We start from the raw sequence: 72,089 nt of genomic DNA on the forward strand, positions 1-72,089 counted from the left end.
GGAGTGAGGGTAACAGGGCAGTTGTTATGGGGGACTTTAACTTTCCAAATATTGACTAGGAATACTATAGTTTAAGTACTTTAAATGGGTCGGTTTTTGTCCAATGTGTGCAGGAGGGTTTCCTGACACAGAATGTAGACAAGCCAACAAGGGGCAAGGCCGCATCAGATCTGGTGCTGAGTAATGAACCCGGCCAAGTGTTAGATTGAAGGTGAATGAGCACTTTGGTGATAGCGACCACAATTCAGTTATACTTACGGTAGTGATGGAAAAAGATAGGTATATACCACAGGGCATGAGTTATAGCTGGGGAAAGGCAATTATGATGCAATTAGGCAAGATTTGGGATACACAGGATGAGGAAGGAAACTGCAGGGATGGGCACAATTGAAATGTGTATTGGTACTGCGGGTCCTTGATAAGTATGTACCTGTCAGGCAGGGAGGAAGTTGTCAAGTGCAGGACACATGGTTTACTAAGGAAGTTGAAACTCTTGTCATAGAGTCATAGAGATGTATAGCATTGAAACAGACCCTTCAGTCCAACCTGTCCACGCCAACCAGATATCCCAACCCAATCTAGTCCCACTTGCCAACACCCGGCCCATATCCCTCCAAACCCTTCCTATTCATATACCAATCCAAATGCCTCTTTAAATGTTGCAATTGTACCAGCCTCCACCACATCCACTGGCAGCTCATTCCATACACGTACCACCCTCTGCATGAAAAAGTTGCCCCTTAGGTCTCTTTTATATCTTTCCCCTCTCACCCTAAACCTATGCCCTCTAGTTCTGGACTCCCTGACCCCAGGGAAAAGACTTTGTCTATTTATCCTATCTATGCCCCTCATAATTTTGTAAACCTCTATTAGGTCACCCCTCAGCCTCCAACGCTCCAGGGAAAACAGACCCAGCCTGTTCAGCCTCTCCCTATAGCTCAAATCCTCCAACCCTGGCAACACACTTGTAAATCTTTTCTGAACCCTTTCAAGTTTCACAACATCTTTCCGATAGGAAGGAGACCTGAATTGCACGCAATATTCCAACAATGGCCTAACCTTGTCAAGAGGAAGAAGGAGGCTTATGTAAAGATGAGATGTGATGGCTCGGTTAGGGTGCTTCAGAGTTAAACGCTAGCCAGCAAAGACCAAAAAACGACAGCTAAGAAGAGCCAGGAGGGGACATGAGAAGACATTGGCGGTTGGGATCAAGGAAAACCCTAAGGTTTTATATTTCATGAATAAAAAAAATGACGAGAGTAAGATTAGGAGAAAATGAGGACTGCAGATGCTGGAGATCAGGGTCGAGAGTGTGGTGCTGGAAAAGCACAGCAGGTCAGGTAGCACCCGAGGAGCAGGAGAATTGATGTTTCGGGCATAAGCCCTGCTTGAGGAATGAGGTTTGTGGGCCGAGAGATAAATGGGAGGGGGTTGGGGTTGGGGGGTGGCGGGGGGAGGAAGGTAGCTGAGAATGCGATAAGTAGATAGAGGTGAGGGAGAAGGTGATAGGTCGGAGAGGAGGTTGGAGCAGATGGATGGGAAAGGTAATGGATAGGTCAGGAGGGCGGTGCCAAATTGGACGCTTGGGATTGGGATAATATTTGAGGGGGTGGGGTGGTGGAAATAAGGAAACTGTTGAAATCCATATTTATCCCACGTGGATGCAGGGTCTCAAAGCAGGTCTTCCTCCAAGTGTCAGGTGGTAATGGTTTGGTGGTGGAGGAGGCCCAGGACCTGCATGTCCTTGATGGAGTGGGAGGGAGAGTTGAAGTGTTCAGCCACGGAGCGATGCGGTTGGTAGGTGCGGGTGTCCCAGAGTTGTTCTCTGAAACAATCGGCAGTATGATAAGTCCAATCAAGCATAGTAGTGGGAAGTTGTAGTGGGATTCAGGAGATAGGGGAAGCGCTAAATGAATACTTTTTGTCAGTATTCACACTAGAAAAAGATAATGTAGTCAAGTAGAATATTGAGATACAGGCTACTAGACTAGATGAGACTGAGGAGGAAGTGTTAGCAATTCTGGAAAGTTTTAAAATAGATATGTCCACTGGGACAGATGGAATTTATTGCAGGTTTATCTGGGAAGCCAGGGAGGAGATTGCCGAGTCTTTGGCTTTGATTTTTATGTTGTTATTGTCTCCAGGAATAGTGTCAGAAGACTGGAGGATAGCAAATGTTGTTCCCTTGTTCAAGAAGGGGAGTAGAGACAACCCTGGAAATTATAGACCTGTGAACCATACGGTTGTGGTTAAAGTGTTGGAAAAGGTTATAAAAAAATAGGATTTATAATCATCTAGAAAGGAATAAGTTGATTAGGGATAGTCAACACGGTTTTGTGAAGGGTAGGTCGTGCCTCACAAATGTTTGTGAGTTCTTTGAGAAGGTGATCAAACAGGTGGATGAGGGTAAAGCAGTTGATGTGGCATATATGAATTTCAGTAGAGATTTTGATAAATATTCATCCTGGAGTTCAGTGACTAGTGGGGATACTGCAAGGATCTGTTTTGGGTCCACTGTTATTTGTTATTTTTATAAATGATCTGGATGATGGCAAAGGAGGATGGGTTGGTAAATTTGCAGATGACACAAAGGTTGACAGAGTTATGGATAGTGACGAAGGATATTGTAGGTTACAGAGAAACATGGATAAGCCATGGAGCTGGGCTGAGAGGTGGCAAATGGAGTTTAATGCGGAAAAGTGTGAGGTGATTCACTTCGGAAAGAGTAACAGGAATACAGAGTACTAGGCTAATGGTAAAATTCTTGATAGTGAAGATGAGCAGAGAGATCTCGGTGTCCAGGTACATCGATCCTTGAAAGTTGCCTCCCAGGTTGATAGGGTTGTTAAGAAGGCATACAGAGTGTTAGCTTTTATTGGTAGAGGGAATGAGTTTCAGAAACATGAAATCATGCTGCAGCTGTACAAAACTCTGGTGCGACCGCGTACAGTATTGCGTACAGTTCTGGTCACTGCATTATAGGAAGGATGTGGAAGCTTTGAAAAGGATTCAGAGGAGATTTACTAGGATGCTGCCAGGTATTGAGGGAAGGTCTTATGAGGAAAGGCTGAGGGACTTGAGGCTGTTTTTATTAGAGAGAAGGTTATGAGGTGACTTAATTGAGACATATAAGATAATCAGAGCGTTAGATAGGTTGGACTGTGAGAGCCTTTTTTTCTCAGATGGCTATGGCTAGCACGAGGGGACACAGCTTTAAATTGAGGGGTTTTAGATCTGGACATATGTCAGAGGTAGTTTATTTACTCAGAGTAGTAGGGGCTTGGAATGCCCTACCTACAACAGTAGTAGACTCGCCAATTTTAAGGGCATTTAAATGATAATTGGGTAGGCATATGGACAAAAATGGAATAGTGTAGGTTAGATGGCCTTCAGATTGGTTCCACAGGTTGGCACAACATCAAGGGTCAAAGGGCCTGTACTGCACTGGAATGTTCTACATTCTATAAGACTAAACTCAGTATCTCAGCCATAGATTTAGCAAGGTCTTTTTTTTCCCCACTCTTCCACACAAAATACTTTACTTTTTTTGATTAAAACAACATTTAGGTCCCAGAAGGAACAGAAAACACTAATACATATCATTTTCTTATCTGGGTTCCAATTCTTAAGTTGGTGTAACACAGTTGTCCTGAACCCATGCTGTTATGTTGACATGTTGGTTAGGCAAATATAAGTCAATATAACTCACAGGATGAATTAACTGCAAAATTACAATGTAAATCTGTTATATTCTACCACACAATAAGTTAAATTTCATGCTTTATTCCTACTGTCACAATCTGGTTGTAGGCGCTCTACACTAGCTGCAGTTTTGAAATAAGTTTCTGAACTCTCCTTTGCAAATCCATTAGTATGTTGTACAAAACAAAACTTATTTACTGGTAATATCATCTTAAGTTTGCTAGTAGGTAAGTCACAAGAGAATGCAGATTCATTAATTATTTACTAAGCACCATTCATTTATCACAACTACATATGAGAGAAATGTCCAAAAACAATGCACAATTAAAAACATTTAGTTAATTAAAAACATTGACAAGGAGCACAAAAGATTTATTTTGGCTAGTAATGTTTCCAAGTACTTAGAAATACTACTTTAGAATGAACAACTCTGGCAGTTGTTCAGGATATATGATAGTCATCTGTCAGGTTTGTTTCTTAGCCCTGCAATCATGCATTATAATATAATTGGATTGGGAAAGCATTACTGATCAAAGTACAAACTTTCTCCCAATGTTTAGGTTTTCAGCCAAAGTGTCTATAATGCATAATAAAAATGAAAGAATGTGCTAGCATTTGAATTTTATGATTTCAACAGTGGATATTAATCAGGTTTAATGTTTGTTGAAAGTACCAAAAACAAATTGAATCCTGGAAATTTGAAAACAAAAAGATTGCATTTTCCTTTATCAGTTGTTGAGATGCTGTGTAATTTTCAGTATTTTTCTGGTCTTGACATATTTTTGCAAGGGTTGGAATTTAAAAGCAGTGATGTGCTACTGAGATTTTATAAAGCTCTGGTTAGGCTCCATTTGGAATACTGTGTCCAGTTTTGAGCCCCACACCTCTGGAAGGACATACTGGCACTGGAGCGTGTCCAGCAGAGATTCACACGGATGACCCCTGGAACAGTAGACCTAATATACGATGAACAACTGAGGATCCTGGGATTGTATTCATTAGAATTTAGAAGATTGAGGGGAGATCTAATAGAAACTTAGAAGTTAATGCATGGCTTAGAAAGAATGGATGCTGGGAAATGGTTTCCAAAAGGCGTGGATACTAGGATCCGTGGGCACAGCCTTAGAATTAGATGGGGTCAATTTAGAATGGAAATGGGGAGACATTTATTGAGCCAGAGAGTGGTGGGCCTCTGGAATTCATTGCCATGGAGCACAGTGGAGGCCGGGACGTTAAATGTCTTCAAGGCAAAGATTGATAAATTCTTCATCTCGCAAGGAATTAAGGGATAAGAGGAGAGTGCGGGTAACTGACGTTGAAATGCCCAGCCATGATTGAATGGCGGAGTGGACTCGATGGACTGAATAGCCTTACTTCTGCTCCTATTTCTTATGGTCTTATTTTCATATAACTGTAATTGTACACTTTAGCTCTGGAATGTCAGCCATGGCTCAGCAGATAACCTGCTAAACTTCACGAGGTTTTGGGTTCAAAGGTCCATTTCAGGGCATAAAAATTGTAGACTACAACAAAGATGCCTAATTAAAATTATACTCATTGGTATGTTTGAAAAGCAACCGACAACATTGAGTGTATTTGTTGCAAGTTTGATTTCTAAAACTGAATTGTTTTATAAAAACCAGTATCAGTAATAATTTACTCACTGTAGGTATATCACAAATACTCTTCAATTTCACTAGATGTAATCAAAAATTCAAATCAGTGCTTCCTTCTACTTGTTTGGAATGCACCCTCCACTCTATAGATGAAGGTAACAAATGGTTGAATAGATTGTTACCTTGGTTTTACTCGCTGACAGGTAAGAAAAAGAGTTGTTCAGGTGAAATGTAGCCTATGAGGGACAACATCTTTATGTCTCAGATCTTTCTGCACATAGCAGAATCCTGAAAAATTCAGCTCAGTACCTTACTTTCTAAAAAGAAAATAGTGCCTGTGACACAATTTCAGCCCATATATTCTTTGTCTGGTTTCAATTTCAAAGAAAAAAGGGAAGTTCCATTTTAAATGGATAGGGAAAGACATTTTTAAAACAGAAATTCACTTATGAGCCAAAACAAGTTCAAGGCAATAAAGTTTGAAAATCTATAATCCATTATCATTAACAAATTATATGTTTTGAAACTCAAATTGTTCGGAACATGGTAGATGTACTGGGCTTCATTTATTGCTTTGCATTCTGCTCTTGCACTGCTGCTGTCTTTGTACTAATGTCCACTCACCACCTTGTCTTGACCTCAATCTACAAGAATGACTGCCTCAATAAATTGGTGTATTTTCAGCATTTCACACCATTCTACAGTAATTATTTCATTTGTGCAGCTGTGAAGAAGTCAATACCTTCACTCCATTGCGACGCTGAGAGCATGCTACACTGTTGGAGGAGCTACCTGTTGAAGATGTTAAATTGAGGTCCTCTCTGCCATCAGGTGGAGGTAAAATGACCTGAGTCATTTATATAATTTTTAGAATCCCCAGTGTGGAAACAGGCCATTCAGACCAACAGGTCCACATCAACCCTCTGAAGAGAATCTCACCCAGACCCATCCCCCCAGTCAATCCCTATAATCCTACAATTCCCTTGGTTAACCCACCTTGCTGCACATCCTTGAACACTACTGGCAACTTAGCAAGGCCAGTCTAACTAATCTGCACACCTTTGATCTGTGGGAGGAAACCGGAGCACCTGGCAGAAACTCACGCAGACACTGGGAGAATGTGCAGACTCCACACAGGCAGTTTTCCAAGTTTGGAATAGAATGTGGGTCCCTGGCACTGTGAGGCAGCACTGCTAATCGCTATCCTGAAGATGAGCTTGGTAGGTCTCTCTGGCCAATACTTAACACTCAACCAGCATCACCAAAATCATTCAACTGGTTATCATCACATTGCTGTATGTGGTACAACTTTTCTGCCGCGTTCCTACATTATTACTGGTGGCTATATTCCCATCATACTCAATTGGCTGTAAAGTGCTTTACGACATCCTGATGTCTTCAAAGGCACGATACAAATGCTGGCATTCCTTTCCTTTGAAAGTAATACTTGAGTAAAATTGGAAAGAATTAATCATACCCACACTCCTGAGTTTTAGGAAATTTAATTTATTACTTGCTAAGTTGAGATAGACTGTCTCACTGGAATTGGAACAAACCATGCTACATGAGCCAAGTGTCATCAGTAAATGGTTCTGAAATATTCTTAGAAGCATCACTGATGTAGATTTCTTAAGTGACAGTTCCATTACATAGAAAACACATGCACAAATTCCAGTATCATTTTTCATGATCAGTCTTTTACAATATCATTTGAAGTGAACTAAAATAAATATCACTGATATATTCAGCATCTTACAGCCTTCTTCTTAAACTACATTTACATAAGCCACCAGAATACATCTATAAAATGGAGCTTCCTCACCAGTCTTTTGGCTTCTTTTTAATAATAAAATGGTGACAGCAATCAAAGTGGGGTGCTCCCTTGTAGTTTCTTCATTACTAAGCAATCTGTAGGTGCATTTGTGAAAAGACTGCCAACAAATACATGTGTTCCCCAAATCTTGTGCTGAATAACTTTACAACAACCAAGATCTTCAATCCGGAAACCGAGATGTCGATAGCGCTCATCTGTTTCAAACAGAGTGCTGTTTGTGTATGGTCCAAAGTACTGCAAGAAATTAAATATATATAAATTATAACTGCAATTATTCAAAAAAGATACTGGATTTAAGATAATATTTAATAAGCAAAACTGCTGTTGCTCAAAATGCCAATATAGTTGATTTCTTAAAGATTTTCAAATTATGGATGCACGTTTGGTATATATAAACTTCCAACAGGGCAATGTCAATCTTGATTCAATCACAAAACTCTGCAACATTTAACATAAGAGACTGCACCAAATTGGTTACCTAAAATCATGCAAGCATCCTATTTGATGTGGTAATTCACCTTTCATTCACAAGGTCAGATACTAACATGATTTGGAGGTAGCAGGATACTTTCAGACTTCAGGGAGTTGTCACGCCTACCCTTCATGAGCCATCCCAGGCCCAGGTATGAATCCCATGCTCAGGGTTATGAATCATGGCAAATGGCAATTTTTTTCTGGTAATGGTGAAAGATGCTTGAGTAGGAAGATTTATGTTTCCTTTAAGAACACAGAGACAATGAGGTTATACTGGTCATGGAAATTGGAGGGCCTGTCCAGCAACTTAAGAGCAAGATTCTAAAGCAAGGAGAAATGAGCAGAGGCTGATAGATGACAATTACATTTTTATTTCCTGAAATCATGAATCCATGTCTAACTTATACATTTACTCTTGGATAAACAGAGCTTTCAAAGTGACAGTACACGAGAGTGACTGTTATGTTAGCTTTAGAAATAACGTCAGTGAGAATTTTATTTCTATTATTACAATCTTGCTGCAACATTAGCTACTTGGAAGTGACTGTGACAGGATCCTGAAAGCAATGGACAGGCTGCATCTGGAAGCCCAGTTCACTTGAGGTATGACAGCTCTGGAACTGGAGAATTGCAGACTCTGGACAGCCAGCAACCCAACTGGAAAACATTAGTGCTCCCAATCCGAGGTGTGAGGATTCCTTAGGGTGTAGGTGCCCCTGAAGACTAAAATATTTCAAAATATAAAAGGTAGCCATGAGTGCCAAGCCATCAATTGGCAGTGGCCAACCAGCTTCACAGAATGATCTGCAATCTATGCTGGGCTGCTTTGCTGGATTTACCTTTGGCTTGCAACATATCATCTACAGGCTTCATTCCATTTTGTAAGTAGAATGCACAGAACTGGCATTTTTATTAGACCGATTAGTTTTGCACCATGGGCAGATGAATAGCTGTCATTATCTCCAACCAACTGCAAGAACTGCATCATGGGCAGAAACATGCTGACATGTAGGCAGGCTAGGTAATATCACATTGTCAGCACACCAACCTCTGAAACTGTTTCCCTTGCAGAATTAAAATCCAGCCCATTTCTTACTATGGCGCAGCTAATTCTATTGTCATGCAAAATTGATTCATTTCTATACAAAGAATAATGGCATCACGGCTATTCTTCTTATCGTTTTAGCAACATCTCTGTATAATTTATTCATCATGTGCTGCATACTGCTCTTCCATTCTGGAAATTTCTTGCTATTTAAAAACCTCTTTTGTTGCACAAACGCTTATCAAACTTGCAAGCCATTACAGCAGGTAGCATTTTGCCTTTCAACAAAAAAAATTGCTCAGACATTTCAAACCTCAGGTTAAAATGTTTAGGTGACAAAAGCAGTAAAATTTAAATGTGTGTTACAAGAACAAATTCTCATCAGAAAGCTAGAAACTCATCCAAATGAACCACAACAATAAAACCCTTCTTAAAAAAAAGTCTAGTTTAAAAATTATGAAAAAGAAAATTATTAAAATTAAAACTTTCATCACCAAGCAGCCCAATAAAGGAAGCAGTTAAACAGTAGTTGAAGGATACCTACTGCAAGGCCTGAAGATGGGTCAATGAAGTCTGCCCAGTAACCCTCTGAGCGGAGTGCATAGCAGATTTCCTTGGCACCATTAATGAACTGTAAAATCAGTAATCATTATTTAGTTTAAAATAAAGTCTCCTTAAAACAGCAGGTACAAGTACAAATAGTTTCAGTTTGTTATTGATAACTTTTCATTGGTAAATGGAGATTGAATAAATTCAAAATCAGGTAAACTAAACTCCTACGGTGCTGAAAATGTGTTGCTGGAAAAGCGCAGCAGGTCAGGTAGCATCCAAGGAGCAGGAGAATCGACGTTTCGGGCATGAGCCCTTCTTCAGGAGAACGGCTCATGCCCGAAACATCGATTCTCCTGCTCCTTGGATGCTGCCAGACCTGCTGCGCTTTTCCAGCAACACATTTTCAGCTCTGATCTCCAGCATCTGCAGTCCTCACTTTCTCCTAAACTCCTACGGTCTCTCAGCTTAAAATAAGAACATGGGGATTAATGGTAGAGAAGTTCATTACATTGTGTCTGCATTCACTGTCGAAAAATAAATTGTCATGATTCATCTTCCACACATTATATAGCATTGACACTGTAAACACAGATTTGTCGAAATCAATGAGATTTGTCACAGTACACAAACAAAGATCTGAACACACATGGAATGAAGAATAGAACCAAAAATTGTCTAAGTGATTATCAGCACGAACAAATTGTAAGCAATTATTCACCAAAGATCTTCAAATTGTTAAAAATGTCTTTAGTCAGATTTAAATCTGACAAAACTTCTACTTATAATGCCAACTGTTACTATTTAAAGTGAGGCTACGGTGTTCAGTATTTACTTTTGGTGGTATACATTATATAGTTGCACAGCCTCATCATATGGATATCCTTCTACCCAAGGAAACTAGGATGAAAAGAGAACAGGTCAAAGTCAAATTCCAGTGCAAGTCTGAGACTGCATTTAAATCCATGCAACTCAATCTTGTCCATGGCTAATTTTGGCTTTTACTATTTCCACTATGGATAGGATGCATTTTCTATAATAATGGTTAACTAATTATACTGAACCGAAGGAATACAGAGACAAATAATGGATGGAAAATTGAGAAACTGTGCTTTTGACAACCTATTTCACATCAGATTAACACAGTATGTTGAGTTAAATACAGCTGAAAATTTAAAACACAAAAGTTTCACTTTCTTGCAAAGACAGCTTTTGGGCGGCTCGGTGGCACAGTGGTTAGCACTGCTGCCTCGTAGCGCCAGAGACCCGGGTTCAATTCCCGCCTCAGGCGACTGACTGTGTGGAGTTTGCACGTTCTCCCCGTATCTGCGTGGGTTTCCTCCGGGTGCTCCGGTTTCCTCCCACAATCCAAAGATGTGCAGGTCAGGTGAATTGGCCTTGCTAAATTGCCCGTAGTGTTAGGTAAGGGGCAAATGTAGGGGTATGGGTGGGTTGCGCTTCGGCGGGTCGGTGTGGACTTGTTGGGCAGAAGGGCCTGTTTCCACACTGTAATGTAATCTAATCTAATGTACAAGACATCCATCATTATAAAACTAACAACAATTCAACACTGTCACTAAATTGATGAATCTTGAGCTTCCGAACTAGTGGGAAACAAGTTCTCAGACAGACTAGACAGCTTTACTCTACAGCTAACATAGATAATCTTAGCAAGTTTTTGTAAAAACCATCACATCTTTTATATACATAAAGGCAATGATGTATTTTGAGGAAAAAGTGCAGAACAACATTAATAAGTATCAGAATATAGTAGTGAAGGTTATCAATATTAGGTAAGAGACTCACCAGGAAAATTAACAATACTTTTTAAAAAATGCAAAACAGAGTGAACTGTATCTTGATAGGCAGCTAGGTTAACTTGTATATTACAATGTACCTTTCATATGTTCTTTTTATTACAGATGCAAACAACTTTTCTCCATTTGCATTTGGAGACAAGAAGCTCCTTCCCAAAGCAGAATCAACTCATAGCAAATTACATCCTTATTCATCATAAGGAAACTCTAAACACAACATGCTGCTTTAAAACCACAAGACATCAGAGAAGTAGGCCATTCAATCCTTCAAGTCTACTCTGTTACTCAATGAGACCATTTCACAGAATTGGCTGCGTGAGTACCAAATACCGATTGACGCTTTGGAAGGTCTACGCTTGGTAGCAGTGGGGTCCTCAGATGATCATGGAACATGCCTTATTCGCCTGCAACATGGCCATAGATCTGCACGTTACAGGGAATGTAGTCTGACTCTCTGCATGTTTTCGGAATAGTTTTGCTCAGAGACAAACCTTTGATTGATTTTTCAATTTACAACTTGATGCAGGCTCAGCATTGTAAAAACCATATGATTGTAGCAACTTATCCAGGAACCAATCTTGTGGAAAATAGGAAAAATTTCTAGCCTGCAAAGAAAAAGCACCCTTTTCTGTCTCCTGTGTGGAGAAGTAACAGAAAATCTCCTGGTAACTGTTCCCACCATTTCACCAAACAGCTCTGTCTTCAAACTGAAATGAAAGGAGACATGGAAGGAGGCAAAATTCTCAACCAGTAAATGAAAGATAGCAGTGGTGTACAAATAACCATGTCTTACTAGCTAAGTACGAATAGGAAACAAAAGGAAAAGAAAGAAAACTCAACTCACATAGTCTGATTGATGCTATAAAGCTGGTTCTCTATTTTTTTTTCTCACTATGAATATCCTTGCCTTGTCTCTTCGTGTGTCTGTTTGTGTGTGTATTTTACAGCAGATTTTTCAAAAAGGAAAAAAGGTAAGTTAAAGTTATGTTAGCAATTCTGTTTCTTTCATGCCAATGGTTAAAAATGGTTTGATTGTAATAGTTATTTTCTCGTTATTTGAAACTTTGAGGCTCATATTCTTTTAACCTAAGTAAAATGAGGCAATTCAGTGATTTCATCAGTTTCATTTGCAACAACTCAGGAACAGTGGGGCTCAATTTCCAGTGCATTATCCCAGTGAATTGAGATACAAATGATGCAAAAGAGTGGAGTCTTGTTAATCGCATTAAGAAATATAATGTCCTCACATAGCCTCCCTGCCAACAGTGACACTATTAACAGTCGCCAAAAGAACCACTATGGCAAAACATCACCATACTTGCTGCATTTAAGGCAGTTTGAAATCAACAAAATAATGCGCCCCAGATTTAAATCACTGTACGGAAATATACTGGAGAGAAACAACATTTATTTTGGACATATTCTGCTGAATAAGTATTTCACTTACATTGGCTCAGATTTCTTGCTCATAGTAGCCACTGTAAAGGCCAAGGCATAAAGCACAGAAAGATTAAGGCAAGATACACAGGAATCACTACCATTGTTTAGAGAAGTTCTGAAGAAAATCAGGGCATTTCGTTTAATCAGGCATTTTTAATACCAAATCTCTTGGTGATTAACAATTTCTATCAGTTAGTTTCTGTTAATTTTTGTAATAAATTTACGAGTACTTTCAATGAAGATGAATTCTAACTGGTCACATTTAAAACATAAAAAGAGAAAGGAATTAGTAAATACATGACATGCATCCTTTACCTACAACAGTAGATCTGTTCCCAGTTTCACAAGCTCTCAAACATGACATAACCAACAGAGATAACATCCTGGAGTACTTTCTAGTGTCATAACAACTTCTTAGAACTGTTAAGTATATACATGTGGTAAGTGTTAACCAACATTTGTTAAAAAGACACACATACTCTCATTGGAGTGTTCCAGTTGAGAATATCAATGGAGGAGGATTTGTACACCAGCACTTGGACTTTGAGGGTGGCACACAAGTAAATCTCCTGACTCCACTGCCCCATTTTCAGTTTGTCTCAGTACTTCTAGCCCCTCTTGGTGGGCCCATAGAAGGAATTTTGTGTCTTTTTCCATAGCCAATCTCTGTCCTCAGTATATTCATCAAGTTAGGTACTACGAAGCGTGTGGAATTAATCTTATATAATGGAATACCATTTACTATGTATTGACAGTTGACATTCCAAACAAACATCAACATAAAAGAGTCCGAGGCTCCTGGAATTCTTACCATATTGAATATATATAAAAATCTTGTTGTGGTTCTGTTCGCCGAGCTGGAAATTTTTGTTGCAAACGTTTCGTCCCCTGATAGGTGACATCCTCAGTGCTTGGAAGCCTCCTGTGAAGCGCTTCTGTGGTGTTTCCTCCGGCATTTATAGTGGCCTGTCCCTGCCGCTTCCGGTTGTCAGTTTCAGCTGTCCGCTACAGCGGACAGCTGAAACTGACAACCGGAAGCGGCAGGGACAGGCCACTATAAATGCCGGAGGAAACACCACAGAAGCGCTTCACAGGAGGCTCCCAAGCACTGAGGATGTCACCTAGACAGGGGACGAAACGTTTGCAACAAAAATTTCCAGCTCGGCGAACAGAACCACAACAACGAGCGCCCGAGTTACAAATCTTCACCCAAACTTTGAATAAAAATCTTACAAGAATCCATTCAAATGCAAATTTCAAAGTTGTCTAAACTGATAGCCTTTTATTATGACCCACAGCAAGTCTTTTTAATAAGACCATAAGATATGGGAGCAGAATTAGGCATCAAATCTGCTCCACCATTTAATCATGATTAACAAGTTTCTCAACCTCATTGCCCTGCCTTCTCCCCATCTATCTATATCTATCTCTGTCTTAAACACAAAGTAACATTGCCACAGAGGATTGTAGACGCTATGAGTTCCACAGAATCATCTTGTCTCAGGTTTAAAGCGTTGTGCCTTCACTGAGGCTGTGCCCTCAGGTATTAGTTACTTCTAATGGAAACATCTTTTCCTCATCCACTCTATCGAGGCCTCTCAGTATTCTGCAGGTTTCAATGAGACTCCCCCCAATCTTTCCAAACTCCATCGAGTACAGACCAAAAGTCCTCAACTTATAGGGCAAGCCATCAATCCCCAAGACCATTCTTGTAAAACTCCTCTGGACCCTTTCCAATGCCATCACATCCTTTCTCAGATCCATTGCTCGTAATATTGGAAATACGGTCTGACCGGAGCAATAGATCCCTGCTCTCGTATTCTAGTTGTCTCAAAATGAACGCTAACATTGCATACGCCTTCTTAACCCTGCCAACCGAACCTGCATGTTAACCTTAAGAGAATCCTGAATTAGGACTTCCAAATCCCTTTGCGCTTCAGATTTCCAAAGCCTTTCCATTAGCCAATGCCTCTATTTTTCGTAACAAACTGCATAACCTCAAACTTTTCCACATTGTATTTCATCAACCACTTCTTTGTCCATTCTCCTAACCTGCCCAAATCCATCACAACATGGTGGCTCAGTGGTTAGCCTTCACAGCACCAGGGACCTAGGCTCGATTCCAGCCTAGGGCAAGTATTTGTGTGGAGTTTGCACATTCTCCCCTTGTCTGCATGGATTTCCTCCCACAGTCCAAAGATGTGCAGATTGGATGGACTGGCAATGCTAAATTGCCCATAGTGCCCAGGACGTGCAGGCTAGATGGGTTAGCATAGGGAATGCAGGGTTACAGGGATAGGTCGGGGGGGAGGAGGGGAGGGAAGAGTCTGGGTAGGTTGCTGTTCGGAGAGTCGGTGTGGACTTGTTGGGCTAAATGGCCTGTTTCCACACTAGAAGGATTCTGTGCTATCACTGAATTCTATGCTTCTACAGCTTCCCCGCCTCTTCAACATAACATGTAGAAAGATGGAGGGACAGGTAATCTATAAACTTAGCAACAATACTCTCAGTTCTTTCATCCAGATCATTAATGGTTAACATGAATTCTTGCGGTCCCAACACTGACTTCTGTGGAACCCGAGTCACTGGCTGCCATCCCCCAAAAAAAGACCCCTTTATTCCTACTCTATGCCTGCTGTCAGTCAGCCACAGCTCTATCCATGCCAGGACCTTGCCTCTAACATCATGGGTTCTTATTTAGCAGCCTACTGTGCAGTACCTTGACAAAGGCCTATCTGGATTTCGAAATAGATCAAATCTACTGGATCTTCGTCTAACTTGCTTGTAACCACATCAAAGAATTCTCACAAATTTGTCAGGCATGACCTTGCCTAAATGACTCAACCCTATTTTTCCATACACTTTCAAGTAGGAAGGCTTTCATGTTATGGGCCAAATACAGACAAATGGACTAGTCTAGCTATAGACCTTGAGGTCATCGCCTCACCTATGGAAACTTTAATAGCCTCTCCTGAGCCACACCCCACCCCCACCCATCTTTAACCTTGCAGTTAATTTTGAATGCAGGCGAATCCATTCTCCCACACTTTAATTTTAAGCCCTATCCACAGCAAAGTTGTTGATTTGGCAGGATTATGATTCCAGCATGATTCAGGTGGAGCTTATCCCATCAGGTTCTAGTAGTGATTCCAATTTAATGGCCTACAGATCATCATGCATTTCATAATGTAACAAGCAGTCCAAGTCATGGGTTTCTTCATGGTCACTATGCATGCACAACATAATTAGTTTCTCCATGCACAACAAACAAAATACAATTGAGCATGAAATGCTTCCAGTCATTCAACAGATATGAATGGAAGTCTTTTCCCAAGAACCAAGGAAAGCAAAAAACAATTTTGTCTTCACCCCACCATACCAATTGAACTTTAGATTTCTACAGTGCAACCAAAAGTGAATTTGTAACAAAAGACTTGCATTTAAATTTCTTGATGATTGCGGATATAACTGCATGACTTCTTCATTGTTGGAGCGCCTCTATTATGCAACATGATACCTGGATAATGCCATTTCATTGGCTGCATATTCAGGTCATGATCATATTACTTGGTTCTGATAGCCTAAGAAGTAGCTAGTTTCTAAGCCTATTGTCACAAGGACACAAGTTTTTTTAATTTAGTCTCAGGATGTCAAAATTACTGGTTAGGCCAGCATTAATTTCCTTCAAGAAATTGCCCTTGAAAGATAGTGGTGAGCTGCCTACTTGAACTACGGCAGTCCATTTTATATCGGTACATCCACACCGTTAGGGAGCGTATTCCAGGATTTTGAGCCAGCAATACTGAAGGAACAACGATATATTTTTCAAGTCTGGATGATGAATGGCTTGGAAACGAAATTGCAGGTGATGGTGTTCTAATGTATCTGCTGCCTTTGTCCTGTAGTGACAAGTGGTTAGATTCTCTCATTGCCTGGCACTTCTGTGGTGAGATTGCTACTTGTCACTTGTCCTAAGCCTGCATATTGTCCAAATCCTAAGACCATACGACATAAAAGTGGAAGCAAGCCCATTCTACACATCGAGTCCACTCCTCCATTTAATCATGGCTGATGGGTGTTTCAATTCCATTTAACCGCATTCTCCCCATAGCCCTTAATTCCTTGCTAGGTCAAGAATTTATCAATCTCTGCCTTGAAGACACCTAACGTCCTGGCCTCCACTGCACTCTGTGGCAATGAATTCCACAGGCCCACCACTCTCTGGCTGAAGAAATGTCTCCTCACTTCCCTTCTAAATTGACTCCCTCTAATTTTAAGGGTATGCCCACAAGTCCTAGACTCCCGCCTATTGGAGCAGGTCAGGCAGCATCCAAGGAACAGGAGAATCGACATTTCGGGCATAAGCCCTTCTTCAGGAATGAGGAAAGTGTGTCCAACAGGCTAAGATAAAAGGTAGGGAGGAGGGACTTGGGGAAGGGGCGCTGGAATTGCGATAGGTGGAGGGAGGTCAAGGTGAGGGAGATAGGCCGGAATGGGGTGGGGGCGGAGAGGTCAGGAAGAAGATTGCAGGTTAGGAAGGCGGGGCTGAGTTCGAGGGATTTGACTGAGACAAGGTAGGGGGAGGGGAAATGAGGAAACTGGAGAAATGAGTTCATCCCTGCTGGTTGGAGGGTTCCCAGGTAGAAGATGAGGTGCTCTTCCTCCAACCGTCGTGTTGCCATGGTCTGGCGATGGAGGAGTCCAAGGACCTGCATGTCCTTGGTGGAGTGGGAGTGGGAGGGGGCCCTTCCCCTGCAACCGCAAGAAATGCAAAACTTGCGCCCACACCTCCCCTCCAAGGCCCCAAGGGACACTTCCATATCCGCCACAAATTCACCTGCACCTCCACACACATCATCTATTGCATCCGCTGCACCCGATGTGGCCTCCTCTATACTTGCGGAACGTTTCAGAGAACACCTCTGGGACACCCGGACCAACCAACCCAACCACCCCGTAGCCCAACACTTTAACTCCCCCTCCCATTCCACCAAGGACATGCAGGTCTTTGGACTCCTCCATCATCAGACCATGGCAACACGACGGTTGGAGGAAGAGCGCCTCATCTTCTACCTGGGAACCCTCCAACCAGCAGGGATGAACTCATTTCTCCAGTTTCCTCATTTCCCCTCCCCCTACCTTGTCTCAGTCAAATCCCTCGAACTCAGCCCCGCCTTCCTAACCTGCAATCTTCTTCCTGACCTCTCCGCCCCCACCCCATTCCGGCCTATCATCCTCACCTTGACCTCCCTCCACCTATCGAAATTCCAACGCCCCTCCCCCAAGTCCCTCCTCCCTACCTTTTATCTTAGCCTGCTGGACACACTTTCCTCATTCCTGAAGAAGGGCTTATGTCCGAAACGTCGATTCTCCTGTTCCTTGGATGCTGCCTGACCTGCTGCGCTTTTCCAGCAACAAATTTTCAGCTCTGATCTCCAGCATCTGCAGTCCTCACTTTCTTCCCGCCTAATGGAAACAACTTCCCAGCATCTACCCTTTCTAAAACATGCATTATCTTGTAAGTTTCTATAAGATCTCTCCTCAACATTCTAAGCTCTAATGAATACAATTTCAGGATCCTCAGCCAATATGTCAGGCTTGCCATTCCAGGGATCATCCGTGTGAATCTCCGTTGGAGATGTTCCAGTGCCTGAGGTGTGGGGCCCAAACTTGGACACAGTATTCTAAATGGGGTCTAACTAGAGCTTTATGAAGTCTCAGAAGCACATCACTGCTTTTAAATTCAAATCCTCTTGTATTTGGGCATAGACTGCTTCAGTAGTAGATATTGGTAATAGATGCCTTTGAGCCTCCTCCACCATTCATCAAGATCATGACTGATCTCGAACTTTTCATCTAGTCCCATATCCCTTGATGTCCTGTCTTTCCTCCCTCAAAAACCTTTAATGACTGATCATCCTATAACACTCTGGAGCAAAAATTCCAAATATTATCAATGTTTTGAGCAAAAAAGTTTCTCCTCAACTCTGTATTAAAACCCTGTTACATTAGTCTAAAATGCAAGCACAAAGGCATTTTTTCAGAAAAAGTGCCCTCCATTTTAATGTTATCCCTGTGTATTGAGTCAGGAGATAGGAGGTGTCTTGAATGAGTACTTTTCTTCAGTATTTACAAATGAGAGGGACCGTATTGTTGAAGAGGAGAGTATGAAACGGACTGGTAAGCTAGAGGAGATACTTGTTAGGAAGGATGTTGGGCATTTTGAAAAACTTGAGGATAGACAAGTCGCCCGGGCTTGACGGGATATATCCTAGGATTATGTGGGAAGCAAGAGAGGAAATTGCAGAACCGTTGGCAATGATCTTTTCGTCTTCACTGTCAATGGGGGTTGTGCCAGGGGACTGGAGAGTGGCGAATGTTGTGCCCTGTTCAAAAAAGGGAATAGGGATAACCCCGGGAATTACAGGCCAGTTAGTCTTACTTCGGTGGTAGGCAAAGTAATAGAAAGGGTACTGAGGGATAGGATTTATGAGTATCTGGAAAGACACTGCTTGATTAGGGACAGCCAGCACGGATTTGAGAGGAGTAGGTCTTGCCTTACAAGTCTTATTGAATTCTTTGGAGGAGGTGATCAAGCATGTGGATGAGGGTAGAGCAGTGGATGTAGGGTACATGGATTCTAGTAAGGCATTTGATAAGGTTCCCCATGGTAGGCTTATGCGGAAAGTCAGGAGGCATGGGATAGTGGGAGGTTTGGCCAGTTGGATAGAAAACTGGCTAACCGGTCGAAGTCAGAGTGGTGGTAGATGGTAAATATTCAGCCTGGAGCCCAGTTACAAGTGGAGTTCTGCAGGGATCAGTTCTGGGTCCTCAGCTGTTTGTAATTTTTATTAATGACTTGGATGAGGGAGTCGAAGGGTGGGTCAGTAAATTTGCAGATGATTGGTGGAGTTGTGGATAGTGACGAGGGCTGTTGTCGGCTGCAAAGGGACTTAGATATGATACAGAGTTGGGCTGAGGAGTGGCAGATGGAGTTCAACCCTGTCAAGTGGGAGGTTGTCCATTTTGGAAGGACAAATAAAGAATGCGGAATACAGGGTTAACGGTAGGGTTCTTAGCAAGGTGGAGGAGCAGAGGGATCTTGGGGTCTATGTTCAGAGATCTTTGAAAGTTGCCACTCAGGTGGGTAGAGCTTGTAAGAAGGCCTATGGTGTATTAGTGTTCATTAGCAGAGGGATTGAATTCAAGAGTTGTGAGGTGATGTTGCAGCTGTATAGGACCTTAGTAAGGCCACATTTAGAGTACTGTGTGCAGTTCTGGTCGCCTCATTTTAGGAAAGATGTGGAAGCTTTGTAGAGGATGCAGAGGAGATATACCAGGATGTTGCCTGGAATGGAGAATAGGTCGTATGAGGATAGGTTGAGCCTTTTCTCATTGTAACGGCGAAGGATGAGGGGTGACTTTATAGAGGTTTATAAGATGATCAGGGGAATAGATAGAGTAGACAGTCAGAGACTTTTTCCCCCGGGTACAACAGTGTGTTACAAGGGGACAAATTTAAGGTGAAGGGTGGAAGGTAGGAGGGGGGGGGGGGGGGGGGGGGAGAATGTCAGGGGTTGGTTCTTTACCCAGAGAGTGGTGGGGGCATGGAATGTGCTGCCTGTGGGAGTAGTAGCAGAGTCAGAATCATTGGTGACCTTTAAGCAGCAATTGGATAGGTACACGGATAGGTGCTTAAGCTAGGACAAATGTTCGGCATAACATCGTGGGCCAAAGGGCCTGTTCTGTGCTGTATTGTTCTATGTTCTACCTATGTTCTAACCCACTGGAGAAAGGGCAGAATTTCAATGACCATCAAATGCTTGGACCAAAACGCAAGACTAGCAACTTGTTGCTTCGGGAATTTGACAGGGAAATCTGCATTCTCACTGAGCTGTAGCAAAAATACATCAAAGTAATCACCATGTTTATTATTCTTCAACTAAGCATTTATTATTTCGACCGTAACAAAAATACAAAGTTATTGCATTGTTTCAATGCAATAGATGTGAGTTTTTGAACATAAGTCACTTGTTAGTCCTTTTCAATATGTCCAAGTTATGGTTTCCGACAATTGAGATTGTCAATTGAGAAAACAGCTGTTTGGGATAGTTCCAGATTCATTAGCTTCTGCACATATTTTTTCACTATGATGAAATAAATTAACAATATAGTTTATTTAGAGAAACCATAATAATGACAAATATGCTCTTGACAATATTCTTGGCTACTGTTATTTAGCATCAACTTCAATTAATAATGACAGGACAGCAGTGGTGAAAAATATTTGGACAAATATTCTGGAAATTTCACATACTTGCCCTAACCCAAACTTGAAATAAACTGTAATATAGAAATAGAAGTTAAAACATCATTGCTCATACACAATTTTGTTTTTGCTGATTACTAGGTTAATGTAAGTGCACAGTTCAAGGGTACATTGTATTAATTGTTAGGATTAACATTTACTAGTTGAAAACCCTAATTTGATCCAGACAATAAGAAAAACATTGTTTAATTCACACGGCGATGTCAAATTTGATGAACTATTTTACATAAATAAACATTCATCTATTTGGAGATGCTGCTTTTTAAAATCAGTTATGAATGTGACAGGAGGACATCTTGCATATAGATACTCACCACAAGATATAAATGTGCCTTTTGACTTGTTTGGGGAATAATAATGTTAGATGGCTATTGCCAATTAATTGAACTGAATCAAGTTTAAGTAATAAAATTATTTACATTTCCTTTTCCATTTTCTGCAAATATGAAGTATATGATGTTGCTTGTTTTGTTCCATTTATTGGATACAAACAGCAGCTGAAGATTTAAAACCTAAGGAATTTTTTTTATGATTGAGAACATTACTTTGTTTTGAGAGAGAGTGAAATTAAAGTAGTCAGGAGTTTATTGCTGAAAAAGGAGTGCCATCTACTGATAGCAGCAAGCAAACACTGCCAGCAGGTTATTTCAATATTTGAAAAACAAAACTAGATGATGGAAATCAGATAAAAACAGAAAATGCTGGAAATATTCAGGTCATGTGTGCTCTGCAAAATAGTTAGCACTTATGCCCGATACCTTTCATCAGAACTATCGAAGGGAAAACTCCTCTAACCAGACTCACTCCTCCCTCTTAGTAAGGCATCACTTTAAATATTCAAGTGCCAGCATTTTGTCTTTTTCTGCCTGCCTAAGAGAACAGAGGTTTCCAGCTCATTACTGTATCAGTCAACTACATGTTTGGCTCTCAGCAATCTTTAAATAAGGCTGTAAATTGAAATCCTCTAATCAGTGGAGGAGAATATTGGTACAAGCTTTTGTCACTTTATAGGTATCAAAAACCTCATTCCATTGTAAGATGAGAGTGTGACCTTCTGGACTGCTTTCCATCAGAACAGATTGGAGTGGAAACTTTAGAGTACTTTTCTGCTATTATCCCTGAATGGTTTTCTTCATTTTTTCCCCCACTATCTCAGGTGATTGCAAAGCTGTGGGGCTGGACATGAGTTGACATTTGTGGGTGATATGAGGAACTTTTAGCCAGCATGACTGGGCTATCATGATGCAGGGCAGACTAGCTGGTCTTTTCCTGCCTGTAACTGTGCACGTTCACTTGTAATTTAAAACATCTCCTATGGTCAGTATTCTCACAGGATCATAAGATTCACAGCAATATTAACTAATTCGATAAAAGCAACATGCTGTAACTGCTGGAGTTCTGAAATAAAAATAACGTATTAGTGAAACTCAATAGATCTGATGGCATCTATGGAGACAGAAACAGTTTACAGTTTGAATCCAATATCACTCTTCTTCGGGACTGCTGAAGAAGAGTCATATTGGATTCAAAATGTTATGTGTTTCTCTCTTCAAAAATGCTGCCAGATCTGCTGGACACTGCTTACTTACTTCAAATTCACCAAAACACATGCACACAACAACATTTGAGCGCACACAGCACACTGCTTGCTGTAAAAACAACAGAATGCTAACCCAACCATTAATAGGTAGTTTTCTATTATTTTTACCTAATGCAAACAGCACCACTGTGATGAACACATGCCCATTTGCATGAGAATCAGACCAAAGACTGACGGCAGTGATTAAAAAAAAACCTTCGTCATTTACAATTGTCTGTACAAACCAAAGCTAACAATTGCTGCACTAACCCAACTAGACCTTATCAATCAATTTGTCTTAAAGCCACTCTATCTCCAACATTTCTCAAAGTGATTCAAGTTAAAGACCATCAGAGGAACCAATGTTAATAATGCAACCTCTGACATTGTCATTATGCTGTTAGGATTTATTTCAAAGCAATAATCAAAATGTTTAAGATAGATTACAAAATGGCTTAAATACGGCTTGTCTCAAAATTAAATTTCATTTAAAAATAATGAGTCAGAAGTAAAAGACATCAATAAATTAGTCAAGTTCACCAATGGATCACGAAAGCCCAAGACAAAGGCTTTGATACAGCAAGAAAGCAGATGGAAAAAAAAAAGGTGAATGGAAATCATGGGATAAAACATACCAAGCTGCAAGATGCTGAGTTCTGGCTATATCCTTACATTGCTTTTACTTGTCAGAGTTAGATAGATTCTTGATTGGTAAGGAGATCAAGGGTTACCAAGAGAAGGCAGAAGAATGGGTTTAGGAAAAATATCAACCACGATTGAATGGCAGAGCAGACTTGATGAGCTAAATGGCCTAATAATGCTCCTGTATTGCATGGTGTAACAGTGGAATGCAGTTTACCTTGGGCACCGCTAAATGGAAATTTTCTAATTTCATTGTATTACATGCTCAAGAGGCTTACTGGCATTCCATACTTCGAATATGTCAACATTTTAATCAATTGGTTCAGACATGTTTTGGTACACCCCTGGAAAAGGTGAAGATTAAACCTGCACAATTTGGCCAAGAGTAGGGACACCACCAGAGTGTCACAAGACACACTCCCTCAACTTAAGCTTTCTTTTGGATCAACATGTTCAGATGTTTTGTGATACATGCACCAGAAATGTATTTCTTGAACACAGACCCTTTGGCTGAGAGGAAGGACATTAACACCATGCCACAAGATCCCTTACCAAAATGTGGAATTTCTAATCTTAGGAAAAGTCAGTCTAAACTTTATGGGCCCAGAGTGACTGCCCGCTACTTTACAACTATTTATTTGGCTAACTACATCCAGTAACTCCATGCGTCTCATCAGTTTTGCTAATTACAACTGAGTATATTAAGTGAAGTTTACAAGCAAAGGAAAAGTCAAGTAAATCAAATCAGCACTGAGAAGGTAATGTTTTAAGTTTAGAATTAGTTTGTAAGATGGCTGAAAGAATTTTTGATCAAGTTTTTAAATCCACTTTTCTCCCTTCAGGTGCATTTCACATTTCCCTATACACATTTTAATACGTTACTTACTTTCTCCAGTAGCTGCTCACGTTCCTCTTCTACTGCTTCATTCCATATAGTCATATCATTAACACTTCTTTGCGTTACAGTAAGTACTGTGAATCCTACAACTGGAGCCTCAGGAAACATAGATTGAAAATCTTGAAAAACAACAAGACCACTAAATCAAATCTCTGTGGCTCAAAACACACAAAATCAAAAATTTTATTGTATGCCCATCTGACATTCAGCTTTTATTGATTCTAAACTGGCACTGCATTAGTTGACTGATGGTTTTGAGCTGAGTAAAGCTGAAACATGGACTACTAGTGAAAAGAGACAATAAGTTTCTCCTTCCTGATCCAGCAGCTCAACTGCTGCATTTCTGCTTCATGCAGAAAGTTTTGAAAGGTATTGCATACACTTTGTTATCTTGTATGATTAGAAATGTTTAGCAGTTATATAATTAGGAAAGCATCAGTGGCATAGACTGAATATGGTCTTCATTGTACCTCTCAATCAAACGAAAAGAGAAAACCATAAGATAGTGAAAGGGACACGATGCAGTTAGACCATCGAAAACGTATGCCTGTCCGGGGATGCGCATCGACACGTACGTATGTACGTACACACACACGCGCGCACACACGTTCATGCCGACCAGATATCCCAAACCAATCTGGGTCCCAAGCTGCATTTACTTTAAGTCTAAAAGCTTAAATTCTACATAAAGACACTTAAACAAACCTTTGCGAAGAAGTTCTGGGCAGGTTTGTATTGCACATTCCACCTTTGCATTCTCAAAATAATTTTCTGCAGCTGTGAATTCCTGTGGTTGAGGCTCAGCTTCATTTCCCTGAAAGAAATGTGATATATTGTTATGGACCATGCCAGACCTATCAAAACATTCTTAAGCAGGTAGCCCCAGACCATAAGTTTGCAAGTTGTTTTGGTAAAGGGCACAGTAAAAATTACCCAGATTAAGTTAGGTAGGTTGACTACTAGATATTAAAAACTGACAAAAATTTATTCACAACCTTACACAATGAAACACAAAGAACAGAATAAAGAATCCCTACAGAACTCAACCTATCCAACTAGATTTAATTATGCTGTTCCGAATATACACACAGTCCAAATAAGCAAACTCCCTTTAAAACCCAGTATAAATGGAATACGTGTTTACTGGTTGAAGTTGAAGAGCAGAAAAGAGACAGAGTTTCCACACAGCTCCCTGTTGAATTTCTAACCAGTTCAAGACTGAACTAAAACTGCTCAGCTAGAGCACTGACCATTCCTCTCTTTATATAGGTCACTTCTAAAACAGGATCACTTTGGCGCGAAGTCTCATCTGTTTACATATAAACAAAAGGCCTCTCAATACTCTTTAATCTCTGTACCAAACCAGACTGATAGGAGCCCAGCCTGGTTTATTGCCCCTCTGAAAAAAAAATCAAAGGACAGAGTCTCCTTCAGCCAAGGTACAGCTTTGAGGAAAAAAAAAGGGACTAGCTTTGTGACAATATAAAGTATAGGTTATTACAAAATAAAAGCTCGTGGATTAGTGGTAATAGCAATAGCAATATATTGGCTAGTTAACAGGAAACAGTGATTAGGCATGGTAATTTTCTGGCTGGTAAGTTATAATGAGTGATGCACCGCTGGGACCTCGATGTTTTTTTAAAGTTTTCGTGATTATAATGAAAATGAACAATCAATATTCAACATTTAATATTTGACTTTAATGCCAGAGTTTTTCCATGGACTACAAATAGCACTAGAAAGAATACTACTGATCTAAAATGGCTTTTGTGACTAACTGACAAACCCAGGAAACTAACACAGAAAACAGGAAACTGGCTGCATCACCCTTATCATTTTAAAAAATAAAAACTGAAACAGTGGGATGTCAAGAAATTTGCAGCTCTTGTTCTGAGCACACTTGAATAATTACTTCATTTATTCAAAGTGAAAGAAGTGTTCAGTTTGAAAAAGACAATGAAACTGGAATTGGGATATACAAATCATATTTCACCTGCTTGTTATGAGCAACAAGTGAGAAAGCAACAAGAACATATAATGGCGGAGATATTGAAAGTGCTTCTCTCTCGATTTCAAAAAGCAACACAGGTAGAAAAGCAACATGGAAAACCATTTTTCACTGCAAAATCATGCAAGCTTTGCCACTCTCAAAAGTGACGAGACAACAGCTAAACTATTGAGACTTAGGCCTCACTCTTGCATCTCAATGTTTCTAGAAGATGCAACTGCCTGTACATTCTTGGCTACGTAGACATAGAATAATACAGCACAGTACAGGCCCTTCGGCCCTCAATGTTGGCTGACCTTTTATCCTACTTGAAGATCAACTGAATACATACCTTTCATTTTACTATCATCCATGTGCCTATCCAAGAGTTGCTTAAATGTCGCTAATGTATCTGACTGTAGCACCACCACTGGCAGTGCATTCCAGGCACCCACAACTCTGTAAAGAACCGACCTCTGACATGTCCCCTAAACCTTCTCCCATTCACCTTAAAATTATGCTTCTTTGCAACAGACATTTCTGCTCTGGGAATAAGTCTCTTGACTATTCATTCTATCTATGCATCTTATCATCTTGTACATCTCTATCAAGTCACCTCTCACTCTTCTTCACTCCAAAAAGCCTCAGCTTCCTCAACCTTTTTTCACAAGATATATCATCTAGTCCAAGCAGCATCCTGGTTAATCTCCTCCACTGTCTAGAATCCTCCCTTTAACCCTGTATTCTGCATTCAAACTTGACCTCCAAAATTAATCACTTCATACTTTTCCAGGTTGAACCTCATTTACCACTTATCAGTCCAGTTCTGCCTCCTGTCAATGTCTCGTTGCAACCTAGAACAGCCCTCCACACAATCTACCACTCCACCAAACTTTGTCATCGGCCAAACTTAGTAACCCAACTTTCCACTTGCTCATCCAAGTCATTTACAAAAATCACGAAGAGCAGAGGTCCCAGAACAGATCACTATGGAACACCACTGGTCAGGCTGAATACTTTCCATCATCTTCCACCCTCTGTCTTCTATGGACCAGCCAATTCTATATCCAGAGAGCCAAATTTCCCTCATGCCTCCTTATTTTCTGAATGAGCCTAATATGGGGAACCTTATCAAACACCTTGTTAAAATACACCATATCTACTGCTCTTTCAACGATTTTTGTCAAATCCTCAAAGAATTCAATAAGGCTTGCAAGGGATGACCTGCCCATCACAAAGCCATGCTGACTATCTCTAGTCAAACTATGGTTTTCCAAGTAATCATAAATCCTGTCTCTCAGGATCCTCTCCAATAGTTTGCCCACCAAAGATGCAAGACTGACTGGTCTATAATTCCCAGGATCATCCCTAGTCCCTTTCTTGAACAAGGGAATAACATTTGTGACTCACCAATCATCAGATACTACTCCAATAGACAGGGAGGACGCAAAGATTGTTGACAAAGGTGCAGCAATCTCTTCCTTCACTTCCTGTAGGAGCCTAGAGTAAATCCCACCTTCTCTATCCTTATGTTTTTCAAAATTTTCAGCACATCTTTCTTCTTAACATCAACCTGTTCTAGCAGATCAGCCTGTTTCACACTATCCTTATAAATGACAAGGTCTCTCTCAGTAGGGAATGCTGAAGCAAATGATGGTTTGGTGATGGGAGGTGGGGTCATGGTCAAGGGGGCAGTAGGAGGGGGTGTCCGCGAGCTGACATTTAGCCTCAGCGGTGTAAAGATCGGTGCGCCAAACTACCACCACGCCTCCTTTGTCTGCCAGTTTGATAGGGAGGTTGGGGTTGGAACAGAGGGAGTGGAGGGCTGCATGTTCCGAGGGTGAGAGGTGGAGTGGGTGAGAGGGGTGGAGAGGTTGAGGTGGTTAATGTCACGGCGGCAGTTGGCTATGAAGAGATCGAGGGCTGGTAAGAGGCCAGCACGGAGCGTCCAGGTGGATGGGGTGTGTTGGAGGTGGGGAGAAGGGGTCAGAGGGTGGGCGAGAATCCTGGTTGAAGAAGTAGGCACGGAAGCGAAGGCAGCGGAAGAATTGTTCGATGTCTCACCGCGTGTTTATCTCGTTAATCCGATAGCGTAGGGGAATGAAGGCGAGGCCTCTGCCGAGCACTGATCTTTCATCCTCAGAGAGGGGTAGTTCTGGAGGGATGGTGAAAACACAGCAGGGCTGGGAGCTAGGACCTGGTGTGGGGCTGGAGCTGGAAGTGGGGGTGGGGTTAGGCGTGGGGGCAGGAATCAGGGCGGGAACGGAGATCAGGGCAGGGACAGGGTTAGGCGTGGGAACGGAGATCGGCGTGGGGGCGGAGTTAGGCGTGCGGACGGAGACCCACAACCCCGCACCACCCATTTCTACTTCCTTCCCAAAATCCACAAACCGGACTGCCCAGCCGACCCACTGACTCGGCCTGCTCCTGCCCCACCGAACTCATCTCTGCATACCTCGACACGGTCCTGTCCCCCTTAGTCCAAGAACTCCCCACCTACGTTTGGGACACCACCCACGCCCTCCACCTCCTCCATGATTTCGCTTCCCCGGTCCCCAATGTCTTATCTTCACCATGGACATCCAGTCCCTGTACATCTCCATCCCCCATCACGAAGGCCTCAAAGCCCTCCGTTTCTTCCTTTCCCACCGTACCAACCAGTACCCTTCCACTGACAGGAGAAAGTGAGGACTGCAGATGCTGGAGATCAGAGCTGGAAATGTGTTGCTGGAAGAGCGCAGCAGGTCAGGCAGCATCCAGGGAACAGGAGAATCGACGTTTCGGGCATAAGCCCTGAAGAAGGGCTTATACCCGAAACGTCGATTCTCCTGTTCCCTGGATGCTGCCTGACCTGCTGCGCTTTTCCAGCAACACATTTCCAGCCCTTCCACTGACACCCTCCTTCGACTGACTGAACTGGTCCTCACTCTGAACAACTTCTTTTCCAATCCTCCCACTTCCTCCAAACCAAAGGAATAGCCATGGGCACCCACATGGGCCCCAGCCTCTTCGTAGTATATGTGGAACAGTCCATCTTCCGCAGCTACACTGGCACAACCCCCCCACCTTTTCCTCCGCCACATCGATGACTGTATCGGCGCTACCTCGTGCTCCCACGAGGAGGTTGAACAGTTCATCCACTTTACTAACACCTTCCACCCCGACCTCAAATTTACCTGGACCATCTCAGACTCCTCTCTCCCCTTCCTAGACCCCTCTATTTCTATCTCAGGCGACCGAATCAACACAGACATTGACTATAAACTGACCGACTCCCACAGCTACCTAGACTACACCTCCTCCCACCCTGCCCCCTGTAAAAACGCCATCCCACATTCCCAATTCCTTCGTCTCCGCCGCATCTGCTCCCAGGACCAGTTCCAACACCGAACTACCCAGATGGCCTCCTTCTTCAAAGACCGCAATTTCCCCCCCAGACGTGATTGACGATGCTCTCCACCGCATCTCCTCCACTTCCCGCTCCTCCGCCCTTGAGACCCGCCAATCGCCACTAGGACAGAACCCCACTGGTCCTCACCTACCACCCACCAACCTCCATATACATCATATCATCCGTCATCATTTCCGCCACCTCCAAATGGACCCCACCACCAAGGATATATTTCCCTCCCCTCCCCCATCAGCGTTCCGAAAAGACAACTCCCTCCGTGACTCCCTTGTCAGGTCCACACCCCCCACCAACCCAACCTCTACTCCCAGCACCTTCCCCTGCAACCGCAAGAATTTGAAAACTTGCGCCCACACCTCCCCCCTTACTTCCCTCCAAGGCCCCATGGGATCCTTCCATATCCGTCACAAATTCACCTGCATCTCCACACACATCATTTACTGCATCCGCTGCACCCGATGTGGCCTCCTCTATATTGTGGAGACAGGCTGCCTACTTGCGGAACGTTTCAGAGAACACCTCTGGGACACCCGGACCAACCAACCCAACCCCCCCGTGGCTCAACACTTCAACTCCCCCTCCCACTCCACCAGGGACATGCAGGTCCTTGGACTCCTCCATCGCCAGACCATGGCAACACGATGGCTGGAGGAAGAACGCCTCATCTTCTGCCTAAGAACCCTCCAACCACAAGGGATGAACTCAGATTTCTCCAGTTTCCTCATTTCCTCCGCCTCCACCTTGTCTCAGTCCCAACCCTCGAACTCAGCACCAGCTTCCTAACCTGCAATCTTCTTCCTGACCTCTCTGCCCCACCCCGGCCTATCACCCTCACCTTAACCTCCTTCCACCTATCGCATTTCCAATGCCCCTCCCCCAAGTGCCTACTCCCTACCTTTTATCTTAGCCTGCTTGGCACACTCTCCTCATTCCTGATGGGCTCATGCCCGAAACGTTGATTCTCCTGCTCCTTGGATGCTGCCTGACCTGCTGCGCTTTCCCAGCAACACATTTTCAGCTCTGATCTCCAGCATCTGCAGTCCTCACTTTCTCCTTTGACCAGTGGATATGGACACAGAAGCATCCAGAGGAAATAAGGTTAGACACGGTGTTGGAGACAATGGCTTGATGCTCAGTGGTGTGGTCATGCTCCAGGGGGAGGTAGGAGGAGGAATCTGAGAGTTGGCACTCAGCCTCTGCAAGGTAGAGGTCAGTACGCCAGACGACAACAGCACCCCCTTTGTCAGCAGGTTTGATGACAAGGTTGGGGTTGGACCTAAGGAAGCGAAGGGCAGAAAATTTGGATGGAGAAAGGTTGGAATGGGTAAGAGGGGCAGAGAAATTAAGGCGGCCAATGTCCCATCGACAATTGTCAATGAAAAGATCAAGGGCAGGAAATTGTCCTGGTGGGGGTGTCCAATTAGAGGTGGAATGTTGTAGGGATGTGAAAGGATCTGTGGAGTCGGAGGAGGACTCTTGCCTAAAGTGAGCACGAAAGCGAAGGAAGAAAGAGCTCAGCATCATGTCGAGCCCGGAATTCATTGAGTTGGGGACGTAAGGATACAAAGCTGAGTCCTTTGCTGAGAACAGCACGCTTAGCCTCGGGTTGGGGGGGGGGGGGCGGGGGGTGGAAATGTCAGAGGGTACGGTGAATACACAGCAAGGGCTGGGGTTGGAAGAGGGGGTTTGAGGGATTGGGACTGTTGGAAGGTGGAGGGTGGGCAGTATTTTTTTTGTACCGATAAAGCAGTTGTGGGAGGGGACCCAGGTAGGCCTGGAACAAGAAATGTTCCACATACCCCATGCTTTGACAAAAGGTCAGTTAGACTCAAAACGTCAGCTCTTTTCTCTCCTTACAGATGCTGCCAGACTGCTGAGATTTTCCAGCATTTTGTCTTTTGGGAAGTTGAAATTCAGGATCAGTAAAACAGATCACATCTGTCGGGGCAGCATGGTGGCTCAGTGGTTAGCACTGCTGCCTCACAGTGCCAGGAACCCAGGTTCAATATCCGTCTCGGGCAACTGTGTGTGGAGTTTGCACATTCTCCCCATGTCTGTGTGGGTTTCCTCCGGGTGCTCTGGTTTCCTCCCACAGTCCAAAGATGTGCAAGTTAGGGGAATTGGCCATGCTAAATCACCCGTAGTGTTAGGTGCATTAGTCAGTAAAGTAAGAGGATGGGTCTGGGTGGGTTGCTCTTCGGAGGGTCAGTATGGACTTGTTGGGCCGAAGGGTCTGTTTCCACACTATAGGGAATCTAATCTAATCTATGTTCAAATGTAATAAGATTTGGACAATATCCAGGCTTTGGCTGACAAGTAGCTAATAACATTAACGCCACACAAATGCCAGACAATGCCCACCACTAATAAAGAGATAATTTAACCAGAGTCTGTTGACAGTTAATGGTGTTATCATCACTGAATCCCCAACTATCAACATTTATTGACCATAAACTCAACTCGACTCACTACATAAACAATGGTTGCAAGAACAGGTCAAATGCAAGGAATACTGTGGCAAGTAATTCACCTCCTGACTCCCAAAGCCTATCCATCATCTACAAGGATCAAGTCAGGACTGCTTTGGAATACTCCCCACTTGCCTAGATGGGTGGAGTTTCAACAACACAAAACAAAAATTTGACGCCACCAAGGATAAAGCCACCCACTTGACTGGCACATCTACTCTTTGCACCATCAACATTCAGTAGCAGCAGTGCATACTATCTACATTACGCACTGTAGAAATTCACCGAAGAGCTTAAGACAGCACCTTCCAAACCCATGAGCATTTCCATCTAGATGGACAAGGCAGCAGATACATGGGAACACCATCATCTTCAAGCTTCCCTCCAAGTCAATCACCCTGACTTGGAAGTACAGAACAGAATAGAAATTTATCACATGTACTTTTACATGAAAATACAGTGAAAGATTTTGAGTCACCACACCACAGCACCTACAGCAATGAGAAGTCATACATAATGAAAGTTTAACACAATTCAATTCCTGAGCTCGTTGGGGGATAAGGCGATTAAGTAACGATGGAATACCCTGAAGATCACCATCATTCCTTCAGTGTCCCATGTTCAAAATTCTGGAATTCCCTCACGAACGGCATTATGAGTCAACCCACAGCAGGTGGTCTGCAGAGGTTCCGGAAGGCAGCTCACCACCACCTTCTCAAGGGCAACCAGGGACAGGCAATAAATACTGGCCACTCAGTGATGCCCACATACCACGGTGGTAAAAGAAATTGGTCACCAGTTTCAGAAAAGGAACTAAATCTCATGATAATTGCTTGATATACCTTGAGCTTTGATCACACATTTCATCACAAGTTAGTATGAAACAGAAAACAAATAGCAAAAAATTTAAAATTATTAGTCACAGGAAGTTGACAATTTGCTATCATTTACAGCCAATAATTTAATAAAATGTTGTATCGTCTTGCCTGAAATTCATTGACAAACTGTGCAAGAATGAATTCGTGCTTCTCAGTCATTAACGGCTCAGTTAGCAGATCTGGAAGTGTTCTGTTTGTTGAGATTTTCTTCTGGTTAGCAATGCCATTAATATGGGAATCAAACCCTATGTTACCCGGCAGCTGAAACCGCTGATCCTGAGGTCCAAATGGTCCCATCTTTTCATCAGGCCATATAGTTCGTAAACCTTGCAATAAAAGCATAAATGAAAGATATTTATTTAAACTTTAATTTTTAACACAAAATGGGGTAAGTAAAAAAGAAACAAAAACAATTTATGAAAAAAGGTTCAAATCAGAGGCTTTAAAATGTTATTAATATTTATTTACAGACTTATTTTTGTTGGCACTGGTTACTTATTTATTCATAAATAGTATTTAAATATATATTAAGCAAATCAGAAGCAAATTAAGAAGCAGATTGTGAAGGATTTTTGATTGTGGTGCTTCCTCAGTTGCTGAATAGAATTAATGTTTGTTAAGTAAGCAACTGATACTCCGTAACCTGTATTATGCAGTTACATGTGAGAGACAGTTTCAATTAAATGAACGTATGCGCCTCAAATGGTGTTATCATTGTACATGTTGCAAATTAGCAATTTCTGTTAGACGTGGATTAACGGTCAATTAATTCAAATATAAAGCAATGGCCGAAGTCCATCTGGATTGCTACATTTTATTTTGATTCTATGACTGCTGGAAGACTATTAACTGGCTTTGAAACCACATAACTTGAATTCTTGAGCCCTAGAGTCACATTATGTGAAGAAAAGTAACAAAGAAAACAAACTATTTTGTTTATTAAAAAAGGACACAGCAAAATTACATAACTGACGTTTAAGGTTATGATGGGAATTCACAAGAATTAAGTTGAGAAATTATTCACCATGATGAAGTGTTCAAACAAATGGAAACAAATTACAGCGTGAGCAGGGAGAGCACCAGCACCTGAAGGGTAATAGAGACGTGCAGCAATTGCCAGTGAAGTCTACCAAGTACACTTCCTCATGCAAAGGGTGGGAAACACTGAAAAATTTAAATTAATTCAGCAAATAACCAGATGTATATTTAAAGAGGGAAGGATTTATGGTAAAGTAGATAGCAGCTACTAATTTCCAAAAAAAAAAATTAATGAACTTTACCAATGTTACATGGATTATTAAATTTGTCTAACTATTTCAAAAATCTGGTTCTCACCTGCCACAACCACCTTATCTTTAGTAAGTTCAGTTCTTCCTGTGTCTCCTTATAATTTAGAATAGAAAGACCCAAAATCATAATGTGCAAGCACAGTTTGCTTTGCAATGAGTGTTTGCACTTAAAAGAATAAACAAAAATATCTTCGAAATAATCTTCCAAATGAGTTTCATCTATCCTAAAAGTAGTAACACAAATGTTAACAATGAGGAAAATTAACATTGTTCAAGAGTAGCTTTATTTGTCATTTCTACCACATATCACTGATACAGTAAAAACGAAACAGTGTTCCTCTATGACCAAGGTGCCACATGAACAGCACAAACTACACGATCTTATGCACTTTGTCACCCTACATATGAAATGCAAAACACGGAAGACAGCACAGTAATTCCTGACGTCAAGACAACAGACAACAGTGGTGTTCAAATTAGTGGAATAAAAGAATGATAATTAATAAAACATTCTTCTAGCAGTGAAGAATTTCAGATGGAATAGAGTCTGATCATACAGTGTTAAGGAACCTGATGGCCTAGGAGAAAAAGCTGTTGCACAGTCTGGCCGAGAGAGACCGAATGCTCCGGTATCATCTGCCAAATGGTAGGAGGGAGAAGAGTTTGAGTGAGGGATGTGCTGAAAAAGAGACATGCTGTCAAAACTTTTTGTCTTGAAAGCATCAGGACAAATGCAAGAGTACTAACTTTCAAGAGAGGTTTACGCCTGAAATGTCGATTCTCTTGCTTCTCAGATGCTGCCTGACTTGTGCTTTTCCATGCTATATTATCTGACCACAGTTTATATTGCAAAAGTTAAAAAAGAAAATGCAGATTTGTTTTTCAAGCAAGGCAACGCCATGGAAAATTTAAGTTATGTTAAGAGTAACAAAAAGATGGGGTACTGGGCTAATGGTCGGATACTTGGTAGTGTGGATGAGCAGAGGGATCTTGGTGTCCATGTACACAGATCTTTGAAAGTTGCCACCCAGGTAAATAGTACGGTGAAGAAGGCATATGGCGTACTGGCTTTTATTGGTAGAGGAATTGAGTTCCGGAGTACTGAGGTCATGTTGCAGTTGTATAAGCCTTTGGTGCGGCCGCATCTGGAGTATTGTGTGCAGTTTTGGTCGCCATACTATAGGAAGGATGTGGAGGCACTGGAATGGGTGCAGAGGAGGTTTACCAGGATGTTGCCTGGTATGGTAGGAAGATCGTATGAGGAAAGGCTGAGGCACTTGGGGCTGTTTTCATTGGAGAAAAGAAGGTTTAGGGGTGACTTGATAGAGGTGTACAAGATGATTAGGGGTTTAGATAGGGTCGACAGTGAGAATCTTTTTCCACGTATGGAGTCAGCTATTACAAGGGGGCATAGCTTTAAATTAAGGGGGGGTAGATATAGGACAGATGTTAGGGGTAGGTTCTTCACTCAGCGAGTCGTGAGTTCGTGGAATGCCCTGCCAGTAGCAGTGGTGGACTCTCCCTCATTATGGGCATTTAAGCGGGCATTGGATAGGCATATGGAGGATAGTGGGCTAGTGTAGGTTAGGTGGGCTTGGATCGGCGCAACAGAGGGCCGAAGGGCCTGTACTGCGCTGTATTCTTTTATGTTCTATGTTCTAAGTTCTGGCAAGTAATGCCAAATCTTTTGTTAAATTCCAAAAAAGCCAAATTGAATCTCCTTGGCTGAGGTGTTGCAATAGGGAATATTTACCTGAAATCAGGAATTGCTGGAAAAACTTAAGCGATCAGGCAACATTCATGGAGTGAGTACAGAGTTAATGTTTTGAGTTTCATGACTCTTCTTCAGAATGAAGACGGGTCATGGACCACAAAGTTTAACTCTGCTTTCTCTCCACAGATGCTGCCTGACCGAGTTTTTCCAGCAAATTTTAATTTTGAAACTGTTATACAGGTCTAACAATTAAAAAAAACTTGCTTTAAAAGAAGTCTGTGCAGTCATTACCACCACCAGCACTGCATATGGAAATTGGATGAGCAATTGATAGGTCCAATCCACAACTACACAGTCCTACTCAAAAGCAAATTACAAAAGTAGCTAAGTTCGACTTGCTTAAAAGAATAATGAACTGCCTACTGGTGTATTTGATAGGATCAGTCCTCATGGTTTACTGTGCTGACAGATGTACAGACTGCTTGACAGAGAGTTGATGTCACTCTATGCCCCATCTTATTTGTGATTGTTTCTGCCAAATGAATTGGCCAAATGATTAAATGAGTTGCTACAATCAAACAAACAATCAATTCTGGGCAAGCTTTTCACAAATACAATGAGATAAAACAAGGTAAACTTTTGTTCTCTTTGGGAAAAAAAAAGTATTCTTACATCTGTCCTGATGGTGGAAGATAAAAGGCTTCAACAAAATGTCTCTTTCTTTCAGCAACATTCAAAGTTCTATGTTACCAAGTGATGAGTGAGGAAAATTGCTCCTACCTTGATCAGGTGGTATAACTGCAATATAAGGCTCATCAGACCCTGTGGAATATGTTCTAAAGGTTGCAATCCTTCTAACCAATGCATGAACACCTGGCAAGTAAGTCACGAGCCTGGCCTTGGTGCAGAGTGCCTGTTTGAGTGGGTCACAAAAGGGGAAAAAAAAAGTAAATTAGAACATAAATTTTCAAAATATTAGTACATGCTGCACCAGCCAATTATTACAGCACTGACAAATGCCTTAGAACTAACTTAGAGGTAAACGCTTCAGTTTGAGAAACAAATGTACTACATTTGAAGGCAAGAGAGACAATTTTGACCTTCAGGCCCTCCTTGATCCACGTCTGGACCGTCTAGCAAGTCAATGATATGCTTCCAGTGCAGTGTGTTTCAGACTGCTCTTTCAAGGAAAAAGGGAAATAAGAAAAGGAAGGAAAAATAAAAGACAAAAAGAGGCACTAACACAGTCACCAAGTTTATTAAATAGGGACCAAGCATGGGAGAAAAATGTCATGCAGTGCCAAATAAAAAAGTGTCAATAAGCTAAAGAAGAAAGAAAACATACAACAGGAAAACAAAATTAGGGACCAAGGAAAGTGAGATAAAAGATAAGAAACAAAGCTTAAAAAGTCTTTAAGAAATGCTTACAAATGGTGAAATAAGTGACTAAGTAAATTGCACACTGTCTTCAATCACTGGGATGTAGTCTCCAGTCTTCTGGTGACTTTAAAAATCCAACATATAACACTCAGTCAATCTCAAGTGCCTAGTAGGCAAGGATCTACAACACAAACTTCTTCCAGTTCAGCATTTATGAGCAATTTTGTAGAAGCCCCATGACAGCATGGATGCAGTTAAGGCTTTATTGACGTAATGAGCATTCTCTGATGCCATTCTCCAGCTCTAACACCCACTGAAGAAATGCACACAAGATTAATATAGACATACTTTTGCCTCCAATGAAAAGTTCCTTTCCTCTAGCAGATTAACTTTAGTATCTATTCACAGTTTTGCTGTTCATGAAAGAAGAATAAGATAAAAATAATCCAAACCGTACCTTAGCCATTTTGCTTGGCTTCTGCACCCAGCACCTGTCCTGCAGAACAGAAAACAAATGATTACCAGGAATTCAATTATATTAAAATATTCCACAATTAGCTTTGACAATATGGATCAAAGCAGCTAAAAGCACCATTACTTTAATTCAGCCATTCAAATTTTCTCTGTTTCACCTTTAACCTCACCCCTAAAAAATGATCAACTACAAACCTAAAAGCTTTCAGTATATATGTCACCATATTAGATTAGATTCTCTACAGTGTGGAAACAGGCCCTTCTGCCCAACAAGTCCACACTAACCCTCCGAAGAGTAGCCCACCCAGACCCATTTCCCTCTGACTAATGCACCTAACACTACAAGCAATTTAGCATGGCCAATTCACCTGACCTGCACATTTTCGGACTGTGGGAGGAAACCGGAGCACCCGGAGGAAACCCACACAGACACGGGGAGAATGTGCAAACACCACACAGACAGAGGGTCACCAGAGGTTGGAGTCAAACCTGGGATCCTGGTGCTGTGAGGCTGCAGTGCTAACCACTGAGCTACTGTGCCACCCACTTACTTTGATACGTCAAACTGTATCAAGTCGCACCCAAGATATAGTATGGGATAATTTTTAAGATGCAGTAACTAGACTTACTCGCTAAAACTATGATGTGTGTTGCCATAAAGGCAGGCTAATTAATCTGGTAGCTATATCAAACTTATGCTTCAAGAGGTTAAATCTGGATAAACACACAATCTGTTCTAACATAATCTGACAAAATTAATTCCATGGAAAAACTGGAATAAATTGACCTAATGGAGAGAAGTAGCAGTAACTTTCTGCACATCTCAAAATACAAAAACAAAGATTTACTGCTACTTCTTCAGATGAAGAGTTAAATATTAACTAACGTGCCTTTTTACTTTCAGCGCTATGTAAACAGTGTAGAGATTAGTGACAACAGCTCCATTTGCACTGTAGAAAGCAAGGATCAATTGAAAAAACAACTCAATGAATATCTGTGAAGGCAATCTACAATGACAATTTATTTTTACCTTCTGGGGAAGATTCTTTCTAGTCTAATGAGGAAAACTGTCATTTGTAAGCGAAATACTTCCACAAGACAGTATTTATATGAAAGAGAGCAGGGAGTATTCAAATATTAGGTTCAGGCAAAGCATACCCTTTCACATTATACAGACAAACGACGACAGGGTCGCTTGCCCATTAGAGAGACAACTGGTGGGGAGTTTAACCTGAAAGTTATCACACCTCAAATGACGGGAAAAGTTGAAAATGATGGAACTTGATAGTGACCTCAGCCTGTGCAGTAATTGAACTTCTGTTGGTGGCACTCTATATTGTAAGCCAACAATCAAGCCAGCTGAGCTAACTGATCCCCATGAAGTTCAGCAACATTTTTTAAAAGAAGAATACCAGTTTGAAAAAAAAAACCAATTCAGTTTGACAAAATATAGTGATACATATTGAAGTGTAAAAGAATTGCAGAAACTTCTATTAGTCAAGTTTGTTGGAATCTCCCAAACAATTCAAGTTTGGTTTTTATCCATCCCATCAATACCTTATGCTAGAAATTAAATAATTACAAAACATAAAAATATCTTGGGAGAGAGCGAAGGGAAAAGAATGATAACTCATTTCTGATAGAAAAATTCTAAATCTGATAATCATTTCCTCAACTATTGAAAAGATACCATCCCCTTCCACCTTCTGAAGGTAACAAAAGTACTGTCACATCACTCCTTTGACGACCAGAAACAATATAGCCTTAAATAATATCACAGATGACATTTGGAAAGCAAATGCCTTGATTGAGTGGCTCAAGTTAGCAAACCTGCTCAGCATTTAAAATACAAAAAAAAAAGGTGTTTTTATACCGATTTGGTTTTCGAAAGTCACTTCACAAAATCACAAGTCACTTTTCAACTAAAACTTGGAGATTTTGAAGCCAACATTCCAAGTATGTATCAGTGCTGCTTACAGAAGAGGGCAGTACTTTGCCTCAGTTTCTCATTATTTTAGATTCAGTGCAACACTAACATGATAATACTCTTCAGTTGTAGACCTGATCCTAAACGCACTACATTTTTCCACTTTTAAAAAAAATCTGGCTTCATCCTCTAGCTGCCAAAGCAGCTGCTAAAAACACAGCTAGCTGATCAATAATTCAGGGCATGGCTAATTTAATCAAATATTCAGGGTGAGTGTTCCACAGGAGTGTGGAGATGGTGAGAGGGAGCAATCACCTTGGGGACTGGAATTCAAAAAAGTGAAACCATATGTCCAGCTTTAGTGGATATCCCTCCCTAAATTCTACATACTACTGACAATTGGAAAATGGTAGCCTTCACGTCGTCCACTATTAAGTTAGAAATAACAATTGCCATCAAACTGGTGATTGAACAATGATCCTGGTCTTCCGATCAGCAACTCAAACTTCCATTACCTCATACTTCTGGCTTATCAACATGTCCAACAGGTCTGGAACAAGAATCATCCAACATGATTGCAAATATCTCAAAATGTTCACACAACATAATACTGATATTGTCATACTCAAAGAAATATATGTCTGTAATGATGAACAGACCAGCTGAAGCCAATAGGGCTAATCTCACAAACTGCATGACAGCAGAAAGCTATTCTTCAACCCACATAACAAACAACTTTCCAATCAGTTCATTGATAAAGTGATTACAATGCAAAATTTACTATCATTTCCATAGTTTGAAATATTAACCTGTTCCAAACAGACTAGAAAATACTTTCAATCTTTTCCAACAGTCAACATCACCCAAAACACAAAAAAAATGGCTTTAACACCCTAATGATTCTGCTGAAATAAATCCCATGGTAGAATGCAACCAAAGTTATAGAATCAATGTGGTCATTGGTCTGTTGGCTTCTTTAACTTGGTTGCCCAAGAAGCATCTCCAAAGTTGGTAGGAAGAATGGACAAAGAAGTCACAGATTCTGCTCCAGCAGAACAGTAAGACAGCTATGATCATTCAACAATAACACCAAGTGAAAGATCTATTGTTTGCAAAGAACAATCCCTCTACAAAGAAGCCACTACAATTACAATTAATTAAAAAAATAGAGATTAGTCTCAATGAAGAAAGTGCATCTCCTCAGCTTGCAAAACTAGTACATCAGTACCATGGAATCTGGATGCATCTTAAAAAATATTTGGACCATGAATGCCATTGTCAAACTGAAACCAGGCAATTTAATCAACTTCCTGAGAATTATAGTCTGGTATCACTCCTGCATCGATCCAAACCCCTGTCATAAACCGCAATGAAAAATCAGCATAGCTGCTGAGTCAAAACAAAGGGCCATCACAAGGGAGAGAGACATAGTATCTGGGGAACTGATTGGCTGGGGAGGGGGGGGGGGTGAATGGGAGGCACAGAGCCCAGGGGTCTATCGAATGGCCATTCAGCCCATCTTGCCCATACTGCTCTTCAAGAAAGAAGCTGGTTGGAGCACTGACCATTTGAATGTTCAAACTGCAGTTGTTGTTGCGTCACCATACTCTTACCAGACCATAAGGGCTGCTCTCTCATGTGTGTGTGAGAGAGAAAGAAACGACTGGAAAGATTTACAAGGATGTTGCCAGGGTTGGAAGATCTGAGCTACAAGGGGAGGCTGAACATGCTGGGTCTGTTTTCCCTGGAGCGTTGGAGGCTGAGGGGTGACCTTATAGAGGTTTACAAAATTATGAGGGGCATAGATAGGATAAATAGACAAAATCTTTTCCCTGGGTTCAGGGAGTCCAGAACTAGAGGGCATAGGTTTAGGGTGAGAGGGGAAAGATATAAAAGAGACCTAAGGGGCAACTTTTTCACACAGACGGTGGTACGTGTATGGAATGAGCTGCCAGAGGATGTGGTGGAGGCTGGTACAATTGCAACATTTAAAGAGGCATTTGGATTGGTATATGAATAGGAAGGGTTTGGAGGGATATGGGCCGGGTGCTGGCAGGTGGGACTAGATTGGGCTGGGATACCTGGGCGGCATGGACCGAAGGGTCTGTTTCCATGCTGTACATCTCTATGACTGGTGGTGATTTAACCTGAGGGCCACCAGATCTACCTGGTGAGGGAAGGGATTGAGAAGGAGAGTCCTTCACGGTAACCTCAAACCAGTGATGGGAATTAAACCCACACTGTTGACCGCTCTGTAAACCAGAGATCCAGCCAACTGAGCTAACCCATGCTCCACCACCAGATCAACATGAGAGGTCACAGTGAGAGAGACCTACAGATCCAAACTGGCTCAGGCCTATCTACTCAGCAGCTACCGGGATCCACTCACATTTACAGCTTTATTGTCCGACGGTGAAGCTCACGATGCGGGGCTGGGTCGGGAGACAATGCTGCCTCCTCTAGCTCAAACTCACAGGAACACTGTATCACCTCCTCCTCGGAGGGTCTCCTTCCGTCTCTGGCCAACGGGCTAAAGTCCGCGTGCGCGTGCGCGTGCGCGTGACGTCACCACCCCGTCACCTGTAACCATGGCACTCCATAACAACGGGGCCTACCTGAGCCTCCCGGACCTTACTCCCACAGCTCATCTTGATATCACGACGGTTCTCTCACGCATTTCTATTTCTTAAACAAAATATGACAAACTCTATTCACTTCCCTCCCTCCGAATCCAAAGTCCGTAAAAAGGACTCTGGCGCCAGGTACAAAGCGAACATGAACTTCTCACACCATCCCCGCCAAACTGTTGAAACTCGTTATCAGACTAGCTCTTCCTGAGCTTCGCGGCAATTGGCTATTTCTGCGGACACCGCGGTTGAAGCAGCTTCGTGATTGGTCGATCCCCCCCCCCATACAGAAAACATGGCGGAGGGGGAGACATACTGTGTTGTTTATCAGCAGCTGCGGGATGTTATCATCGAGCAGCAACGCAAGATATGTGCCTTCGAGGAGCTGGTGAGCAGTGGCCGTCTGTTCGGTTTGTGGAAGTCACAGGCGACTTGAAACCTTTGTGATTCCCAAGAGCTGGTGCCAGGCGGCACGTTGGCACAGTGGTTAGCACTGCTGCCTCACAGCGCTAGAGACCCGGGTTCAATTCCCAACTCAGGCGTTTGCACATTCTCCCCGTGTCTGTGTGGGTTTCCTCCGGGAGCTCCAGTTTCCTCCCACAGTCACAAAGATGTGCAGGTCAGGTGAAATAGGGGTATGGGTGGGTTGTGCTTCGGCGGGTCGGTGTGGACTTGTTGGGCCGAAGGGCCTGTTTCCACACTGTAAGTAATCTAATCTAAAAAAAGACCTAGGATCTGGATTAGTGGTGCTGGAAGAGCACAGCAGTTCAGGAGCTTTGAAATCGACAAGGAGCTTTGAATAAAGGCAGTGAGCCTGGAGCGTGGAGAGATAAGCTAGAGGAGGGTGGGGGTGGGGAGAAAGTAGCATAGAGTACAGTGGGGGAGGGGGATGAAGGTCCAGACAACTTGTCCTACCTGCCTATCTCCTTTTCCACCTGATAAAGGGCTTTTGCCCGAAACGTTGATTTCGAAGCTCCTTGGATGCTGCCTGAACTGCTGTGCTCTTCCAGCACCACTAATCCAGAATCTGGTTTCCAGTCATTGTTTTTACCTATAAGACCTAGGAGCAGACATAGGCCATTCAGCCCATCCAGTCTGCTCTGTTGTTTAATTAAATTGTGATTGGTCTAATCATCCTCAACTTCGCTTTCCTGTATAAACCTTGATTTCCTTTTTTAGCTCGCTGGTTGGCCGTAGGTCTCTCTAGCTAGGACAGCATTTATTGTCCATGACTAATGTAACTTCCCCTCGCCCCCTCCACATAAAAAAAGAGAGATTATGACAGGTCGATTAGCCTGACCCCAGTTGATAAGTCCTGAAGAAGGGATTATGCCCGAAACGTCGATTCTCCTGTTCCTTTGATGCTGCCTGACCTGCTGCGCTTTTCCAGCAACACGTTTTTAAGCTCTGATCCCCAGCATCTGCAGTGCTCACTTTCTCCCAGTTGATGGTTAGGTTTTGGAGTCCATTGTGAAGGATGAGATTTCTGAATGCTTGGGAGTGCATGGTAAAATAAGGCAAAGTCAACATAATTTCATCGAGGGGAGCTCATGCCTGACAAATCTGTTAGAATTCTTTGAGAAGGTAATGATCAGGTTAGACCAAGGAGAGCCAATGGATGCTATCTACCTGGACTTCTGGAAGACTTTTGATGAGGTGCCACACAGGAGGCTGCTGGGTAGGATAAGAGTCCATGGTGTTATAGGCCATATTCTAGCATGGATACAAGCCTGGCTGTTTGGCAGAAAGTGGAAAGTGGGGATAAAAGGGCCCCTCTCAGGATGGAAAGCTTTGACTACTGGTGTTACACAAAGTTAAAAATTACACAACACCAGGTTATAGTCCAACAGGTTTAATTGGAAGCACACTAGCTTTCGGAGCGACGCTCCTTCATCAGGTGGTTGTTACACAAGGGTACGTGTTGGGACCGCAACTTTTCACTTCATACATTAATGGTCTGAATGAAGGAACTGAAGGCATTCTGGCTAAGTTTGCAGATAGTACAAAGGTAAGTGGAGGGGCATGTACTATTGAAGAAGCAAGGAGACTGCAAAAAGATTTGGACTGGTTAGGGAAATGGGCAAAGTAGTGGTACATGAAACACAATGTGGGAAGTGTGAGGTCATGCGCTTTGGTTGGAAGAATAGAGGCATGGACTATTTTAGCAGTGGAGAGAAAATTCAGAAATCTGAAGTGCAAAGAGACTTGGGAGGCCTAGTCCAGATTTTTCTTAAGGGAAACTTGGAGGTTGAGTCGGTAGTTAGGAAGGCAAATATAATGTTGTCATTCATCTCGAGAGGACTGAAATATAAAAGCAGAGATGTACTTCTGAGGCTTTACAAAGCTCTGGTGAGATCACATTTCGAGTATTGTGAGTAATTTTGGGCCCCATACCTCAAGAAGGATGTATCCATACTGGAGCAGGTCCAGAGGAGGTTCACAAGAATGATCCAGGAATGAGATGCTTAACGTATGGAGAATGTTTGTAGACTCTAGATTAGATTAGATTCCCTACAATGTGGAAACAGGCCCTTCGGCCCAACAAGTCCACACCGACCCTCCAAAGACCCACCCACCCAGACCCATTCCCCTACACCTAACACTACGGGCAATTTAGCATGGTCAATTCACCGAACCTGCACATCTTTGGATTGTGGGAGGAAACGGGAGCACCCGGAGGAAACCCACGCAGACATGGGGAGAATGTAACTTGGTCTATACTCAATGGAGTTTAGAAGGATGAGGGTGGATCTGATTGAAACTTTCAGAATATTGAACAGCCTTGACAGAGTGGATGTTGGGAAGATGGTTCCATTGGCAGGAGAGACTAGGACAAGAGCAGCATCGAGCATACCTAAAAATGAGGTATCAACTTGGTGATGTTACCAAACAGGACTACCTGCACATCAGACAGCATAAACAGCAAACGTTAGAGCTGAGTGATTCCCACAATCAACAAATCAGATCTAAGCTCTGCAGTCCTGCCACATCCAGTCGTGAATGGTGGTGAACAATTAACTCACTGGAAGAGGAGGTTCCATAAATATCCCCATCCTCAATAATGGAAAAGCTCAACAGTTCAGTACAAAACATAAGGTTGAAGAATTTGCAGCAATCTTCAGCCAGAAGTACCAAATGTATGATCCATCTCAGCCTCCTCCAGTAGTCCCAACTATTACAGATACCATATTTCAGCCAATTTGATTCAGTACACATAATATCAAAAACGGTTGGAGGCACTAGACACTGGAAAGGTTATGTGACCTGACAACATTCCTGCAATGGTGCTGAAGAAGTACTCCAGAACTTGACACTCCCTCAGCCAATCTATGATCTGCTTCTACTGCATGCAAAACAAAACTTTTCATTGTACCTAGGTTCATGTAACAATAATAACTGAAATCAATTAAAAAAACTGGCATCTACCTGACTGTAGAAAATTGCCCAATGCACAAAAGGCAGGTCAAATTCAACTTGGCCAATTGCTGCCTCATCAGTCTACTCTCAATCATTGGAAAGTGTCATCAATGGTGCTATCAAGCAGCGCCTGCTCAGCAACAACCAGTGATACCCAGTTTGAGTTCTGTCAGGACCACTCAGCTCCTGCCCTTATTGCAATGTTAGTTCAAACATGGACAGAACTGAAGTGAGGTGATAGTGACAGCCCTTGATATCATGGCTACATTCGACTGAGTGTGGCATCTAGGAGCCCGAGCAAAATTGGATTCAGCGGGTATAATGGAGTCATATCTGGTATGTAGAAAATGGTTGTGGTTCTTGGAGCTTAGTGATCTCAGCTCCAGGACATCTTGCAGGAATTCCAGTGTCCTAGGCCCAATCATCTTCAGCTCCTTCATCAATGACTTTCCCTCCATCATAAGGTCAGAAATGGGCATGTTCGCTGATGACTGTGCCATGTTCGGCATCAATCATGGCTCCTCATACTGCAGCAATCTATGTTCGAATGCAGCAAGATCTGGACAATATCCAGGCTTGGGCTGAGAAGTGGCAAGTAACATTCATACCACATAAATGCCAGGCAATGACAACCTCCAATAAGAAACAATCTAACCATAACCCCTTTCCATTCATGATGTTACCATCAGTGAATCCCCCATGATCACTAACCACCTGGGGTTACCATTAACCAGAAGCTCTACTGGATTCATCACATAAACATGGTGACTACAAAATCAGGTCGGGGTTAGGAATACTGCGGCAAGTAACTCACCTCTTCACTCCCCAATCATCTGCAAGGTGGAAGTCAAGAGTGTGATGAAACCACACCTCACTTGCCTGGATAAGTGCAGCTCCAACAGCAGCCAAGAAACTTGACACAATCCATGATTAAGCAGCCCACTTGATTGGCACCATGTCCACAAGCATGCATTCCTTTCACCACCAATGCTCAGTAGCAGCAGTGTGTACTATCTGCAAGATGCACTGCAGGAATTCACCAGAGGTCCTTCCTATATATACATGTATTCACATACAGGGCTATGTTGGCCAAAACAAGTCTTTTTCAACTAAATCAAAGTTTGGGGTTAACTATTCTTTGATGCTTTCTCGATGAACAAGATATTGTTCATCAGGTTAAAAATCACACAACACCAGGTTATAGTCCAACAGATTTAATTGGAAACACTAGCTTTCTGAGCGCTGCTCCTTCTTAAACCTGTTGGACCATAACCTGGTGTTGTGTGACTTTTAACTTTGTACGCCCCAGTCCAACACCGGCATCTCCAAATCATTGTTCAATCAGAATCCACTTGCCAACATATTAGTACTGTCTTCGTATGTAATACACATTATCTTCCCCTTTGAAATTTAGTATTACAATTTTGTCCCTATGATCACAAAATGAAAAGCTTCAGCACCATGTTTGTATTCCAACAATATGCAAATTCACATCTACAGTGCAACTATTTTAAGGTTACGCTTTCTATCCATACCTTTAAACTGTTGTAAATTTCCTTTCTCAATCAGAATCTTCCTATTTAAACTTATCATGCTGTAATTATACTGTCCTTGTTTGCCAGCACTGGTGGTCATTTTATATTTGAAATATGTAAATTAAAGGTTTATCATGGAAGATTAATAGAATGTGGTTTGAGTGGCAATAAACCTGCTGAATCTTTACCTCAACTCTGAGCCTGTGCCATAGTAGTGGTTTTCTTGCTCTTTGTTAGATGTTTATTTAGAGTATGAGGAAACAAAGTCCTGGGCTAAAACCTAAATATAGTTGTAGCTCAGCTAAATTTACGCCATGAAGATGGAACTAAATAAGTTAGTGACATGTTTTTCTCTATATATGTGCATCTTTCTGTTTGTGCATACTTTTTTTTTTGACTGTGGAAATTATCTGATATTTTCCAATCCTTGCACTTGATAATCCTATGTGTGTATATTTTTCTTTGTGTCTCAAGTATGCAGTTTTTTCATGTATCTAACTGGTTGGATGGTGTTTCTAACAAGATAGTTATGACAGCAAATACTTTTGTATGTACTTTTCGATAGAACATCTTGTGGCACAGTGGATTGCAACCCTGCCTCTGAACCAGAATATAGAACATAGAACAATACAGCACAGAACAGGCCCTTAGGCCCACGATGTTATGCCGAGCATTTGTCCTAGCTTAAGCATCTATCCATGTACCTATCCAATTGCCGCTTAAAGGTCACCAATGATTCTGATTCTGACTCTGCCACTCCCACAGGCAGTGCATAACATGCCCCCACCACTCTCTGGGTAAAGAACCTGCCCCTGACATACCCGCATACCTTCCACCCTTCAACTTAAATTTATGTCCCCTTGTAACACTCTGTTGTACCCGGGGGAAAAAGTCTCTGACTGCCTACTGTATCTATTCTCCTGATCATCTTATAAACCTCTATCAAGTCACCCCTTGTCCTGTACAGCTGCAACATCACCTCACGACTCTTGAATTCAATCCCTCTGCTAATGAACGCTAATACACCATAGGCCTTCTTACAAGCTCTATCCACCTGAGTGGCAACTTTCAAAGATCTCTGAACAGAGACCCCAAGATCCCTCTGCTCCTCCACCTTACTAAGAACCCTACCGTTAACCCTGTATTCCGCATTCTTATTTGTCCTTCCAAAATGGACAACCTCACACTTGACAGGGTTGAACTCCATCTGCCACTCCTCAGCCCAGCTCTGCATCATATCTATGTCCCTTTGCAGCCGACAACAGCCCTCCTCACTATCCACATCTCCACCAATCTTCATATCGTCTGCAAATTTACTGACCCACCCTTCGACTCCCTCTTCCAAGTCATTAATAAAAATTACAAACAGCAGAAGACCCAGAACTGATCCCTGTGGAACTCCACTTGTAACTAGGCTCCAGGCTGAATATTTATCATCTACCACCACTCTCTGACTTCGACCGGTTAGCCAGTTCTCTATCCAACTGGCCAAACTTCCCACTATCCCATGCCTCCTGACTTTCCGCATAAGCCTACCATGGGGAACCTTATCAAATGCCTTACTAGAATCCATGTACACTACATCCACTGCTCTACCCTCATCCACATGCTTGGTCACCTCCTCAAAGAATTCAATAAGACTTGTAAGGCAAGACCTACCCCCTCAAATCCGTGCTGGCTGTCCCGAATCAAGCAGTGTCTTTCCAGATACTCATAAATCCTATGAATATTTGAGTTCAAGTCCTACTATGACTAAGGAAGGTGTGTTAATAATGCAGCCAAACAGGATCAGTGTTAACCTACAAATTCTGCCAACATACAGTAATGACTGCTGGCAAAATCAGGAGAGATTCCTGGTCAGACAAGCGATGGAAAGAATATTGGCACATCTATTGTTGGTACCCATAGCTCCAGACTGTGTCATGAATACAAAAGTGGACATTGCTCCAGTAATTTGGACTCTTGAGTGAACTCTAAGGTCACCACCACACCTTTGGTGTACCTTACAATATCTCTGCCACAGAGAGACAGAGCAATAACAGAAGCTTGGATAAAGCATTAATTTTGATTTGTAATATTTAACAACTTATTGTTAAATATTTTGCCAGCTTATCTTATTTAACTACAGTTGATAATCTGCTGTAATGTGATGCTTTATTACTGTTTTGTTTAGTTAGGTTGCAGTTTTAACAGCATTCAACTACTCTATATTCTGCGTCAAACTCTTGGAGAAGGTATAATGTCAAATTTTTCTTGTTACTGTACAGTCATATTTATTGTTAATGAATTCTCTGTATTGTAGTTCAATTTCACGGTGGCACAGTGGTTAGCACTGCTGCCTCACAGCGCCAGAGACCTGGGTTCAATTCCCGACTCAGGCGACTGACTGTGTGGAGTTTGCACATTCTCCCCGTGTCTGTGTGGGTTTCCTCCGGGTGCTCCGGTTTCCTCCCACAGTCCAAAGATGTGCGGGTCAGGTGAATTGGCCATGCTAAATTACACCATAGTGTTAGGTTAAAGGGGTATGGGTGGGTTGCGCTTCGGCGGGTCGGTGTGGACTTGTTGGGCCGAAGGGCCTGTTTCCACACTGTAAGTAATCTAATCTAATCTAAGTAATCTAATCTAATCTAATCTAATCTAACTTAGCAGCCCAATGATAGGATCAAGAATTCTTTACATATTTGAAACAAAACTGTTTAACACAATATGATGCATTCCACATTTAGGTAAAACAGCGAGAAGAGAAGACAGCATACAGAGAGGAGCTTGAAGCTGTGGTGAAAGAGTTGGAGGTGAGAACTTTGAAGCTTATCGAGGTAATTGTTAACAAAAGATATCTGTATATTTTCAATTTTCAGTATTTAATCATTTTCTACAATACTGCGTATATTTATAACACCTTTGTATATAATCGATCAGACTCTGATTTTTACAAAAATGACTTAATTCACTATATTTAGGCAAATCTTCCAGGCTTGTTTTAAATCTTCACCAATTTCTCCTTTCTAATTTGGGTACAAGCTCCTACCCAGATTCCTGTGAGATAAACCACATGGCTAATCAGTATCCAATCTATTCCCAGATCCTAGCAGACTCATCTATGTGACATTTTAGGAATGCCTCACCCAATTTCCTCTTCATCTTTCTCTATAGTATTGTGAAGTCCTTGAATTTCGTATTCAAGTAGAAATGACGACTAGCTATTCTTTAAACTTTAACTCTAACCTATCCTGCAAACAAAGGGATGGTTCAACAGATATCCTTTTACAGCCTGATACTCTTAATACTTCCTTGAGACTTGGAGGTTGCCAGTCTGTCCACCAGTATTACAGCTATCTTTGACAGTATGAATGTCTTTCATCACCTTCCTAGAACAATCAGGTCTTCCTTTAATCTTTTAACAGCTTCAGGCTTCCTGTCGAGTAATCTTCAGTACAGGTCATCTGACTCGCATCATTTTATCCTAAGTTAAAGGCAGTCCTGAAACTATCTTATAAACCTCATAATTGTAAGACTTTTGAGAACGTCACCAATTCTCTCATTTAACCTGGTAGCTAAGATCCTTCAACCAATGAACTATTATGGTAAATTCAGTGCATCCTTTCAGTGGGTCCTTCATATCTTCTTAAAGTGTGGTGCCCAGATGGACAAAATACTTTTGTTATACCCTAATCAGAGCTTCATAAATATAAATAAAACAAAATTATTTTCCTGCTTTTGCATTCTATCATTGTAAGGTCCAAAGTCTCATATGCTTTGCTCATTATTCTAAGTATGTACTGATCTATGAACATGAACCCCAGATGCCTCTACCCTTGCTCACTCTTTGCAATTTTGCCACTCTATTTCCTATCAAGAGCTCTCCCTATTCTTTTTGCGAAAGTACATCTTCTCACACTTTACTTTATAAAATTCCATCTGCCAGTTATCTGCCCATTCTGCTATCTTAACGGTGTCCTGTTGCGTATAATTGATATTCTTGCAGTGTCCCTGCTGTAATTATTCAGACAAACTAACTGTCACCTTCATTCAACCTGAGCAAAGTTTGCATGTTTCCTCCTATGGTAGAGGACCACCTGCGATTGAAGTATCTGCATCATATTTCAAAGTGCTGAAGTTGTTCTATTCAGATTTGAGACTGCTGCAACTGAGTAATTCTGTTAACTCTGTCATACTTCTTTATAGGATGAAAAACTTGAGCATGCTAAAACTAAAGCATTACTTTCCAAGGAATCTGAAAAACTGCAGTTTGCTCTTGGTGAAATAGAGATTTTAATGAAACAGCTAGATCGGGAAAAGAAGGCCTTTGAAAATGCGTAAGTTTTGCTTCATTTATTTACATAATCTCAGTGACTGTATTTCATGAAGTAATTAATTAGCTCTAAACTGCTTGGGAATATCCTGAGGAACTGGAAGGAATTATATAAATGTAGGTTTGTTCTTTAAACTTTTATGCTACCTTAATATGTTGTGACAATTTTTTGACCTAATTTTACTGCTTTGAAAAGTTTAAAACTGATTATAAAAATGGCTTAATGTTCATATTGTAGGTAGAGCCTTACTAAACCCTTGTGTATTTCAATCCTGTTTTATCTTAAGTACGCAACTGCTATGATAGACCTGAAGATGTGGTGCAACCAGTTTTAAATATGACCTTCATGCTCAGGTCTTTTGCACAGGTTATTTTTGTCTGCTGCTAGCATTCTTAGTTTTAATTTTGAAAGCTATAGTGCAGCCTCCACAGCGCAGCTCGCTCTATTGAAATTTTGCTTGTCATACAATGCTATAAATTGGATTATTGAGATTGTTGCCTGCATAAATGCTTTGTCTGCAAAAACTCAGGATTAGACTAAGAAAGAATAAAGTAAACTACAACTAAAGTATAATTTAAAATGTTGTGGATGGAATTGCAAAAACAGTTGAGGGAGCAGAAGGACTGTGGGGAATGTATTAAGCTACCATAGTGTGTGATTTGTGAAGTAGGATTAATGAAAATTGTTAGGAGATATGTTTGTCGTCATTACGTTAATGACTATCTTGAGTAGTATGTGAGGTAAAATTTCAAAGGATTTAAAGACGACATTAAGTTTTCCTTCTTAGTCATAATTCCTTCTAAGATGCAGTTAATATGGGGAGCTATCTTTACTAACTGCTACCCAAGTGGTTTTACTGAATTGAAATGTTTTTGGGTGGAGGACAAAGCAAAGTTCTGGCAGTGCTAGTTAGCCCTAATGTGATAAGTGGTGGAAAGTGCTGCTGCAGCAATTGCAACATGCTTAATTGCTGGAGAAGGCATCAATGTTATTATTAACTAAATCTCTGGACCATTATGACTCTCTAACTGATTCAAAGTGCGATACTGCACCCTTTTTTTTATTTGAACACATCCGACTAAATATGACAGAGTTGGCATCAAACCTCCCATATTCATTCCTGGCTGATTTTCATCCATTTCTCCCAATTGATACATCTTCAAAACAGGTGTTCGAGTGAAAAAGAATCCCCCCAATGGCCTTTCACAGACGTGCAAAATATATTTTAAGTTACTTAAGAAATGATTTTCATTCAGTTCTTAAACTAAGGTAGACAGGAGAAAATTTACCTCTGAGTCAATGGATGTGAGTTCAAGTCTCATTATAGAGACTTCAACAGGAAAAAGTTTCAAAAAGGTGCTTATCACAGCTTTCTGCCGTTCAAATAGGGATGGACAGCAAATGCTGACCTAGCTAGTGACATGCACATCCTATGAGTAAAGAAAAAAATTACATGGCATTAATTTGAATAAAAGTGAAGGAGTTCTTCCCATCATCTTGGTTAGAATGCATCAACAACAAAGAGGCATAATGTCAAAGTAAAAGGCAAGAATGTTAGAGGGGAATGGAGAAAAACCTTATTCACCTAGATGGTGGAGGTGGGGTTGCAGTTCGCACTCTTTAAAAAGTACTTGGATGAGTGCTTGAAATATCATTGAAAGCAATGAGTCTAATGTGGGAAAATGAGACTAGTTTGGGTAATTGTATATTTTTGATCGTCCTGTCTTGGTAGGCTAAAGGATCCCTTCTGTATGATTTTAGGGATTGTATTGGCCTATCAATATTACCAAAACTCTTTATCTAGAATATGAATGGGATATTGTAACTGGATCTTGTTGGAGACATGCAGTTAGCTATAGGACCATCCTTGCATTCTGTTTTAAGTCTCACACCAAGGTTTGATAGCTGGATTTGCAGGTAGGATATCTGTGTGCTGTCAGAATAATAGATGCATGTAAAGCACTATGTGACCTGATTCCAGGGTTAACAAAGGCGAGTTTTGTTAAAAATTAGTGTTTGTCTCTAATTCTTGAGGATTATAGGAACATACATCACCCCAAATTCACCATAGAGTTCTCCTTCGTTTTTATGGCCATTTATTGGAAAGGTGATGTTAAAATCTTTGTTTACAGTGAACTAAACTGTGATATTGATTATTTTTATTTAAACATGATGTCTGTTTTTATTCTTTGCAAAGATTGGAAAGCATTAAAAATAAAGCATTGAAAGAGTCAACAAAAAATGATAAGTTAATAAGCAAGTGCAATGGTAAGTGATAGTGCTGTTCTAATTATTCTAAATATGTGTGTATATTTTACGTGGAATTTGTAACAAGGAACATAGGAATAGTAATTGGCCATTTCGCCCAATGAACCTATCCTTTCTTTCTAGATCATAGCCGATCATGTCATCAATGCCAACGTTCCATGTTAACCTCCATATCCCTTAATGTCATTAGCCTCCAGAAACCTTTTGATTTCCATCTTGAATCTGCTCAATGGTTGCACTTCCACAGCCTTTAGGATAGAAAATTCCAAAGTTTCACCATGCTTTGAGTTAAAAATTCCTCCTTACAGCAGTTTAAATTGGCCTAAACCTTATCCTGAGATCTGATACTTGGTTTTCGAGTCATCAGCCAGGTTGAACATCCCATCTGTTGTCATTGCATTACTCGCTAATGAGAATGTTTGTCGACCTAGAAAGTTCTATGTCACTGGTCATGGGTTGTGTGGGCCCTTGTGTTGCTGATGAGCCTAATCCTTGAACTGCATCTCTGATTGAACATCTGGCAGGTATTTTTGGAAGATAGAATTGGTCCTTGGCCTTGAGATTGCTGGCATTCCTTTCTCTGGCTCCTTTCTTTGCCATATCACCTCCTATCGATGGGTGTTCTAAAAGAATTGTGTCCCTTCATACATGAGTTTCCTCCATGTCTGTTTCCTCCATGAGGGTCTCCCACGAGTTCATATTTATGTTGCATTTCATGAAGGACGTCTTCAGGGGATTTTGAAACACTTCCTTTGTCCTCCTCCATTTGAGTGTCTTCCTGGAACTGGGCCAAAATGATTTATGTTGGCAGTTAGAACTAGGCATTTTAAGCAAGTGGCAGGCACAGAAGAGTTGGTTTTATATGATCATGGCCTCAATGGTGATGCTATTGGCTGCATCAAGGATGTTGTAGTTAGTTCATCTGTCCTCCCACCTGCAGAGAGTCCTTTGAGAGTTTTCTAGTTTTCAGTTCTATCCCCCTCAGTCTTCAAAACTTTAGAGAATGTAGACTCAGTTTCCCCAGTCTCTCCACATAAACAAACCTATGATCTGAGGAATCAATTTCCTGAACCTCCACTGTACTTCTTCTATGGCAAGTGTGTCTCATCTTAGATAAGGGAATAGTACAAATGATTGCAAGTGACGTCTCACCAAGGCTCTGTACAACTGCAGCAAGATAGCTTGTGTCCTGAAATCCCCTTGATATGAATGCCAACATCCTATGCTATTCTAAATTCTTGCTGCACCTTTTTAATGATTTGTACGTGAGAACATCCTGATCTGTTTGGAAACTTGCACAGGTGGTCCTTAGATACAAATCCTTTATCTAGATTGTGAACAGTTGTGGACCTCGCACTGACTGTAGTACCCTAATATAAACAGCCTGTCATCCAGAGATTAATCTGGTTATTCCTGCTCTGGTTTCTGTCTATTAACTAGCTCTCGGCCCACATTAGCATCTTCCCACAATCCCATGTGCTCTATAATTTTATTTACTAAATTTTTGCATGGAAATGATCAAACTCTTTCTGAAAATTTGAATACAACACATAAACAGGATATCCTTTGACTATGTTACAAGTGACATGCTCAAATTCCAATAAATTTGTCAATCGTGATTTTTCTTTATCAGTTGTGACAAAGGTATATAATTTATCAACGTTTTTGGAATTTGGATTTCAAAATAGGAGGATTTAATTTTTAAAAATTAATTCATGGGATGGGGTGTCACTGACTCGACCAGCATTTATTGCCCATTCCTAATTGTCCAGAGGGCAGTTAAGACTCAACCACATTGCTGTGGGTCTGGAGGACATGTAGGCCATTCCAGGTAAAGATGGCAGATTTCCTTCCCTAAAGGACATTAGTGAACCAGATAGGATTTTCCTGGCAGTTAGCAATGGCTTCATGTTCGTTGTTAAACTCTTATATCCTGATTATTATTGACTTCAAATTCCATCTTTACCATGGCAAGATTAAAACCCAGGTCTCCAGAACATTACCTGGGTCTCTGGACTAATGGTCCAGCGATACTACCACTAGATCTTTGTCTCCCTAAGTAGTATTGGTTATTTCTGTAAAATGATTTTTTTTAGGAAGCAAGCTGAGGAACATTGGCCTAAATTCAGCATTTATCAAAAAGGTGACTGTAGGCGCTTGCAGTGTTAATGGAAAGATGTTAGTACCACATGTTTAACGGCCTTAAATATTTAAGGCCATTAGCTTTATTTTTAGTTCAGAAGAATCTAGGATTAAGTTTTTAATTTACTTTAAAATTCAGTCTAGAAGCAAGTTTAGTTTCTATTCTAGAATTTCTGGGAACCAGTCACCTCTGCCAAAGTGCCAAAGACTCCAAACCAGGAGAGTTTGGTTAGAAAACTGAGAGTTATTAGAACTGAGAAATTTTAGGATTTTAGATTTTGAAAAGTTAATGTTGGCAAACTTGGAAAGGACTCATTGAATTGTCCCCATAGTTCGTGGCAAAATAAAAACTGTAAGAAACTTAAGGAGTTCAAATAATTGTGCAATTTCTCTGGACTGGGCATTTATAATGGATAGTGGGGAGATGCTTTCAAATTTTATTTGCTGTGTGGTTTGAGATATTTTGTACTTATATAATTAGATAGCTTGGTTTGTTTTTTATTTTGTGTGATAAATTTCTGTTGTTAGACAGTGTGCAGCCTTGTGTATGTTTCAATTACGAACCATCATGTTAACGAACTAATCAAGCCAAGTTCCATTCTGAGATTAGATGAATAATGCTATTAGCTGGGATCATAACAAAATCCACATTGTTTTTGCCCAATTTTTTAATTCTTCTCTAAGTGTTTATTTATTACATCCTTTTTATTAGATTCTAACAGTCTCCTGATCATTGATATTAAACTAACAGATTTGTAGTTATCCACATTCACTTTTCTTACATAATGAGATTAGATTTGCTATCCATCAGTCAGCAAGAACCTGATTTCAAGTGATGAAAAAGCAATGCTCTGAAATCTTGTGATTCCACCTAAACCTGTTGGCCTATAACCTGGTGTCATGTAACTTCTGATCTTGTCCAACCCAGTCCAACACCGGCACCTCCACATCATTCCTCCATGAAGATGAACGCAAAGCAAAAGTTTAGTTCCACCACCTTTTCCTCCTTCTTCACTATAAATACTCCTTTCTCCCCCAGAAATGGGCCCATATTTATCCTTGCTAATCATTTTCTTTCTCATATTGCTGGATGTTTGTATAGTATGGATTTATGTTGCTTGCCGGCTTACATTCGTATTTTCCTTTTCTTCTCAGTTTCTTGTTTGTTCTTTGTTCAGTCCTAAATTACTTCCAGTTCTCAGGTTTACCACAATTTCTGATGTTTTTATAAGCACTCCTTTGATCTGATGCAATTTTTGACTTGTTAAAGATGAATCAACCATAGTTACCTTTGAGTATATGATTTACTTCCTGAAAACCTGTAAAGTTTTAAACAAAATTAATTTGTTAACATTAATAATTTTCCTGTCCCTTCCCACCCCAGCCTACACTTGGGCTCACTCTCTGTCCCTCTGTATGTATGTGTGTCTGTGTACATCTGCTTTGGGGGCAGTGAAACAAAAGATCACTTTCCTTGTTCTGCTTCATATGTATCCGAAATTCCTGATCCCAGTCATTACAATGGTCTGCAATTCTACTCATTGCATGGGTATTATAACATAAAGTAAGATAAGAAACATATGTTGCAATTCCATCTCTGAGAACCGTTCATCAATGCTTTGGCTGTTGGTCATGGGACGATCATCTTGCTGTTCCTCAGCACTAATTCAGAAGTTCCCAAAATCTGATTTTAATTTGTGTAATATATAATTTCTGAAACTTATGTTTTGCAGCCCTATTTAACCTGTTGTCCCTTTTCAGGCAATCTGTGTGTAGACATCTATTGTAAAGAATGTAGGTCTCAAGAATGCTACTTACCCAATAATGAACATTTGCCAAAAATTACAAATGCAAAATTGATACAAAGGCAAAAATACATAATTACATTGTCTAATGATTACCACATACAGTTTCTGGAAAGGAAAGGTTTTATATTTCCTGGAATGTGCCTGGTCGATTTTCTAAAATAATACTTCAACAGATCTCAAAAAATAGATTTAAATAGAAACTAATTATTTCTCAAAACTAATTGTTTTCTTGGCAGAGATTGAGAATCAGATGGAGAAACAAGATGGCATTTTAAGTATCAAAGAGGATCAGATTAAAAATCTTAATCAGCTTCTTGAAAAGCAGAAAGATACTTTGAGGTAAGTCTGTAAACTTTCCTCAAGGAGGGCTTTGATGTGTTGCAATCAAAATATACCTAATATTTTTAAAAACCTAAATTTGTGTTCTATGCAGGCAAAAGGTTACTGACTTTGAGATACAGAAGCAGCAAGATGCTTATATAGCACAAGTACTGAAAGACAAAAAGAGGAAGACATTTGGAAAGTTTCATCATGCTCCTAAGTAGCAAGTTGCATACAGATTTGTAAATAAGCATGCATGTTTATTCGAATATTGCATACCTGTTTGGTAGCTGATTACATTTTGATTACGGTGAAACTGTTCGCGTGGTTTCTCTCCCAAGCTATCAGCAGTGTATTGGGCACAGCAACAACCAAAAGACCATCAAATGAATTGGCTGTCATGCAACCTGTTCCGGTGCTAGTTTTTTTGATTGTGTTCCTTCTGACCCAAGACAATTCTTTTCTTAGCAAACAATTGAGTGAAATACAGTGAAATGAGTACACATTGGGAATCTATGTTCAATTCCTGTGCCACAACTTATTATGCTCTGCCTTTAATTGTATTTGCTTTCTGTTTGATCAGAAATGATAGAGCCTCATCAGTACTCTTTGGGCTTATAGTTCTAAAAGTAGGTTTACCAAGAGTGCCATTTGTCACTAACAACATTTATGTTATGACTGAAATAGGTAAAGTCAACAGTCAGATTTGTATTTTGACGCATCAAAAAAAAATAGGGTGTTAATTTGGTTGCAGCAGCCTAAAGTTTTGGTGATATTCACTATTTTGAATGGTGCTAATTTTTTTAAAATGATACCTATTTGCTTGTAAAAGAAAAAGTAGCTCTTGTAGCTGTCATATTGTTGACAGCTGTGAGAATATAAGCAATAAATAGAGGGGTGGACGGTTCAGCTTTTTGAGTCCAGTCTGCCATTCATTGAGATCATGGATGATTGTCTATTTTAACACTGTTTTCCCGCATTCTCAACATATCCCTTGATACTTACAATATATAAAAATCTATCAATGTCAGTCTTGGACCATTCTCAATGACTGATTCTCTAAAGGCCTTTGGACAGAGAATTCCATGCGTTCACCACCCTCTGAGTAATAAAATTCATTTCATCATAATCCTAGATGCTCTTATTCAGAGACTGCGACCCTGTGTTTTGACCCACCAGCTCGGGCAACACCTGTCCTGTAAGAATTCTGTATGTTTGAATAAGACCACCTCTCATTCGGCTAAACTTCGAAATACAGGCTAATCTGTTTAGCTTGCCTCAGTGAGTATTTAGATTGTTAGAAGTGAATTGTCAGTCATAATATGATATTTGTAAAACTGCATTGTAACTTTTTGTTATGTTTATAATTGTTAATAATTATATTATATGTAATTTATAATCATAAAACATGTTTAATTATGTAAAGACCCTGTCTTATTTTCATCATTTTTAAGTTGTGGACTTAAATGAGAAAGAACTGTTTAAAGTCAGTTTTAAAGGATTGTTGCATTGAAAAGCAAGTAACCTGACACTTAGAGCAAGCATTATAAAAGCAGCAGTTCGAACAAGTTGGAGTGACTGCAGATGAATTGAAACTTAAGGATTGTGTGCACATGTGAATGGTGGCATCAGGAAGTTGATTGCTGAATACTCAGTTAATGATGATAAAAGCCTTTTGCCTGTCAGCACCCCTGTGACTGGTTCTCAGGTAAGTGAACAGCTTAGGGGCTGGGAATAAGATGAAGATCTTCATCAGCACAGGAGTGCTGTCTGTTCTCTGCTGTTGAAACCTATTTTAAACTCAAAGAAAACCAGTTCATTTTTCCTTTGCCAGTTGTTGAAAGTTGTTGTTGACTTTTAACTGATAACTCAGAGACCTTTTTATAAGTGAATCAGCCACTTCATATATCTCTTGCAATGCAGTAGAAGCATACAAAGAATGATGACTGGAAAGCAATGTTCTGACCAGCAAGAGAATCATAAGGATCATTCTAGCAATCCATGAGTAGGAACTACTAACTGCCTGTCAGCTTTCCTCTGCCATAATCTATTTTCCTGTCTGTTTGCTTGTCAGTGTTTGTATGTGTGAGGGGGGAGTTAATAAGGGAATTAGAGTTTTAATTTGTAGTGTTACATGCCAATGATTTATAACTGCTTAACTGTAGCTAGAATGTAATTATTTGTAATAAATGGGAATTCTTGCTATGTACAAAAACCTGTTCCATGCTTTTTATCAACCTGGTCTGGAAATCGGGCAAATTAGAGAATTTTATGTACTTTTAAAAAAATCTTTACCTTTTGTGACAACACCGGGAATAGTGATGTTTGATTTCCAACACACTACCCAGTAGATGGTGACATACCAAATGAATTGGTCTAGATTAGTTCCAGATTTGAGCTACTTAGCATCTTGAGCTACTTAGACATCGTTATTAATACTCATTTTTTGTCCACCCTGAACAGGTTAATTTGTGATTTTAAAAATAAATTCATGGATTTATTTGTTGTTCGGTGCCTAGAGCTTGCAGAGGCACAAGGGGTGCATGGAGGATTGTAATGTGTGTGTCACTTCTAAGAAATGCTGGTAACAGCAGGCAATGAATTTGTGGTTTTGAAGAAGAAAAGAATGGAAAGTATGGAGACCACAAAGAAAACATTACTCTGGCTGGAGAGATTGATTTCATGATGGAAAGAATTTGGGTGACATGGGAAGGATAGAATGGCATGGGCAGGATTAGATGGTGGAATTGGTTAAGTGCGACAGAATGGTGAGAACAGTTATTATTCAAAATTAGTAAAAATGAAGATTCAGTAAATTTGAAGTACTTGAATAGGTTCGAGAAAAGCTTTTAGGTTATTTTTTTTTAAAAATCAGTCTATTTGAAGAAGAGGATAGCAGTCAATACTCCAGAGTTTCTACTACTAGTGGAGATACTACAACATTGTTTTAAAAATCTGTATAATTTTACTGAAAACCTGAATCTTAAGCAAGGACTTCACCAAGCAAGAAGATTGGGAGTTAGGAAGCTACTTTCTTCAATGATAGATGCTGAAATAATAATGGACAGATTTCAGGAAAATAGAGTATGTATTCCTTGAATGTTAAGAGCCATCAGATGGAACCTGACTTCAGGCGAAAATAATTCTCAGTTAGACCTTCATAATCTATGGCTACAGACAAGTCACAACCCTGGATCTTGACAAAATTTCTATTGATATGTCTGGACTTGTTTTTTTATCTGGGCATGTTAAATCAATGTAGCTTTTTTACAGAGGGAAAGGTTTTGATTCTGATAAAGTCTTTAATGGAAGAATAACTGGAAATTAAATAATTTAATTAAAACCATTTGCAACAAAGATACAAACTAGACTGCAAATGTTTTGTGAACCTCTGCTAATCCAAAATTATTTCTGATGTCCGTTCACGTGCACCTCAGCTTTGGCTTGGAGTTGTACAGTTATAGGTCCAAGTCGAATTCCAAAACAAAAGCACATTATTCATCTCAGCACTTCACTTCTCTACTGAGGAACTGCCGTACAGTTGAAGATGGTGTCCATTTGCTGTTATCAGGTGAATGTCGGAAAAGAATAACCTAGCTCTCATAGCACCCTCAACAACTGTAAGATGCCCAAATTGTTTGACAACTAGTGAAGAATGTTTTAATGTTGTCACTGTGTAATCTAAAAGATTCCAAGACAATATTTAAAGAAGAATTGGGACTTCTCTTGATCTCGTGGCTAAAAGTTATCCTTCATCCATCATTACCAAAAACAGCTTACCTGCTTGATCATCTCATTGCTATTTGTATGACTTTCTGCATATAAATTCATTGCTTTTTTTTTGTTTTTTTAACAGCACTACAGTTGAAAGATCTCCTAAATAGCGGAAAAGAAATGTGGTAGGCCTGAGGGCGCAGCAGTGTTAAAAAACTACCAATTCTTAATGAAACAAGACAAACTTTAGCTTAATATAGTAACTGGAAGAAAATTTTTAAAAAAGGCTCAAAGTATGAAGAAGCGATTTGGAGATGCCGTCATTGGACTGGGGTGTACAAAGTTAAAAATCAGCAGGTCAGGCAGCATCCAGGGAACAGGAGAATCGACGTTTCGGGCATAAGCCCTTCTTCTTTCCTGAAGGAGCAGCGCTCCGAAAGCTAGTGCTTCCAAATAAACCTGTTGGATTATAACGTAGTGTTGTGTGATTTTTAACTTTGTGGAGAAAGTGAGGTCTGCAGATGCTGGAGATCAGAGCTGGAAATGTGTTGCTGGAAAAGCGCAGCAGGTCAGGCAGCATCCAGGGAACAGGAGAATCGACGTTTCTGGCATAAGCCCTTCTTCAGGAACCCTTCTTTATGCCCGAAATGTTGATTCTCCTGTTCCCTGGATGCTGCCTGACCTGCTGCGCTTTTCCAGCAACACATTTCCAGCTCTGATCTCCAGCATCTGCAGACCTCACTTTGTCCTCAAAGTTTAAAATCACACAACACTACGTTATAATCCAACAGCTTTATTTGGAAGCACTAGCTTTCGGAGTGCTGCTCCTTCAGATGGCTGTGGAGTATAAGATCATAAGACACAGAACTTAAAGCAAAAGTTTACAGTGTGATGCAACTGAAATTATATATCGAAGCAAGAAGATTGTTTGTTAAGTCTTTCATCTTTTAGAATAGCCATGTTGGTTTCGGTTCTTTCATAGTAACTTTGCAGATTACACCAAAATTGGAGGTATAGTGGACAGCGAAGAAGGTTACCTCAGATTGCAACGGGATCTTGATCAGATGGGCCAATGGGCTGAGAAGTGGTAGACGGAGTTTAATTTAGATAAATGCGAGGTACTGCATTTTTGGAAATCAAATCTTAGCAGGACTTATACATTTAATGTTAAGGTCCTCGGGAGTGTTGCTGAACAAAGAGACAGGTTCACAGCTCCTTGAAAGTGGAATCGCAGGTAGATAGGATAGTGAAGAAGGCATTTGGTAAGCTTTCCTTTATTGCTCAGATTATTGAGTACTGGAGTTGAGAGGTCATGTTGCGGCTGTACAGGACATTGATTAAGCCACTTTTGGTATATTGTGCACAATTCTGGTGTCCTTTCTATCAGAAAGATGTTGTGAAACTTGAGAAGGTTCACAAAAGATTTACAAGGATGTTGCCAGGGTTGAAGGATTTGAGCTTTAGGGAGAAGTTGAATAGGCTGGGGCTGTTTTCCCTGGAGAGTCTGAGGCTGAGGGGTGATCTTAGAGGTTTATAAAATCATGAGGGGCATGGATAGGGTAAATAGACAAAGTCTCTTCCATGTGGTGGTGAGTGCAGCACTAGAGGGCATAGGTTTAGGGTGAGAGGGGAAAGGTATAAAAGAAACTTAAGGGGCAACTATTTCATGCTGATGGTGGTACATGTATGGAATGAGGTGCCAGAGGAAGTGGTGGAGGCTGGTACAATTGCAACACTTAAAAGGCATTTAGACAGATATATGAATAGGAAGGGTTTGGAGGGATATGGGCCGGGTGCTGGCAGGTGGGATTATTTTGGGTTGGGATATCTGGTCGGCATGGACAAGTTGGACCGAAATGTATGTTTCCGTGCTGTACATCTCTATTACTCTAAGATTACGACTCTTTCTGTAAGTTACATTCTCAAGTAACTTTAGAATTACAGTGTAACTTTTAAAAAAAGTTCTTGGATTTACATATTGAAAAAAACTGAAACCAACATTGTCATTCTAAAAGAGGAGAGATGTAACAAAGAATCCAGGTCTTTTTCAATATATAATTTCAGTTACATCACACTCTAAACTTTTGCTATAAATTCTGTCTTACAATCTTATTTTCCACAACCACCTAATGAATGAGCAGTGCTCCAAAAGCTAGTGCTTCCATATAAACCTGTTGGACTATAACCTGGCATTGCGTGATTGTTAAGTATGAAGAAGAGCTACCAGAGAAAAATAATAATAAAGAATGAAAGATTTTATAGTGAAAGAAATTGCATCAGGCAAAGATTAAAGAGGGAAAAGTATTTTGAGGATAAATGAATGACAGGAGTGTGAAATGAGCACTTTGCTTTAACTATAAAAGATATGATGGTGGAAATGAAAGAGTGTATAGAAAGAAAAAACACAAGAAAGTTGTAGAGTTGAAAGTAGCATTGAAAGGTTTGATGAAGAGCATGTATTGGAAAAGGATTTGATCCTACTGATATGTTTCCTAGATTGTGAAGCTGTATCTGGGATCTTCCCGAGAGGGTTAGATTGTTTCCAGTGTAGCATTGCCTTATGAGAAAGGAGAAATGGATACATGATGTCACCATAAATAGTGCAGAGAGATGGTAGTGTGACTGGACTAGTAATCTAGAACTCCAGGTAAATGTTCTGGGATGTGCATTCAAATCCCACACGGCAGATGGTGACATTTGAAAGCCCTCTCTTCTGGTGCAGTTGTAGAATCCTTAAACATGGATCAGGAGGCATGGATTCAAGTCCCCCCTGAGATAACATCTCTGAAGAGGTTGATTGGGAAAATCAGTATAACCATAGGCTTGCCAACTTAATGATAGTTGTTACTAGAAGTGAGAAAACAGTAAAAAAAAATAAGATTCACTTTATAGACAGCCAGCATGATTTGTAAAGGGCAAGTGTTTCATAAACTTCTATCAATCTGGTAAGATGGTGGTGTAGTAGGACACTCCAGTTGGAGCTTCACCGCTCTGCCTATTCTTTTTTCTCTCCCTTTTTCCTCTCTTCTGTGGTTTTTCTCCTCCTCTTCTGTCTTCTTGTAGTCTCAGGCTCAGCCACCCAGCCCAGCCTCCAACTCCCAGCCACCAAAGCTGGGTCGGTGGCCTGGAGCGGGGATGCCAATGACCAGTGTGCCTGAAATGGGAACAGCAGCAGCCAATGTGTTTCTGGAGCGGGGATACCAGCGACTAGCAGCATGGTCCGGGGACACCAGTGACACAGTATGGGGCAACTAGTGACCAGCAGCACGGTCTGGGGATACCAGTGACATGTTGTGGGGTAGCTAGTGATCAGTGGCGCAGTGTGTGGATGCCAGTGACCAGGAGTGGGGCAGCTAGTGACTGGCAGCATGGTACGGGGACACCAGTGACAATGTGTTGGGGCAGTGAGTGACCAGCAGCACAGTGTGGGGATACCAGTGACCAGCAGCACAGTGCAAGGAGACCAACGAACGGCAGCACAGTGTGGAGACCAACGAACGGCAGCACAGTGTGGAGACACCGATGACCAGCAGCATGGCGCAAGGACACCTGCAACCAGTAGCACAGTGTGGGGATACCAGCAACCAGCAGCACAGTGCGTAGACACCGACAACCAGCAGCACAGTGCGTAGACACCAACAACCAGCAGCACGGTGCAAGGACACCAGTGAACAGCAGCCCAGCGTGGGGATACCAGCAACCTGCAGCACAGTGTGGGAATACCAGCGACCATGAGCAGGGCGGCTCGTGACCAGCCGCACGGTCCGGGGACACCAGTGACATGGTGTGGGGTGCCTAGTGACCAGCATGTTGTGGCGACACCAACGACACTGAGTGGGGTGGCTCGTGGCCAGCAGCACAGTCCAGGGACACCAGTGACATGGTGTGGGGCGGCTAGTGACCAGCAGCAGAATGCGGCGACACCAGCAATCAGTGACCTGGTGCGTGGACACCAGCAGCCCAGTGTGGGGGTGACTAATAACCAGCAGCCCTTTGCAGGAGTTGGGGAAGGCAGCCTGCAGTCTGACTACATGGAGGCTCCCCTGTGCTGGTCTGCTGTGGAGAGCCCTTGGAGAGAGATTGTGATGTGTGTCTTTAACTTTGCTTCTTTTTTTTCTGACCTGTGTTTATATTTGAATGGCTGTAATGTAACTTATTTTTCTTTGTTTATTTTTTCTGTAACTAAGGAGTGTACCTTGGTACTCTGTCCCTAAGATGGCACGGAGTGTTAGTGACATTGTTACGCTGTATCTAATATTATAACTGAAGAATCTGTACCAAGGTACCTTTGTACCTGAGATTGTGCTATTTGTGTCTACTTATAAACTTTTCACTGTACTCATTTGAGTACATTTGCACTCTAAGTTTAGTTCCATTTCCTGCATGCACGCAACCTCACTCAGGCTGGCTTTCAATTCTAGGAGAAGGAATTTCTGTTTTAACGTTTTTTCATGTTCGAGGAATGGAGTTAAAAAACAGGGAGGTTGTAATGCAGCTATATAGGGTACTGGTGGAGCTGCGTCCCACCAAAAAAATGTGGGCATCACTGGCTGGACCAGCATTTCTTTGGCCACTCTAATTGATGAGAAGGCAGTTAAGAGTCAACTACTTTGCTCTGGGTCTGGAGTCACATGTAGACCAGACTAGGTAATGATGGCAGTTTCCTTCCTTAAAGAGCATTAGTCAACAGATAAGTTTTTCCAACAATGGATTTACAGTCATCAGCCATGGTGGGATTCAAACTCTGGTCCCCTGAACATTATCTGGGTCTTCGGATTAAAGTCCAACGATGATACCATAAGGCCATCACCTCCCCATACAGAGCAAGTTTAATAGGTAGAGTCTGGAGTTGAGCGTGTTGGCTTACGAGGAGAGATTGAGTAGATTGGGATTGTACCCATTGGAATTTAGAAGAATGAGAGGGGTATCTTTTAGAACATATGAAATTATGATGGGAATAGATAAGAAAGAAGTAGGGAGGTTGTTTATTGATTGGCAAAAATAGAACTGGGGTGTTATAGGCTCAAAATAAGGCGGAGCAGATTTAGAACTGAGTTGAGGAGGGACTTCTTTAAGCAAAGGATTGTCAATCTGTTGAATTCCCTTCCCGGTGAAGCAGTTGAGGATACCTTGTTCAATGTTTTTCAGGCAAAGGTAGATTTTTGAACTTTAAAGGAATTAAGGGTTATGGTGAGCTGGTTGGTAAGTGGAGCTGAGTCCATGAAAAGATCAGCCATGATCTTATTGAATGGCTGATCAGGCTTGACAGGCCAGATGGCCTACTCCTGCTCCTATTCCTTATGTTCTCATGTAGTTTCACAGGTAGACAGGGTGGTGAAGAAGGCATTTGGCACGCTTGCATTCATTGGTCAACACGGAGTTGTGACGCCATGTTATAGCTGTACAGGACGTTGGGGTGACCACTTTTAAAATACTCTGTACAGCTCTGGTCACCCTGCTGCAGGAAGGATGTTATCAAATTGGAAAGGCTGCAGAAAAGATTTAACAAGTATGTTACTGGAATTGGAGGGATTGAGTTATATGGAGTGGTTGGATAGGCTGCAACATTTTTTCCTGGAGTATCAGAGGTTGAGGGGTGACCTTATAGAGGTTTATAAAATCATGAGAGAAAAGTATAAGGTAAATAGCAAAGGTGTTTTCCATAGGGCAGAGGAGTCCAAAACTAGAGGGCATAGTTTAAGGTGAGAGAGCAAAGATTTAGAAGGGTTCTGAGGGGCAACTTTTTCCACACAAAGGGTGGTTTGTGTGCAGAATGAACTCCCAGAGGAAGTGGTAGAGACAGATTCAATTACAACATTTATAAGACATTTGAATAGGTGCATGGATAGGAAAGGTTTAGAGGGATATGGGCCAAACACTGGCAAATAGTTTGTTATGGGAGTTGAACCAAAGGGTCTGTTTCCGTACTGTGTGACTTTGAATCTGTGTGACAATAAAGCTAATTCAATTCAATTTAAGAAGTTCTTTGAGAAAATTGAGTATAACGATAATTGGCATACAATGAATGTTATGTCCACGAGTTTTCAAAATGATTCTGAATAGGGTTTAGTTGTTTCTCAGAGAAAACAGGTTATAGGGAAGAGTGATGAAATAGACCTAAGTGGATAGATTATGCACAGTTTTTGATTATCAATTCAGGAAGAATAAATCTGACATTTTCCTGTGCTGTAAATCCTATGAAACTGAAGTCAAAGGAAAGTTTGTAGCTTTTACTCATTCAGAGGCTGTGGGCTTAATTGGCTGGACCAACTTTTATTGCCTACCTCTCGTTGTGTTTGAAAATGTGGTGAGCTGCCTTTTTGAACCACTGCATTTGGGTGTTAGTGAGGAAGTTGCAGGATTCTGTCCCAATGACACTGAGGAAACAGAGATATGTTTCCAAGTCAGGATTGTGGGTGATTTTGAGAGGAAATTGCTGGTGCTGCTGTTTCTAGGTATCTTCTGCCCTTGTGATTCTAGATGGTAGTGGTTGTGGGTTTGGAAGATGCTGTCTGAGTGCTGTCTTGGTGAATTTCTGTAGTGTATCTCGTAACTGGTACATGCTACTACTATGCATTTGTTGCGGAAGGAGTGAATGTTTGGAGATGTTTGGAGCGTATACATTCAGGCAGTGAGGGGTCTTTCATTCAGGCAGTGAGGAGTCTTCCGTCACACTCCTGACTTGTTGGGCAGAGGCTAGTACCCTGAGGAACTTCTTCAATGATGCCCTGGAACTGAACACCTGGAACAGATTGGATGAATGAACAAAGGTTATTTTGAAATTTGAACCTTCAGAAGCTGCAATCAGTGCAATTGGAGGAAAAATTGAAATGTTTCAATAATGCAGTTATCTTGTGCTAGATAAAAGATTGTTAACCTGCCATCTAACTGGCAGATTTAACAATACAGACCTACTTATCTTGCATTACAATAGATGTTACGTTTGTCAAACGCCTATTAGAATCTTGGAAGAATACAGCTCTTAAATTATGTGAAATTCAATCTAGTTAGCAATATACTGTTGCACTTACTATCAATTGTCATGGTCTGTATCAGTGATGTTTTTGGAACAGTATTACTGTACCCATTGTGATTAAATCCTCTTTTATTACTCACTATGTAACCAACAATTTGTGTATATTGTAACATTAAGGAAAGAGACACTTCCAAGGGTTTGCTGCATTTGAGTTTTATTGGCTATTAAATTCAACACAGCTGAGGAACAAGGGTATATCTTATAGAACAGAACAGCACCGCACAGGCCCTTTGGCCCACGATGTTGTGCTGAGCATTAATCTTCATCTAAGATCAACCTAACCTACACACCCCTCAATTTACTGCTGTCCATGTGCTTGTCCAGCAGTTGCTAAAATGTATCTAATGTTTCTGACTCTACTACCGCTGGCAGTGTATTCTACGCACCCACCACTCTCTGCGTAAAGAACCTACCTCTGACATCTCCCCAACACCTTCCTCCAAACACTGTGAAGTAATGACCCCTCATGACAGCCATTTCTGCCCTGGGGAAAAGTCTCTGGCTATCTACTCTATCCATTCCTGTCGTTACCTTGTACACCTCTATCAAGTCACCTCTCTTCCTTTGTCTCTCCAGTGTGAAAAGTCATAGCTCATGCAACCTCTCTTCATAAGACAAGCCTTCAAATCCAGGCAGCATCCTAGTAAATTTCCCCTGCGCTCTCTCTAAAACATCTACATCTTTCCTATATTGCAGTGACCAGTACTGGACACAGTATTCTAAGTGTGGTCTAACCAGGGTTTTATAGAGTTGCAGCAAAACCTTATGTATCTTAAACTCAATCCCCCTGTTAATGAAAGCCAAAACACCATATGCTTTAACAATCCGATCAACTTCGATGGCAACTTTGAGGGATTTATGTACGTGGACCTCAAGAACCCGCTTTTCCTCTACACTGCCAAGAATCCTGTCTTTAACCCTGTCTTCAGCATTCAAATTCGACCTTCCTAAATGAATCACTTCGCATTTATCCAGGTTGAACCCCATTTGCCACTTCTCAGCCCGGCTCTGCATCCTGTCAATGTCTTGTTGTAGCCTGCAACAGCTCTTGACACTACCTACAATGCCACTGATCTTTGTGTCATCAACAAACTTACTAACACACCCTTCCACTTCTTCATCCAAGTCATTGATAAAAACTACAAAGAGTAGAGGCCCACGAACAGATCCCTCCTGGACACCATGGGTCACCAACCTCTAGGTAGAATACTTTCAATAGACAATAGACAATAGGTGCAGGAGTAGGCCATTCTGCCCTTCGAGCCTGCACCACTATTCAATATGATCATGGCTGATTATCCTTAATCAGTATCCTGTTCCTGCCTTATCTCCATAACCCTTGATTCCACAATCCTTGAGAGCTCTATCCAACTCTTTCTTAAATGAATCCAGAGACTGGGCCTCCACCGTCCTCTGGGGCAGAGCATTCCACACAGCCACCACTCTCTGGGTGAAGAAGTTTCTCCTCATCTCTGTCCTAAATGGTCTACCCCGTATTTTTAAGCTATGTCCTCTGGTTCGGCATTCACCCATCAGCGGAAACATGTTTCCTGCCTCCAGAGTGTCCAATCCTTTAATAATCTTATATTTCTTAATCAGATCCCCTCTCAGTCTTTGAGGAGAAAGTGAGGTCTGCAGATGCTGGAGATCAGAGCTGAAAATGTGTTGCTGGAAAAGCTTATGCCCGAAACATCGATTCTCCTGTTCCCTGGATGCTGCCTGACCTGCTGCGCTTTTTCAGCAACACATTTTCAGCCCCTCTCAGTCTTCTAAACTCAAGGGTATACAAGCCCAGTCGCTCCAGTCTTTCAGTGTAAGGTAATCCTGTCATTCCAGGAATTGGCCTTGTGAACCTACGCTGCACTCCCTCAATAGCCAGAATGTCTTTCCTCAAACTTGGAGACCAGAACTGCACACAGTACTCCAGGTGTGGTCTCACCAGGGCCCTGTACAGCTGCAGAAGAACCTCTTTGCTTCTATACTCAATCCCTCTTGTTATGAAGGCCAGCATGCTATTAGCCTTCTTCACTACCTGCTGCACCTGCATGCTTACCTTCATTGACTGGTGTACAAGAACACCCAGATCTCTTTGTACTGCGCCTTTACCTAACCTTTCCAACCACTATCACTCGCTGTTTTCTTTCGGTCAACCAATTCTGTATCCAGACAGCCACATTTCCGTTTATGCCATTCATCCTAACTTTCTGAATGAGCCTACCATGGGGAACCTTATTAAATGCATTACTGAAATCCATATACACCACATCCACTGCTTGACCTATGTCAACTTGTCACATTCTCAAAGAGCTCAATAAAGCTTGTGAGCATGACATGTCCCTCACAAAGCCATGCTGACTATCTTTAACCAAACTATGTTTTTCCAAATAGTCATAAATCATATCTCTCGGAATCCTTTCCAGTATCTTGCTAACCACAGACATAAGACTGACTGGTTTGTAATTCCCAGTGATTTCCCTATTCCCTTTCTTGAACAGAAGAACACCATTTGCCTCCCTCCAATCATCCGGTACTATTCCTGTGGAGAATGAGGATGCAAAGATCATTGCCAGAGGCGCAGCAATCTTATTCCTCACTTCCCGTAGTAACCTTGGATATATCTGGTCCGGCCCTGAGGACTTATGCTGCCCAGAATTTACAGCACATCCACTTTCTTAATATTAATCTGTTTAAGCCTATTAACCTGGTCAATGGTGTTCTCACTATCAACAAGTTCCCTCTCTCTAGTAAATACTGAAGCAAAAAAACTTACTTAGGGCCTCCCATACTCTTCAGACTTCAGGCACAAGTTCCCTCCACTATCTATGATCGACCCTACCCCCTCTCTGATCATTCTCTTATTCCTCACGTAAATGTAGAACACCTTTGCGTTTTCCCTAACCCTTCCCATCAATGCTCTTTCATGACTACTCCTAGCTCTGCTCAGTTCATTTTTGAGTTCTTTCCTAGCTACCCTGTAATCCTCTAAAGCTGTGTCAGATCTTTGCTTCCTCGACCTTAAGTAAACTTCTTTCTTCCTCTTGATGAGAAACTCCTCTTGTCATCCAAGGCTTCTTCACCTTACCTTTCCCTGCCTGTTCTCATTGGGACAAAGTTATTCAACAATTGCAACCAGTGCTCCTTAAAAAGCCTCCAATTTCTGTTGTGAATTTCCCGTAGAACAATTGTTCCCAATCCACAGGTCCTACCTAATAGCAGTATAATTTCCCCTCCCTCAATTCAGTACCTTCCCATACAATCTGCTCCTATCACTCTCCATGGCTATGGTAAAGTTGAGAGCAATTATGGTTACCGTCACTGAAATGCTTTCCTATCGAGAAAAGTGCTATCTTGTTTCAAGATTTTCAGTAGGCCAATGAAAACAATTCCAAGATTACTGAAGAACAATTCAAGGATCACAGTTGTGATCGAGGCTGGAAGAGTGCCCTGCTGCTCAAGT

General features: G+C 41.3%; 2 protein-coding genes across 8 annotated transcripts; one reads left to right on the forward strand and one right to left on the reverse strand.

Moving 5' to 3' along the window:
• Nucleotides 1-6,808: 6,808 nt before the first annotated feature.
• Nucleotides 6,809-42,225, reverse strand: mmadhcb (metabolism of cobalamin associated Db). Of its 4 annotated transcripts, none has more exons than XM_087989255.1 (9): nt 42,067-42,225; nt 37,508-37,546; nt 36,451-36,583; nt 34,003-34,050; nt 32,776-32,993; nt 24,631-24,739; nt 23,914-24,044; nt 9,216-9,302; nt 6,809-7,386 (listed from the first exon to the last, which is right to left on the reverse strand). In XM_087989255.1, the coding sequence occupies exons 1-9, from the start codon at nt 42,097-42,099 to the stop codon at nt 7,183-7,185; spliced, it is 1,002 nt and encodes a 333-aa protein (XP_087845381.1). In that variant the 5' UTR covers nt 42,100-42,225; the 3' UTR covers nt 6,809-7,182. The 4 variants fall into 4 exon arrangements, with proteins under 4 accessions (XP_087845381.1, XP_087845384.1, XP_087845382.1 ...); XM_087989258.1 differs by lacking the exon at nt 42,067-42,225 and adding an exon at nt 41,841-41,965; XM_087989256.1 differs by lacking the exon at nt 42,067-42,225 and adding an exon at nt 41,841-41,943 and having other exon boundaries at nt 37,508-37,541.
• A 133-nt stretch (nt 42,226-42,358) lies between these two features.
• Nucleotides 42,359-59,307, forward strand: LOC122547222 (spermatogenesis-associated protein 24-like). Of its 4 annotated transcripts, XM_087989260.1 has the most exons (7): nt 44,749-45,831; nt 49,208-49,264; nt 49,757-49,822; nt 51,216-51,346; nt 53,541-53,611; nt 57,798-57,900; nt 57,995-59,307. In XM_087989260.1, the coding sequence occupies exons 1-7, from the start codon at nt 45,817-45,819 to the stop codon at nt 58,104-58,106; spliced, it is 555 nt and encodes a 184-aa protein (XP_087845386.1). In that variant the 5' UTR covers nt 44,749-45,816; the 3' UTR covers nt 58,107-59,307. The 4 variants fall into 4 exon arrangements, with proteins under 4 accessions (XP_087845385.1, XP_087845386.1, XP_087845387.1 ...); XM_087989259.1 differs by lacking the exons at nt 44,749-45,831; nt 49,208-49,264 and adding an exon at nt 42,359-42,466; XM_087989261.1 differs by lacking the exon at nt 49,208-49,264 and having other exon boundaries at nt 44,752-45,831.
• Nucleotides 59,308-72,089: the final 12,782 nt, after the last annotated feature.

The sequence above is a fragment of the Chiloscyllium plagiosum genome, unplaced genomic scaffold (assembly GCF_037043375.1).
Source record: "Chiloscyllium plagiosum isolate Xiang-an unplaced genomic scaffold, Cpla_swu_hap1 HiC_scaffold_7, whole genome shotgun sequence".
Lineage (NCBI taxonomy): Eukaryota > Metazoa > Chordata > Chondrichthyes > Orectolobiformes > Hemiscylliidae > Chiloscyllium > Chiloscyllium plagiosum.

Bases quoted from the DNA above. Each gene is read 5' to 3' on its own strand.
- mmadhcb (XM_087989255.1), bottom strand. From the start codon at position 42,099: ATGAGCTGTGGGAGTAAGGTCCGGGAGGCTCAG. The intron at 36,584-37,507 runs GTACGGTTTGGA...CCACTCAAACAG, and splicing joins AGCCAAGCAAAATGGCTAAG to GCACTCTGCACCAAGGCCAG. The intron at 34,051-36,450 runs GTAGGAGCAATT...CTAAATTATAAG, and splicing joins AGTTATACCACCTGATCAAG to GAGACACAGGAAGAACTGAA.
- LOC122547222 (XM_087989259.1), top strand. From the start codon at position 42,374: ATGGCGGAGGGGGAGACATACTGTGTTGTTTATCAGCAGCTGCGGGAT. The intron at 51,347-53,540 runs GTAAGTTTTGCT...TTCTTTGCAAAG, and splicing joins AAGAAGGCCTTTGAAAATGC to ATTGGAAAGCATTAAAAATA. The intron at 57,901-57,994 runs GTAAGTCTGTAA...TGTTCTATGCAG, and splicing joins AAGCAGAAAGATACTTTGAG to GCAAAAGGTTACTGACTTTG.